The sequence below is a fragment of the Triticum dicoccoides genome, chromosome 5A (assembly GCF_002162155.2).
Source record: "Triticum dicoccoides isolate Atlit2015 ecotype Zavitan chromosome 5A, WEW_v2.0, whole genome shotgun sequence".
NCBI classification, from domain to species: Eukaryota; Viridiplantae; Streptophyta; class Magnoliopsida; order Poales; family Poaceae; genus Triticum; species Triticum dicoccoides.
The window spans coordinates 385,846,581-385,918,669 of record NC_041388.1 but is presented as its reverse complement, the minus strand read 5'-3'; the positions used below and the strand labels follow the sequence as shown (position 1 = coordinate 385,918,669).

The following is a 72,089-nucleotide window of genomic DNA, read 5'->3' as shown; positions in this document are numbered from 1 at the left end:
TCTTATCATATAGATAAAAGAGGGCAGTCCCCGAGCTCGTCTCGGGGGACCCGGAGTCTTCGTACTTAATACAAAAGGTAGCGTGATACATACTTCTTTAACTGTAAAATCTTCGGAGGAGGTTTGCATTCCACGGTCGTTCTGTCTCCTTGCCGGAGTCGTCCCTCTTGCGTGCTCAAGGCTTCTGAGCATCGATCAGGTAGTAGGAGTCGTTGCCTAGCACTTTGCTGATGACGAAGGGGCCTTCCCAAGGCGCCGAGAGCTTGTGCTGACCGATTGTTCGCTGGATCAGCCGGAGCACAAGGTCTCCCTCTTGGAAAGATCTCGGCTTGACCTTTCGGTTATAATATCGGCGCAGGCTCTGCTGGTAGATGTTGGACCGACTGAGCGCTAACAGTCGGCCCTCTTCCAGCAGATCGATGCCGTCTTGACGTGCTTCTTCTGCCTCCTCTTTGGTGTACATGGTGACTCGAGGGGAGTCGAACTCTATGTCCGTTGGGATGACGGCTTCAGCACCGTAGACAAGGAAAAAGGGCGTGAAGCCGGTTGACTTGTTTGGAGTTGTGCGCAGGCTCCAGAGGACGGCCGGCAGCTCGTCGAGCCAATAGCCGGCTGAACGCTCCATAGACTCGACCAGTCGAGGCTTGATGCCGCACAAGATGAGGCCGTTTGATCGCTCTACTTGTCCGTTTGACTGCGGATGGGCAACAGACGCTAAGTCCAGTCTGATGCCCTGCGTCGCACAGAAACGGGCCAAGGCGCCTTTGGCAAAGTTTGTGCCATTGTCGGTGATGACGTTGTGCGGTATGCCGGATCTGATGGTGATGTCGGAGATAATTAAAAGTCACAACAGTCGGACCGTTCAGCTTCTAGATTGGTTTGGCCTCTATCCACTTGGTGAACTTGTCCACCGCGACAAGCAGATGGGTCATGCCGCCTCGCGCTGTTTTGAACGGTCCCACCATGTCTAGGCCCCAGACAGCAAAGGGCCAAACAATGGGAATAGTCTTGAGCGCAGAAGCCAGCCGATGTCACTTGGAACGAAACTTCTGGCACCCTTTGCATTTTTGGACCAATTCCTTGGCGTCTTCAAGAGCAGTCGGCCAGAAGAAACCATGGCGGAAGGCTTTGGCGACGAGTGCTCTTGAAGTTGCGTGGTGGCCACACTCGCCTTGGTGGATCTCTTTGAGAATCGCTTGGCCTTGCTCCGGCTCCACGCAGCGCTGGTAGACACCAGTGACACTGCGCTTCACGAGCTCTCTGTTGACAATGGTGTAGGCTGCTGCCCGATGTTGCACTTTCCGGACCAAGTTCTCCTCAGTTGGTAGCTCTTTGTTCACCAAAAAACTGAGGATGGGCTGGGCCCATGAAGGTGCTGCGACTTCTGCAACTGTCAGGACTATAACTTGGACAAGGGCGGCTGGGCCGGGAGGCGGCGGGTTGGAGTCGGGAGCCGCTTGCTGTGTTGATGAAGTCTCCGGGCCGATTGGTGCAGTCCTCAGGCCGAGTTCTGAAGTCCCCGGGCTAGTCGCTGTAGTCCCCGGGCCGGGTTCTGAAGTCCCCGGGCCGGGTGCGACTACTGCGACCCCCGAGCCGTCCGTCAGAACTCCTGTGCCGGCTGATTGAGCTCTCAATTCAGATCCGACTACTTCAGGAGGAGCCGACACGAAGATAGAATCTGACTCTAGTGATGGCTTGACAGATGGTTTGAGAAGGCATTGAAGGGCGACGCCGGTTGGTATTGCTTGACGGGTGGAGCCGATTCATGCCAGGGCGTCTGCTTGGTCGTTGTCGTTTCTTGGCACATGGAGAAACTCGCGTCCCTCAAAATATCCACTGAGTTGTTGTACGAGGAAGCGGTAGCTCGCCATGTTTGCATCTTTGGCGTCCCAGTCGCCTGACGACTACTGGACCACCAAGTCGGAGTCCCCATAGCACAGGATCCGGCGAATGCCAAGCTCTTTGGCAAGCCGGAGCCCGTGAATGAGTGTCTCGTATTCGGCGCCATTGTTGGAGGCGGCAAAGTGGATTTGCAGCACATATTTGAGCTTGTCGCCTTTGGGAGAGGTGAGGACGATGCCGGCTCCCAAGCCGGTGCGCATTTTGGAGCCATCAAAATGCATCCGCCAATGGGTGGAGTCAGGCGCTGGCGGTAAGTACTGGGTCTCGACCCAGTCGATGAGGAAGTCGGCCAGCGCTTGTGACTTGATGGCGGTGCGAGGCTGGTAGTAGATGGTGTAGGGGGCCAGATCTATGGCCCATTTGGCCACTCGGCCCGAAGCATCCCGGCTTCCAATGATCTCGGCTAGTAGAGCTGTGCAGACCACAGTGATTGGATGCTCTTGAAAGTACAATTTCAATTTTTTGGCGGCAAAGTGCACACCGTAGCACATCTTCTGGTAGTGGGGGTAGTTTTTCTTAGAGGTCGACAGTACTTCGCTCAAATAATATACCGGTCTCTGGACTGGTAGGGCTTTGCCTTCCTCCTTGTGCTCTACCACGATGACTGCACTGACCACTCAGCTGGTGGCGGCGATGTATAGGAGCATGGGCTCCTTAGGAGTCAGAGCCGCCAGGACAGGTGGAGTGGTCAACATCTTCTTCAACTGGAGAAAAGCTTCATCAGCCTTGTGGTTCCACTCGAAAAAAGTGGTCTTCTTCATGACTTGGTATAGGGGGAGAGCCTTCTCGCCCAGCCGACTGATGAATCGGCTGATGGATGCCAAACAACCGGTGAACTTTTGTACGTCCAGCAGTCAGCTGGGTACTTCCATCCTCTCAATGGCCTTGATCTTCACAGGGTTGCATTCTATGCCGCGTTCGGAGACAAGGAAGCCAAGAAGCTGGTCGGCTAGTACTCCGAAGACGCATTTCTTTGGGTTGAGCTTGATTTGAAATCGGTGCAAATTCTCAAAGGCCTCCTTGAGGTCTTCTAGCAGTGTTCCACGCTTCTCTGTCTTCACCACCACATCGTCCACGTAAACGTGGGCATTTCTGCCGAGTTGCTTGAGGAGGCACTTCTGCATGCAATGCTGAAAGGTGGCGCCGACATTCCTCAAGCCGAACGTCATAGTCAAGTAGCAGAAGGCTCCAAATGGCGTGATAAAGGCGGTCTTCAGTCTGTCAGCCGGGTTCAACTTGATCTGGTGGTATCCTGAATATGCATCCAAAAAACTCAGCAGCTCGCATCCGGCTGTGGAGTCTATTACTTGGTCGATTCTTGGTAAAGCAAACGGGTCCTTGGGGCATGCTTTGTTGAGGCTGGTGTAATCAATACACATACGCCACTGCTTGTTCTTCTTCAGCACAAGGACTGGGTTGGCCAACCACTCTGGAAAGAACACCTCCATGATGAAGTCGGCTGCCAGCAGCCGGGCAATTTCTTCTCTAATGATTCTTCTCTTCTCTTCTGACAGGCGGCGCAAGGGCTGCCTGACTAGCTTGGCATCAGGCCGGACGTGTAATTTGTGCTCTGCGAAATCCTTCGGGACACCTGGCATGTCTTTGGGGGACCATGCGAAGATGTCCCGATTCTCATGGAGGAAATCGACGAGCTCGCCTTCCTATTTGCTGTCGAGGTTTGTACCTATGACAGCATACCTCTCCGGGTGCTCTGGGTCCAAGGGTATCTTCTTTATTTCTTTGGCCGGCTTGAACGAGCCCTCAGCTTCTGACTCCTTGGGATCGGGCGACATCTCTGGCTGCTTCCTTGCCATCGCCACAACCTGGTCAAGTAGCCGCTTCTCAGTTGCGATCACGAGGGACTCGACCAATCGACTGCTCTCTGCTGCGCAGGCGGACGACTTCTTGTGGTCGCCAGTTATGGTCAGAATCCCCTTGGAACTTGGCATCTTCATCTTGAGGTAGGCATAGTGGGGAACAGCCATGAACTTGGCCAGGGCAGGCCGGCCAAGTAACGCATGGTATGGGCTCTCAAGGTCCACCACTTCAAACCATACTGACTCTCGGCGGAAATGATCTTTGTCTCCAAAGAGGACGTCTATTAGAATCTTGCCGATTGGTGAGCGGGAAAGGCCAGGAACTATGCCATGGAATACTGTCCGGCTGGGCTGAAGCTGCCTCTGTCTGATTCCTAATTTCTCCATGGTATCCTTGTATAGGATGTTAATGTTGCTGCCGCCGTCTATCAGAACTCGGGAGAAGCGAGCTGCTCGCTTGTCCGTGGCAAAGGTGGCGTCCAAAATCAGGGCATAGGAGCCGGGCTTTGGCATCACCTCCGGGTGATCAGCTCTGCTCCAGCTGATGGGCTTTTCAGACCAATGCATGAACTCTGGGGTCTCTGATGCTACCGCATTTACTTCTTGTTACCGCGGCCGCTTGCTGCGTCGATCATCGGCCACACGGGTGAAGATGACATAGGCTCCATGCTCTTCTGGGTATTCGTCTTGTATGGCGCCGACTGGTCTGACCGTTGGCTGCTGGGGGGGAGGAGGAGGAGGCTGCCCAGCAGGCGGGGGTGGCATGACGCCGTCTCCCTTGACGATCCTGGTGAGCCAGTGGCACTTCCGAGTGGTGTGGTTGGACGGCTTCGCACCACTATGGAATTTGCAGGGAGCATCCAAAGTATGCTCATATGAGAAAGCCGACAACCAGTTGGGCTTGCCGCCCTTCTATCGTTTGGGCGGAGGCGGCCCTTCCGGCTGTTGGTCTTCGACTATTGCCACCTGCCGGCTGATGGAAGCCGGCTGCGTGGCCTTGCGCTTGTGGTTGTTCTGTTGCTGACGCCGACTGGCATCTCCAGCCGGGGTTCGAGGAGCCTGAGGAGCCACCTTGCCAGTCGCACTAACTAGGATTTTCGCCTTCATGGAGGAGTCGGCCATGGCATATTTGTCTGCTATGATCAGCAGCTCGTCGAGGGTCTCTCGTTCATCGCATAGGAGCTTCTGATTGAGGAGGGTGCCCTCTCGGCACCCGGCAGTGAAGTATTCGATGGCCTGCACCTTGTTCACGCCCTCGCAGGAGTTACGGAGCTCGGCCCAGCGCGTGAGGTAGTCGTGAGTTGACTCGTTGGGGCCTTGCACGCACAAGGAAAGCTGGCGAGGTTTGGGAGGCCGCTTCTACGTGCTGGTGAAGTTGCGGATGAAGGCATCGGTGAAGTCGACCCAACTGTTGATGCTGCGGGGCTTCAAGCTGTTCAGCCAAGTCCGGGCCGTGCCCTGGAGCATGAGCGGAACATACTTCACGGCAACACGCTTGTTGCCGTTTGCTATGCTGACTGCTGTGGAGTAGTCAACCAACCAATCTTCCGGCTTCACAGAGCTTGTGTATTTGGGTGTGTCTCTTGGGAGCGTGAACCCTCTGGGGAAAGGCTCGTCTCGAATGCGGGGGCCGAAGCACGGCGGGCCCATCTCATCTTCTTCTTCAATCGCCAGGGATCAGTGGAGAAGGTCGATCCGGTGGCGGGCATCATTCTCTCCAACTCCCTCTCGGCGGCCAAGACGGTCGCCGAGCGTCGGGTGGTCAACAGGCGGCAGGGAGACTTGCCTTTCCCCGCGAGGGAGAGGAGGCGGATAGTCGTCCCATCGTTCCACTGCTCTTGGGTGATCGTCTTGGTCGCGCTCTATGGTGATATGAGTCCGACTGCGACTAGCAGCCGGCTCCTTGTCTTTTCTTCCACAGACGCCGCCGGTCGGCGTCCGAGACGTCGCGCCGTGGTCTCGGCGGGGGTGCAGGTCGTCATTCTGCCGTCGCAGCGCGTCGGTGCGGCAGCCGGCCTCGTTCTGCTCGGTGACCATGTCGAGGAGTCGCTGAACGCGCTCCGCCATCAGGCGACGCTCCTCGCCCTTGAACTTGTCCAGCTCGTCTGCTGCCGCTTGGGCCGCTCGGATGTTATCTGCCGGCGTGGCGTAGATGGGGCGATCTGCCCCGAACAGGTTGGCGACGGCCACGCTGCGCTGCTGGACTACGCCAAGGCGGCTGGGCCCGGCGGGAGCCGGCGTGCCGCCCACAGCGCGGTCCATCTCGCGCTGCTAGGCCTCTGACAGGCGTCTCATACTGGCCAGCTTCTTGGCGCCTTCGACAAGCTGAAGGCGGCGCACCTCCAGCGTCTCGGCGTTGGCGTCTCCGTGACGGTGCTTCCGCTGCTCTCCGCGCGAGGGAGCGGCTCGTCGTAGACCACCACGTTGGTGGGAAACGCGTCGAGCGACGCAGTGTCGGAGTCGACCAGCATCGGGTCGGTGGAGCCTACGGACTCCAAGTCCACAGCAGGCTCACTAGCGATGTGGAGTTGGTCGAGGAGGCCCGCGAGGAGGCTCTCGGGGTCGCCTGTGCCCGCGTCGGATGCGGGCTCGTCGGAGAGGCGGACCTCGCCGACAAGATCAGCGAGGCAACTGGCCGCGCAGGCGATTTCCGCTCCAAGCAGCGCGTCGGCGCAGACTCCGTGTGGCGTGCCGGGCTGGCTGCGCTCGCCAGGGAGAAAAAGGGTTCCCGTCCAAAACAGGTCTCCGGACGACGGTGCACCTTGCCCCACGGTGGGCGCCAAATGTCGGGGGTTGGGTGCGACATATGCCAAAGGATGGCTTATCATGGTGGGAGCAAGCAGAACGTCGTTGGTGCCTGGAAGCGGGATTAGGCGTAGACACGAACGCCGGCGTACTTTACCTAGGTTCAGGGCTCTCCTAGGAGATAACACCCCTAGTCCTACTCTACGAGGTCTCCGCATGATCACTAAGGCGAAGTGAGTACAAGGGTGCTCCTCAAGCTGTATGCTGGAGGTAGGAGAAGGCAAGGCTAGCTTTCTCCTACCTATATCTCTAGTCTAGTTCTAATGGGTCCGAACCCTTTGCATGGATGCCCTGGGGGGGTTCATATAGGCCTACCCTCCAGGGGTACAAGGGTAATATGACTGGGCTTAGGCCCAGCCGACAGTCTCTTCGGCCGCCGACTTCTTCGCCGACTGCTTGGGCCCGCCAATCGAGGGGGCCCGCCGACTGGTATGGTATGGAGCCGACAGGCCGTACCCGCCGCTTGGGGGTCTTGCCGGCTACTGATCATTGTGTCGCGCTTCTAATGACGCAGGCTTGGTCGAAGGATCATGGCTACAGTACCACCGTCATGGCGGGCGTTTACTGTAGCCACTCCCCGTCTAGTCTGGTTAATGGCGCGTGGGGCCCGTGGGATAGCAGGCCGACTCCTACGGGCCGACTCCCATCGGGTCCGATTGGTAGGGCTCTTCGCCGTCTTCTGGACTCTTGCTGACTGGTGGGGCCCGTCGTCCTTGGGCCATACAGACATGCCGTCGTGGGAGCAGGACTCTGCCTGCCTGTGGTGACGTCAGGGCTGGCATGGCAACAGTGTCGCGCCGGGCGGGGCTCCTCGTTGGTACAGTGCACTGTGGCCCGCGCCAGCCCTTAGGAAAGGGAGGGGATGGGCTGCACTATAGCCATCCCCCGCCCCGTCCCCCTTGATGTGGGTACGGGCTTCGAAGGGGCCGCGGGTCGACTCCTCGGAGCCGGCTTCTCTGGAAGCCGCCTGGCAGGAGTCGGCTCGTCTCGACCTCGCCTTCTGGACTCGGCCGTCTACGGGCAGCCGGCTATTTCTCCAGCCGGCTTCCAGAAGGCGGCTCTTTTCCTTGGCATCCCGAGGGGCGCGGTCAGCCCCGATGTCTTGAAAGGTTATGGGCGTCGGGTTAGCCTACCTATGGCCCATTACTCCGACAGGATTCCTCCCTCCAGCAGGCTGCCGGAACGGGTCTAGATTAGTTTTCGGTGGCTACAGAGGCTTGCGGCGGCGGAACTCCCGATCTAGGTTATTTTCTGGAGGTTTGGGGATATATAAGAGGTGTTTGCGCTGGGAACAAGTCAGGAGGGTCCGCGAGGCGGCCACGAGACAGGGGGCGCGCCCCCACCCTTATGGTGGCCTCGGGACTCTTTTGGTCCATCTCCGATGCTCCGTGGGCTTCTTCTGGTCCAAAAATGATCTTCGTAAATTTTCAGGTCAATTGGACTCCGTTTGATATTCCTTTTCTACGATACTCAAAAACAAGGAGAAAACAGAAACTGACACTGGGCTCTAGGTTAATAGGTTAGTCGCAAAAATCATATAAAATAGCATATATAACATCTTAGATGGATAATATAATAGCATGGAACAATCAAAAGCTCTAACTCTCGGACGTCCGGCGACCTCCGGACGACCGATGATCTCCGGGCGTCCGATGCCTGGAGATTCCACCAGCCAGATCAACTACAGCATACGAAGATGCAACAACGGCCGGACGACCGATGACCACCAAACGTCCGACAAGTCCCACCGCCAGAACGACTGACGCCGACCGGACGACCGGTGCCACCAGTCCAGAGAGGAAACGTCGGAAGTGTGACGCCCTACGGACATCCGGACCCCCACGAGCGACCGGACGTCCGACACTGCTTGTGCGCAGCCGAGCCTTTGGCCTTGTATCCCTCTCCCACTTACCCCTTCGTGGCTTATACTATAAATAGACCACCTCCACCTCCTTTCCAGGGTTAGCAAAGGATTAGCTCATTTGAGAGATAGAGCTTTGCTCATCCACTTGGTTACTTCTTCATCTGAATCCACGACCTCTTCGGAGAAGATCCCCCAAGCGGATTCAAGACCCCTCACGGGAAGACCCCCCTCAAGACCTCCTCATGGAGATGAACTATACCTTGTATCTTTCCCTTTGTTGTTCATGTACCTTGTGGACCTTGTGTGTTTGATTGTCTAGTGTATGTGTGATTGGACTTGTTCTTGAGTGTTCCTCTCATTTTCCCTCGTGTTCTTCGTGTTCTTCACAGGATCCACTCCATTTCGTGAAATATCGGGCATCTAGGGTTCTACCCTACATCAGTTTGCCTCTTGAATACTGGAATCCGTACGTCCGGACTCCTAAACGGACATATGCAGGTCCGTTGGATGACAAAACTGGGCCGGACACTATGGTCCGAACATATAGTGGAGGTTTGAAGGTTCGCCTTGGAGATGCCCTTAGGGTTAGCTCAAACACACAAAGAGAATAGTTTTTCTTTCAGTGTAGCTAAATCTCAGTCGATTGAGAATTAACCAAGCCTCAGATGATGCTATATTTCTGAGATCTTGTGCGCATATTCGTGCATTTTTTATTTCTGTCATATATAATATGTCACTTGATTGAGACTTGGTTAGGTCTCAGTCGATTTGAAGCCTAGCCACACCTCATTTTTTTCTCAGGGAGCATAAATAAATTAGTTAAAAACAAATATGTAATGCTTGATTAGAAAGCCCTAAACTATCACCAGAGACAAGGTAATTCATGTTTGAGACCCGGTGTGAATTGAGTCTAGCTCGGATTGTTAGCTTCTTTGTGGTGGATAAGTCCTCATGTTCAAGTACTAGACTTGAAAACTAATGCTCATATCTTACTGGATTTATTTTAGGTTTTCCGATGATGTTTGTTCAGTGCGAGAAGACATTCATGCCGACTACAGAGGCGACAGTGGTGGCTTCGTCAATTTCAAGCTGATGTGCCGATGCGTGTATGTTCGTATGTATGAGTGAATGCATCTGTAGTGTTAAAAAAAATTAGACCTGATCACCTGCAAAAAAATTGAGACCCGATCCACTTTGTAGTAATGATTACGAACTCATGTTTGGTTGAAACATTTTTGTCGTTTCCCTATTTAGTTTTGCATGATATGCATATACAAATATGATTTATAGTTGTATCCTACTCAAAGGAACACAAGTGATACAATGTCTTTTCTTTCTTCCTGAAAAGCTCCCATTAAGGTTTCCCCGCCTCCCATCGAAGCCACCGCAAGCACGGTGGATTATGGCCCTTGTAGGCAGGACGGGTCATGCTTTGTTTTTAGGTGTTTTTTAGGTGCATCCTCACGAAGGCGAAGCGGTGATGGCCCCCTAAAGATAGAATAAGGTTCTCTCCACCTAGCCTCCTTCTCAACGGTACATCTCGTGTGTCCAGCGCGTGTGAAGGTGTGTGTCCAAGGGATCTTCCGGGATTCGTATGTCGGGGGGATGAACCCCGGGCAGGCAATGGAACCCAGATCATTTTCGAAAACAACAGGCTCGCAGCACCCCCCAATCCGGCTTGTCCTTGGTCGGGTTCCACAACCCGGCCAAGTTCCGCAACCCGGTCAAAACCCGCAACCCACCAAGTCAAGACTTCATCAACAAGTAAGCGCCATCATAGTGCGCCTCTCAACCCGGCCATGGGTCAGCTCCCGTCCCATCCAAGGTGTATGACGGAACAAGTTCCCATGAGGAGATGACCAAGGCAATAGTGGCCCACCTACCCCGCTGACCGGTGTGGGGGTGGCAACAGTGGCCCACCAACCCCGCTGACCAGGGCCAGCATGGCTACAGTGCATCCCCATCCCGCTGACGCAAGACGATGGCGACCAGGCGGCGCGCTACTATAGCCGAGCCGGCTCAACCACTCTGTAATGCACGACAAGATGGGGAACAGTGCCCCCTGGTGCACGGGGCCCGCGCCTGGAGAACCAGGCGTACCCTGGTACCCGGCGGGCCAAAGCGCCGGCTTCCCAGACGCTAACATCCCGACCCCATGGCCATGTAGCTTTACCATTGTAACCCTGGGGGTTGACTTATAAAACCACCATGAGGTCTCCATGCACGGGGAGAGCACATACAATCAGACCATAAGTAGAATACACATAGAAGGAGAAGGAGCAGCTTATGCCCTGTCTTCCTTCTCCCCCAAAACAGCTCTAGGAGCAAGCTTGTATCATCCACATATAAACCACACTCGGCAGGAATAGGGGTGTTATCTCTCCGGAGAGCCCCGAACCTGGGTATGTCTTGCGCCCCTCACTCACTCATGCTGACCTCGCCTCTGGAGCCCACCGGTGCCCTCGAGCCTGTCCCTCTCTTTAGCCATCCTTTGGCATCTGTCGTGCGCCCACCATGACAGTTGGCGCCCATCGTGGGGCAGCTCGAGGTCCCAGCCGGAGACACGTTCCAGACGGGGCCCTTCCTCGACTTCGGTGAGCACATCGCGCACTGTGCGTTCCCCACGCCTGGCTCACCGATGACCGTCCTCACCGACTCGCTCACCGCCTCCTTCAGCGTGCTACGCATCTTCGACGTGTCCGCAGCTGATGAGTACCCCAGCGGGGTGCTCGGTATCACCGACTCGCCTGTCCCCCTTGCGACGACATTTCTGTCGGGGCGGCGGATCTCTGTGTCCGGGTGGAGGTGCTCGCCATCGACTCTGGTTCCACTTCGTCTAGCGCTAAGGCCGCTGCCACCAGGGCCGCAGTGGAGCATGCCAGCGCGCCCGACCCGCTGCGCCCATGATGCAGAACCTCAGCATCCCCATCACCACCGACATCAACGCCACCAATGCCGCCCATGCCCTAGCCCAACTCGAGGAGGGGCGCAAGCGCTTGCTGGACGAGGCCGAGACGCTTGCTGTTGCATAGTGCCGGCTGGAGTCCATCCACAGGAGCGCATTAAAGGTTAGGGGAGAGATGATTTGTGAAGTCATGCTCGGGGACACACAAATTTATGGCCGTCATATCGCCCCGTGATTTAGAAACTAGTTTGCTCTTTGCATGTGCTTTCGCCTTTAATTACCTCCGATAGGGTCCATATATGCACTTCTCGTAGTGTTAGGATCAAGAGTATATTGACCATAGGGGGTGAATGGGAAATTCAAAATTTTATTTCAAAACTTATCTAAACCAATTAGCAGAGTGAACTAATACTTAGTGAAGTACACTGAGGGATAACAGAGGCAAGCGTACACACCAAATTGGTTGAGTGATAGATTAAGCCAGTGGTGCTCGATGGCGACACATGATTTGGTAGCCCAGTTCACTCTTTTGCAAAATAGTCATGTCTTGTTGGAGGGACTTATGATCGAACACATGAGCAAACATCTCTCCATCACATTCTCCTTCAACCCAAAGCTGATCAAACTTTGGTTGAATTCACTCGAGGTAGATTCTTATCGGCAATAGCCAAACCTTCGTCAGACTTCTTAGCGAACCAAAATTACTCTTGGTTACTGAAGACTTAGCTTGGTGAAGACAATTAATCTTTGACACTCAAGCCATGACATATCCGTCTAGAGAGTATGCAACTCTCAAGAGTAATAGGTACAAAAACTCTAACTCACATCCACTGTGATGCTCAACCACTATCTAAGTTTTGGCTCTTGATTCTCTCTCAGTGGATCTTAAACTCAAATCTCTCAAGAGGGGTGCTTAATCAATCTTCTCAAAATCTCAAGAAGAGCAGGCAACCAAAAACGTTGGAGTTGGGTGGCTATTTATAGCCACAACCTTCCCTGAAAGGAAATGACCATTTATGACACGCAGTCCAGCCAATGGCCAACCAACACATTTCCAATAACCGGAATTTGAGTACAATGGTAACATTTCTTGCGGAACAAGTAATGCTAACTCCTCGGTCTGAAGGATATATTTTGCAGCCCATAAGAACATCGTCTCTGGCTGGCAAGTAATCATCTGGAACACAAAGAGATTTCTCTCAGTCTTTCATAGGTTATGGCTAAGGATCACAACAGACCTAAGCTTCGAGAACCTATACCCCTCTTAATAGTACTGATGTCCTATGACTCAAATAAGAGAAGAAGAACCACAAAACAAATGCTACTTCTTTGCTTCGCCTTCAACCTTCTCGGTACTTCTTCAGACACACCGAATGAAAATTGCTTTGCGTCAACAATAATTTTAAGGGGTCAATTATTTCACACAATCTTCATGGTACTCTTTCTTTCTGAAATGTATCTCCTTCTTATCTGCAACACTGATGTTCCTTGGTGAAGTTCTTGAAACTTCAGGGAAGAATAGAGCATTCTTCTTGGTACTCCAGGGACTATTTCTCTATGTGTGCACTAGCAAACAAATTAGTTCATTACTGTTTCTGTCAACAATCTCCAAAACACAAAGGGGTAAGTAGTTGCACCAACATGTAGCTTTTAGCATCTTCACCCATCTCATCTCCCATGCTTTTCTTTTGAATTTCAAATTTGAATCTATTATATCTTTTGAATCAAAAGTCTGATTTATATTTCATTTGCATATTTGTGTTCCTTGTGATGATAGCTTTGAAATAAGGCCACTTTTGAATATGTTTTGACAACTTTTATAAACTTCACCAAGTATCAACTACTAAAACTTAATAGGAATGAGTGGTAAATTCAAGAAGTTTTAGAAACCAAAACTTAAACCTTAAACCCTAAAACCCTAAGCCCTAAACCTAAAAGCAGATGACACTTGGTAAAACTTAATATTATGACAATCAAGTTAATATTTGGAACTTGCCAAAAAAATATTGTCAAATTGTATTTAAGAGTGGTCTTGTTTGAAAGTCCTTGCCGCAAGAAACATGAATATGCAAATGAAACATAAACTAGACTTTCAGTTCAATAGATATAGTAGATTCAAATTTGAAGATAAAATCAAAAGGCGTGAGAGATGGGATGGATGACGCATGCAACTCTGGTGAAAGCATGCAAGGCTGGACCCGTCCTACAGTAATCAAAGGCCTCAATACCAAATAAGTTTAGGAATGTTAAAGCAATCCAACGGCTGCATGTAGGCGTGCCCCTGCAAGTTTCTGAAGGTTAGGGCCTCTTCGGTCATGGGATTTGAAAAACACAGGAATATAACATGATGGTATATATGGCATTTGGGACGTTATAGGGATCTGAAATACATGAATCGTTAATTCTACTCCCTCCATCAAGAAATAAGTGTCGTTGATTTACTATAATTATGTACTAAACCGGCCACATTTATTTTGAGATAGAGTGAGTATTTGTTTGACTAGTAAATATGCCCGTGCGTTGCAACGGAAAAAAAAGATACATCAAGATAGCCCGGTAGCAAATATGTCCGTGCGTTGCAACGGAAAAAAAGATACATCGTACCACAATAAGCATGGTCTAAGTCGCGTAGAGGGCGTCAAGGTAGCCCAGCCGGAGACACCGTGCCGGCATCTAGGGGAACACAACTCCTGAAAACCTGAGCGAATAGAGTTAGTCACAAGGCCGCATACAGCGAAGGCGAGAGGATTCTCCGTAAAATAAAATGACGGATTTACACCAGTGGAGAGCTTTGTGGAGGACAAACGGCGTTAGTCGGGAATGTCGGTCGACATCAGGGTTTACTCAGAGAGAGGCAAAGAGAAACAGCGGCGTAAGAAGAAATTTGAGATAGAAAGAGCATGCATGTTGTGTATGTGAAATGCTTGTGTTTGTGCCATGCTCAAATCATGCAAAATAGCCATTAGCAAAATAATACGTGTGTTGCAAAGGATAAAAAAAATACAGATTAGTCATAGTTATTGCTCCGCGAGTTTTCTACCGCTTCGCCTGGTTGACAACGTGATGCAACTGGATATGGGTATGATAGGACAGTAATGCACACCAAGATGGTCGTCCTTGGCATCGTCGTTCTTGGATGTTTCGACATCTGGGCTCCTCGGCCACTCCATCTACCAGCCCATATCAAGGTGAGCCGACGCCGGAACGCCATTGGAACACCTCTACTTTGCTGGATCGCGTCGCCTCCTTAATGGCTAAAGGACAACAACGTTTGCACCATATGTACTCACATTGAAAATTTTAGCTAGTTCCTTCCTACCTCCATGTCCACTTCATCAGAACAGCACCATATGTAAGAACCACCTCAAGCATCAACCATCTGAGCCAAGTGTGCATGTACGTCTTGGACGATGAATTGAATGGAGAAGATTGGACGTACGCCAACCCATCTGATTGTCGCGTGTATCTGCATAGGAAGAAAAATATTGCACTCGGCTTCGCCAAGTTGAGGAGACGAAAGCAATCAAGAGACGAAAGCTTTCTCTGCGTCGCCGCATCATCACCATGGCAGCTTGGCGTCTCTCCTCGACGTGGCGGCGACGGTGCTGGTTGCGCTCCTTTTTCTTAAGCCACTCTTACACAACGGCCCCAACGCGATCCTCTCCGGCATCAACTTCACCGCCATGGCCAGGCTAATCGACGTCTGTGGCGCTGCCAAGCTGTGGAAGGTAGACAAGCTGATTTGCTGGCGTTCATCGCCGCATTATTCGGTGTGCTCCTCGTTTTCATCAAGATCTGTCTGCCGTGGCCGTCGGGGTCTCGCTATTCAAGATCCTGTCCACGTGAGATGGGAGAGAACAAACAGGGAAAACAACATGGAAATTATAGTATGTAGGGAAAGAAGACTCCTATGGCGATCGGCTTGGCTCGACGGTTTGAATTCTAGATCGTTTCGTGGGAGTTCCTTTTCGTGCCCTAGTGGGTTTCCTGTTCGTGTGCCAGTTTTTTTTTGAGACAATGTTCCTGCGCCAGCTATTGGCAAAAGCTTAAAGAAGAAACAACATAGGCTAAGGCCCAGGTGCCAATAGGCCCAATCAGCGTGCGACATAAGGCACGATCGATCGAACACGAGGGTGGCACGATCGAGCGAACGTCAGGAGTGGAGTGCGGGTTGATCGTTATAAATTTCAGGGACTTTTTCATAAAAACTCCGTGATGGTGAACCCGGAGATTCAATCTGTGCTTTATTATTATTAGGGAGAGATTGCACCACTGAAAAACATGGACACATTTTTTGGGGGGGTGGGGGGTGGGGAGGGAGTAGATGCAGAGTTATAGTCAGCTGGCAAAAATTGAAGACATGGTACACTCCATTCTCTCATAGTTTGTCAGGGAATTTTGTTTTGATATTAAATGACCATATGACGAGCGATCAAGACTATCGGTGAACAAAGAAGAAAGCGTTGTCATTTTGTCATATGGGATGACCACCGGACGGCTTGATCGCTCCAAAGCCAACACACGGCCCTCTCTTATTGCATATAGTTCCGCTTTGAGAGCATCGTTGCAGAAGAAGAGGTGCCGGTAAGCAGCAAAAATCATGACATAGTTGGTATAGACACAACCGAATTCTATTAAATTCTCTTGCAATTCTTTGAACTGAAGACACTGTAAAATGGTTTCCCATACATGGCCTTAACTTTCGTCCAGCAGCGTGAGGGTGCAGAGGTAGGGTTTCTCCGGCGAAAGACGACGGCACGACATCTGCGGATGTCGCTCTCCTCCTGGGGGCCGTCGTGGAGCTCTCCAACCTCCTCCGTTCTCGGGTCACTTTCTTCGGGTGAAAGCGTAGAACCTACGGTGCAGGGCCAGACGATGGCGTGACACGTCGCTTCCCCTCCTGAGGGTATCATCTTGAAGATTGTGATTCCCTGCCTGCTTTCCCGGGGCTGGACATGCATGGCATCACAGCAGGTGGCCGGCCATGCGCCCAGAGGTGGAGCGGAGTTTCCTCCTCCGCATCGAAGACGACAGATCTCGGCAGCGTGGCGCAGTGAAGTCTCGGCGTTCGATGCGGGCAGATGGACTCACGCAGGAGGTTGGAGCTATCTTGCGTCGTGGTGACGTCGATGGTAGGCCTCGCAAGGTCGATGCGTCGGCAAATGCTCTGAAGATAGATCGGTGGAAGACGGCGGCGGCGGCGGCGTCTGAGAGTGCGCCGGATCGGTGTGTGCCTCAGACCCGGTAGTGGCTTGGTTGGGGTCTTCGGTTCTAGATGTTAGGCTTGCTGCGAGGTCTGTTTCGTATTAGGCTCGGACTATCAGCATCCCTTCATCAAGTGGATAGGAGTAGCGACACATGTTGCCAGAACGGTAGCTTCAGACCTACTGATGTATTACTTTGTAAGGTCTTTGGAAATAATTAATAAAATGGCTGCATGCATCGTCCAGATGCAGAGGCCGAAGGTCTTTCTTCTTTTCAAAAAGAACTTTTTCATAACTATTTTTCGCTAAACAAATTAGAAAATTAAGGCCCATTCAGTACATTTCGGCAATTATGAAGCGATCGCAACGGCTAACGGTGGTCCAGCAGTTTGGCACTCCACGCACGCGAAATGATTCATTGATCCAGGACCCTGAATGAATGAATATATAGGCCAAGGTTGCCTTTCAAGATGTTAATCAAAGATGCGCATCATTAACTGCTCATGATTAGCTGATTAGAATTAAGGTACCATCTCACTGTTCTCGCAGCCAAGGATATGATCGGTGCATCTCCCCCCGCGAGCCAGCAGAAAGGTGGCTCGTCGCAAAACGTAAATGCGTACGTAGCCATCTCATAGAAAACTGAAAGCCCAACTCTCTTGATTCCATTTGCACGGCCGTCATGCGCGGCACGCTGGCCATTTGAGTAGGCTACTAGGCTATGAGTTGCGGCTCAAATGATTGTGAGTGGATTGCACTGTGCGTGCACGTAGGAGTACATGTGCTTGTCACGAGCGAGATAGTAGAGCACAGCACACCAACTTTGAGGAAGAAAGGAGTCCACTTTGCATCATGTATTTTTTTGAGGAACCAACGACTAAAGGTGTGAATTAAATTTAGAAGAATACGAACACACGTATCATGTCCCAATGTATAGTCGGATGGTTTGAAGGATGGTTGTACCCTCAACCCACCTAGGATCATGACCCATGCTTGACATCTGTGTATCTTGTATAGGCGGAATGTTCTTTCGGTGGGAAATGATATTTCTGTCGATAATAGGCGTTTATAATGACTTTGTCAATCCAAAACCCACCGTCTCAATCTTTCAAAAATAATCTAGGGATAGAGTGTGCGTGTATTCGTAGTGATCAGTGTATGTGAATCATATGTACTGTGTTTAGAAAAAAAAGTAAACTAAGTTAATGCACGCTCTAAACAGGTGATCAAAGAGACATTGCATCGACCAAGCAAGTTAACTGCCAGACGCATTGCCGGAGAAGGTGGCCGTGCTTTTCTCCAGTGCGTTTGTGAGCATCCAGTCGCCGCGAATCGCGTTGTACCTCCGTCTCTATGGGTCACGGCAGAAAAAAATTCAGAGCGGTGTGTTCTCCCGTTAGAGTAAAAGTATCTTCAGCCGTTGGCCCGAGATGCTAAAAATGGCTGCCTGAAGGTGTACCGACGTTAAACCACGTGTCGGGGGTGTGATACTTCCTAGTCGCCGCGTTCATGTTTAAAAAAAAAATCCGGCATCACATTCGCACAAACAAGACGCAAATTTAACCAAACTTCAGCGAGTTCATAAAATATTTTACAAAAGAAGAAAAAAAACACTACTAGACAAGCCGTCGCCCTCGCCGTTCCTCGCTGCCCGCCACTCTGAAGCTCTACGTGCCGAGGAGCTTGTAGAACTGCGTGTAGTCGCCGCTCTCGTCGTCGTCTCCTCCGCGGCCGCCGTCCCTGCTGCTCCCCTGCCTAGGGTCGCCGAGGCGCGGCGGGTTGGACGGTCCAGGGGCGTCCTCATCCTCGTCGCTGTCGAGGATCACCACGTCGTACTCGTCCTCGCGCCCACGCTGGCGGGCGGCTATCTCCTGTAGGGCTCGGCGCTGCCGGACCATCTCGCCACGGAGGTAGTCGTCTCGCGCCCACTTTAGGGCGGCCTTGTCGGAGAAGTCGGACCGGGCTATGGCCTCGTACTCCGCGGGGAGGTCGGACTCCACCTTCGGCCTGACGAGACGTGCAGAGGTGGGGGAGGACTCGGCGATGCAGACGCCGCAGCTGCGGGTGCGTCGTCTGATCGGCGCGTCCTGGGGCTCCAGCTTGACGGGGAGGAGGGAGGGAGAGCCGGACGAGCGGCCATATGAGAACGAGGACGTCAGGTCCATGCGTCTCGACGTCCACGAGCTCCCACGCCGGCGGGAGAAGGTGGGAGGAGCGAAGTACTCCAGCCTCGACGTGTTGCCGCCCTCGATGTACTCGAGGACAGCCTCCAGCATGCGGCCGGGCACGCCCCATCATCGGCGGCGCCCGTCGGCCTCGAGCCTCCCGGAGGAGACGACGCCGTTGGTGGCCTCAAGCTGCTCGGCGTGGCGACGACGGAACTACGGCTCCCGCAGCGAGCTGCCGGGGATGTACCTCGGCCTTTCTCTCGCCGCCTGCGACAAAGAGGCACGGCGGGCGATCTCCGCACGCCGCGCCGCCCCGATGGGCGGCGGTGGCACCGGGACCCTGCCGGCGCTTATCCTCCATGCCCCGGGCACCCGCATGTCCGGCGGGACTGGGTACTCGGTCTCATAGAGAAGCCGGGCTTCGTCCTCATGAAGGTGGCGACGGTCGAAGCAGTTCGCCACCGCGCCATCGCCTGGATAGCGCTCGGCCATTGGGTGAACTGAAAACGGCGAGAAGAAAGGGGGAAACGGGAGCGTCGGCGGTGGAGAGCGAGGTCTGTGCGTGGCTCACCGGTGCGGGAGGGGCGACTTATATAGGCGGCGCCCGCGTGACCGCCATGTGTACGCGTGACGGGCGAGGGACGCACGTCGCCCCGCCTTCACTGTGTCGTCCGTGAGGCATCAATGGAGGCTGACCGGCACGACAGCACGCGGCAGCTTTGGCATTGATTCTCCCACGAAAACCGAGACGATGAGGACGGCGAAGCGACGAGAACAGCCGAACCGCTGTCAAGAAGGGCCCGCCGATTTTCGTGCCAAAAACGATTCGGCCGGCGTCCCAGCGCGTCGGGTTCGGGCTGGGTCCGTCGGCACCAATTTCGGTCTGAACCGGCGAAAAAAAAACCTTTGAAAAAGTGACTGGGTCGATTTTTCAACGTCGACAACCAAAAAATCGTGTAAAGAATTTTATTGGAGACGCGGCTAGAGATGCTCTAAGCACGTACCACTTGGGCGGACCACGATCGAGATTTTTCAAACCACCCACCCCCGTCACACGTTATTCCGATTCGCTGGAATCAGGGGTAAACAAATGAACTGACGACCTTTCATCCTCACCGTGTCACTTTAATTATTCCGGTTTGCTACTTTTCAGCCAAATGAAAAAAAAATGTGTTTTTTCTGACTCGGCCGTATTGAACGCCATGAAACATAAAGTGTTCATTTTCTCGCCGCAATTTTCAATTTGAAAGGACGCATACTTTCTTAAGAAATGTATTCTCTATAATGATGTAAACGATCTTATATTTTCTTTACAGAGGGAGTAACTGTTAGTTTTCATTAGATTTTTTGTATGAAAAAGCAACCGGATGTATCATAAAAGTTCACCACTAGCATAAAGCACCCAAACATAATAAAAATCACATCGAGGTCCTTAGACCATTGAACGTTCACTACCGCCAACAGAACGAGCCACTGACGCGCCATTCCCCTACAGGACTCGTTCTGACCTTGTCGATGACAGTAAAAAATCTTCATGCACGTGCTCCTAAGGTCCGGCGCCCTCGAGTCACGGGCGGCGGCATCATCTTCGTTAAGCCTTGAATCGGTTTGAAGTGTCTGACAACAAATCTCGCCATCACAAACGCACGGCGAGAAACTCTAATCTCACTGCTTCAAGGAGAAAGCCAAAATATATGCCAGAGCTCCCTCGATTTCACCAAGATGAATGAATAGGATCAGAGCTCATGCGATCTTATAATATTCCTATATTATTCATTTCCCTGTGTTTTTGAAATCACACGAATCAAAGAGACCCTAAGTTTTGTATGAGAGAAAAGAATGATACTCTTAGTCATGTTTTGCTCCGCCCCATGTGAGGCTTTAACTTATTGATGATTGTATGAATATTGTTGATTAATATATGCCTAGGTTTAAGAACAAAGAAACACATACACAAAACATGCCGCCAATGGTTTTGCGGCAGGTTTCTACATGAAATTATGGCCCATCACCAAACCATCATTTGAATACCTCTTCGCGAGCTCCTTCGACCATCAAATCGACACAACCTCCCTAAGTCGGATATTAATGGTCTTACTTCCATAAAAATACGACGCCAGAACACCAGATGCTTTCCGCCTTATATCCCTGCAAAACCGCCCCATTAAAACAATTGGGTAAGTTTTCCCAAACTAACTAAAGACACTCATCGCTCTACTTGTCTCTGACGATCAAACCAGTTTCCTATCTTGGAGATCCATCTCAAAAAACTTTCTATATGCTACTAATCGCTATAACTGTTGCCATAGGTCCAATTCTCTAACACTCATTATCAAACTAGACTTTCACAATGCTTTTTACTCAGTTTTTTCGGACTCGCTGCGTACCATCCTTGCCAAAAGATGCTTCCTTAAGAGGTGGTGCAGTTGGATAAATAACCTATACACTATAAGAAAAACCTATGTCCTGCTAAATGGTTGGCCTGGGCCATGGATCAACTGCAAGTAGGGGCTACGACAGGGTGATCCGCTCCCCTACCTCTACCTCATTGTGTATGACCTTCTCAGAAGAACGATCGTCTTGGCCCATGCAAACAATGAGCTACATCACCCCATTAAACAAGACCTACCATCAACAATTATACAATGTGCAAACGACACACTCATCCTTCTAAAGGCCACGTCAAATGCGGTAGAAAAAAACAATCTTTGATGATTTTGCTGCTACCACTTGGCTCCACATAACTTCCATAAAATCACTTTCGTGTCTCTAAATGTCGATCAAAACACCGCAAGCTCCATGGCTACAGATCTTCAGACAACCCTATCTGAATTTCCCCAAACATACCTCGATTTACCTCTCTCCCCAACCAATCTACCCAACACTGCATTCCAGCCGCCAATTGACACCTTTGATCGCTACCTATATGGATGGACAACACTTCTCCAAAGCAAAGGTGGCCGCCTAGTCTTGCTCTCTGCAGTCCTCGACTCACTACCCACATATTTCACGGTATCCTTCCTTTTGCCAAAACTACTTTTGAGCGAATAGACAAAAAATGATGTTTCTTCTGGTCTAACAAAGACACTTGTTCGGTAGTACAATGCTTTGTAGCATGGGACAAAGTTTGTACACCCAAAGATGCAAGTGGTTTAGGTTTTAAAACATCCAAGCACATTTTTTTTCTTATGATGAAGTTTGTATTTCAACTTCCTACATTCTAGAAGCCTACACTATCGAGGTTGAATCCAAAAGATCTCGGGTAGGGGGTCCCGAGATGTAGATCTTATCTCGATGGTAAGGGAACAGAATAGGGACACTGTGTTTACCCAGGTTCGGGCCCTCTGGAAGGGGTAAAACCTCGTGTTTTGCTTTGATTGTGTTGATGTGATGGGGTTACAAAGTACAAGATGGTCTACCTCGAGATTGTATGTGAATGTCTCTAACTTAAGCATACGGACTAAAACCCCTCAGTTTATATAGGGACCGGGGTAACTAGGGTTACATGTATGTTGATTACATCTAGGGATAAGCTTGCCGATGATTTAAACATGCCTTGAAGTGTGCGCCAAGTGTTTGGAGGATTCCATCTTGAGTACGCCGTGGGTCATGCTAAACATGGCCCATTCTTCGATTGCCTGGGGTCCTTGGCCCGACCATGACTAGGAAGCCGACGTGGTTAGCACCCCCCTAGTTCATGACACCGTCACCTACCATGGAAGCAGTGGATCATACATAACTTAGCTTTCCCCGTCTCACTTGGTACAAAGGTATCCTACCTAGCTAAAATAGACCGGAAACACCTTGAAGGTTTGATAGAGATCAGTCAATGTACTGTGCAGGATGGGAAATCTACTTTATATTGGTTAGATATAAATGGCTACTACCAGTACCTCTAGGCACTGCTTTCCTTGCAATTTATTTCCACCACCAGAACCAAAATACTCATGTTCACATAATCATGATGATGTGATCGGCTCTTCACTGTAATGGGCTAACCTGTGTTGCAATGCAAGAACTTGCCTCGTGTTGTGTTCTACTGCAGGATATTATGCTCACTGGACCGTCGGATAAACAAACTATAATTGGTGGCGAGCCGTTCTCACCCCACTATGTACCAAGTTGTTAATGATCCTACACTCTCAATGGTTTGGTCATCAGTGTGCCAAACAAGATCAAAAAAGTTGGTTGGCTGTTGCACAATAACAGACTTAACTTCCATTGAAACATGCACAAAAAGGCAATTATGCCTTCAAACAAGTGCTCCATGTGTGTGCGGGCCACTAAAATCGGCACACACACACCTCTTCGTCCAATGCCCCAAAGCAAAGGCCGCTTAGCGTGCAATTGGCATTATGCCAAACTGAAATGTCATCAAGAACATGTGGAAGATCATCGTACCTCCATAGCTCCCAACATTGCCGCAACCTTTCATGGCCGTGCTTGTCCTCTGAGAGATTTGGAATGCGAAATGCATTGCTTTTTAGGCAATGTCATTAACATCGGTTAGCGTAATCTATAATGCTTATTAATATAGTCTCTAATCTGGTTCTTTGGTTAGATAGACTCAAAACACATGTGTAGAAAAGTAACGCCGATCTATAGCATGACATCTTCTCCTCGAGATAAATGATGTTTCCTCTGTGCCATAATATAATAGCGTTTTTGACATTAAACTAGTGTAAAAAATTATTCTTATGTTATGGAACGGAGGGAGTAGCTCTGAAAGCGCACATTTCTCCTTTAATGAAAGTTCAGTTGGGGAACCACCCCCTCGGCAACATTTAGAAAAAATGCCGTCAAGACTGAAACCACACGGAAAGGAAATGCACCCGAGTAACACTCACTTGGAAATACTCTGTCCAAATAAACGCTGGAAAAACATGTTTAAACAACAAGATTGTACGTACACGCCCTTCCCCGAAGAAAAAAGTCGACGGTAACACGCGGGCGTGCCGGTGCCGGCGACCGGCGTTCCGACCAGGAGTCCAGGGCCATAGCTGGCAAGGCCGAAGCGACAAGGCGAGGACAGAAACACACCGGTTGGTCCCTTCCGCGCTGCCGGTGTCATGTGGTCTCTCCCGTTCCTGCCGCTCACCGGCGCAGCCGGCTGACTGGACGCCCTCGTGCCGATCCGCCAAGTCAAGCGGCGAACATGCATGTCAACCCTTGTCCCGCAAGTTGGAACCGCGAGCGGAGCGGTGCAACTTGGGCATCCTTTTCTATGCCCGCTGCCCGCTGCTCTCCCGCCCATGTTTTAATCAACCCAGCGAATCCACGTCGCATGCCGAGCGAATTCGGGTCGGTGCGCTGCGCTCGGCCTCGGCGCAGCGGGGGTCGGGAGGATGATGCGGCCGGTCATGGCATGGATGCCTCGGATTCGCTCGGCGCAGTGCATGCCGCTGCCGGTGCCGGTGCGCTCGGCTTTTTCAACTGCTGGCGCTGCGGAGCAGTGGCGCCTCGGAGAGATGAACGGGATGAATTGTTTTTCTGTCCCGTGCCTGTGCATGCATGTGCCTGGCAAGGGCAGGGGCGACGTCTATCTATCCCCGGCTCTGCCCTGCCATGCCCACACGGGGCCGCCTCGTTGGGGCTGCGCTGCGCTGCCTTCACGTAGAAGCCAGGCCATTAATGGCGGGTCGGTCGGGGGCGCGGCTGCGATCGCGCTGAGATCACATTCCACGGGCCCTGTCCCCTCTCCTGCGCCGGTCGTCTCCAGTGTCCAAACAGAGGCGAGGCGATCCACCCCGGCTGCTGGTTCAAAAGTTTTCTCGTGCATGCATGAGGTGATCCGTGCGTGTCAGGCCGACGTGGATCCGACGGTGGTGCCGGACCGGATGGTAGTACTACTCCGTTTGCTTGCGGTGTAGGCCGTAGCGTGGGGCAGTGGTACGTGCGTTTCCAGTTGCAAGGTCCATCTCACTGGCAGGTAAAGCTGAGAGGTGCCGCCTTGATAAACGATGATGATTTGCCGGTCCGGTTTCACTGTCGTTAAGCAACGAATCACTCTGACCAGCCGCCAGCGGCTTCCACTAGCTTCTTGGCCGATCGAGTCGAGCTTCCGGACTAGCTAGGGCTAGGGACCTAGGAACAGCAAGACGCTAAAAACGCACGCACGTTCGTCACGCAGGGAGGCTCCTTGGGCTCAAACAGCTAGCGATCCACGTGCTCGTCCGCGCCACCGTGTGTCCATGTGGTTGATGGGCCGGTCCCGGCAGGGCCCCGGCGGGCATTCCGTTCGGGCGGCGGCATGGGCGCGGTTCGTGGCTTCGCGCACGCCTTGCGCGTGCACAGTTCTCCCGTCCGTCCATCTCGGGCGTCAGTCACGGGTGCGTGGCCATGGGAGTTCGGCCATCCGTCGTGCGTCCGTGCGGTGGGCAGCGCGCGCCCGGCGGCGGCGGCGGGTGCGGGATGCGCGTCCGGGCGGGCCACTGTACGTCTCCCGTCTACGCGTGCCGCCCTGCCCTGCTAGCAATATCGATCGATCGACCGGTCCGTCCGTCTCCGTCGGGTCGCAGATCAGATCAGACATACGTACGCATGCACGCAACCCTACATGTGTGGGCGCTGCCAGGCCCGCCAGACCGGTGCACCACGACCACGGAGTATGTACGTGGCACGTACGTGAGATACTGAGACGTACTACTACGACTGTCCTGCTCCTTGGTCGCGACGCTCTTGGCTGGACGGGCGAGCCCTCCCCTACATGCCCGGACAGTCCTACGACCTAGGTCTAGCAACCTAGCTGATCTTGGCGTTTTGCATAGGGAAAGGAACAAGGCAACAAGGCCAAACAAACAAAAAGCCAGATCAAACCAAAAAGCAAGCCCCTGGCCGGGGCAATGATTGCGGGGTTAAAAGTGGGGGTCAAGGCCTCGGTCAAGGCCCGGTTGGAACTCGATGGGAGGTACCCAGTACACTCGATCGATCATCCATTCCTCCTCCCTCCTCCATCATCGTCTCCACTGGGCTTCGAGATAAGGATCCGGTCGAGGCCATTGCGGGGGCGCATCATGAGCAATCATGCACGCAGACGCAGACGCAGGGCAGTCGCACTCACGGCTGGGAATGCAGTCGTAGTAGCGGTGGTAGTACGTGGAATCTCGCAGATTTCATCATCGCTCGCCTCAAGGAGCACCACACCCCCTCCCCTGTCATTAGCCATCACTGCCGCCGCCTCGATCGCTTGTTTCCCTGCACTTTTTCGTGGTATCGCCATGCTATGACCGACGAGCAACGGGCAGCCTCGTGTAGTGCGAACGGGGACATGTGCAGGCCGCGTGTCCACCACACGGCTCCTACTACAAGTTTATAACTACTAGCGTGGCCGTGTGCCCATGATTGCGTATACGTGGTAGTGGAATTGTTTTGCGTCTGGGGCTGGATCCGCGGCCGAGGATCCTGCGGGCAAGCGTGCGTGATTGCACGGATCATGTCCGTCCGTCCCGTCATCCATCCACGCTCGACCATCACGGCCGGCAGCTTCCTCGTCCCGTCCACCATGTCTCGTCTCGGTGACAGGACCATTGAGGTAGATTAGATAGATGGACAGGCACGGCGATCAGGAAGGAATGGCACAAAGAAAAAGGCTTCCGGTGGCTGCTTCCACGCCACACCACGCTCTCACCTCACCTCACCTGTGTCGGTCGGCCCCAAGTTGCCAGTTCCAAGATTCTGATTCTGAACTGATGGACATGGACGGGTGTGCCCATGCCACATTCTTGCAAGCCAAACATGATTTATTCATTCCTCGGAGTGGGAGGCGAGCTCGTCTTCTCTTCTTTCTACGTACTCCCCAATGAAAAGTCTTCCGGCCGGGTCAGCCACTCAGTTCAGCTTGGGTGCCTGGGTAGATGAAGTAGTGTGTTTGGTCTCGAAACTGCAGAACGCCATTCGCGAGGAACATAATTCGCTCTCTTCGACGTCGTTCACAAAAAGAATGGAGACAATGATAGGAAAAGAAAGCATCCGGTGTCACAAACAGCGTGCTGTTGGCTATGCTAATTACCAGTTCACCTGGCAACACGTGCACCGCGCTAGTTACGTTTTGACTCCTAAGAAAAAGGTTGCTGCAGACTGAAAACATGTTTGAGTTTCAGCAGACTCTTCGCCTGTGGTTTGAAGTGCCTCAAACTAACACTAGCACGGTCTCTTAACACTGCACGGGTTAACCTCGCATTCCCTTTCCACGAACGGCCAGGATAGATGCATCAACTCGGTTATTCAGATGCTTAATCACCATTATAGATGATCACATTACATGTTCAGGATCAACCAATAAACCAGCCTAGTAAGAGCATACGTACTTGCGAACCTGTTCAGCATGCAACCATGCCTTTAATGCCCAGGGCGGCCAAGAACCATAAACGTACGATCTTTGAAATTTTGGATTCACGATCTGGATGGCTAATTAGAGGTCTACAGCACCGAGTGAAGCCCGGCCTGTACCAGTCGACCTCTACGGCTGATGCCCATGACCCGTCCATATCCAAGCCCAAATCATTAGACCACAAGCAAATACAGTGTATTACAAGTTCAGAGCGGAATGCTGGCAAAGCTATCAGCAGCACGAGGCACCAGCGGTCCAGGCCGGAATACGACGGTCTCTGTACAACCTGGCAATCTTAATGAAGCCGGCTCAGGCACCAGTCTGAAAGAGTCAGACCTGCATTGAGGCAATGTTCGCCGCTGCCAGCACGTGAAACGGTTCAACTAGGTTAGGAGCACGTAGCTGCGAAGAAGAAAGGTTACTGCGTCAGTTTGATGCGGCTTCTGGTCGTTTAAGCTCTTCTCTCAGCTTCAGGACCTCACGGCATGTCTCTCTCAGCTTTGCCTTCAGCATGGCGGTTGCTTCCTGATAATTCTCATCCATCAGCGCCCGTTCTTCCACTGCCTCTTTAAGCCTTGCGCGGTTCGCGTCGAGCTCTGGTTGCAGCCACCGGATTTGCATGCGAAGCTTTGTTTTTTCTTTGTTGTGGGTCGAAGCATCCTGTAAAAGGAAAGCATGTTATGGAACTGGTACTGCGGAGAGATTATGCTGGTTGGCGATCTTCTGGCATGCAGTGTGCTCTTCTATTTCACTGGCCAGTCACTGCTTTACTGAACGCGCGATCAGACAAAATTCGAACAGGAAATTTTTAGTAAAACGACAGTTTAAAGAGGACAACAAGAACCACCAATTTGAGTTTCTTCCGGAATTTGATGACGCAGCACTGCAAGAGAATTATCAGGAATTTCTTTGTTGCGTTAACTGTGTCAATTTTCAATGCTTTCTACATATAGTGTCAATAGTCAAGTTACGAAATCTCATCAATAGCATTATTGTGGCACAAAAATACCAGCATTATCAGTTCTCTGGAAACTTGAGGAACTATAGGAAACAAGGTTCTAGGGTTGGTGTCAGTATAAATCTTCATCTCGAGTGCATGTTCATCTATTGGAATACACTTCAGTGCGCAAACAAGCAACTTATGCAATGAAAACATGCCAGAATGATTAACTATATGCTGCTTCCATCAGCCCACTTATGATTCTGAAAATGGGAATGTGTTCTGTGGTAGAATTTAAACTCATCAGCTTGTATACTTTTTTTTGCTTTCAGGGTCCTAGTACTGTGTTTAGTGAAATATTTATGATATTCCATCTCCAAAAATGAATGAACACATAAAAATGCTATAAAATAAAATAAAACAGCAGATGTTCCTATCTCAGCACAGGCTACTACAAGAACCGTGCTTGCGTGCAAAGCTACAATGAATTTATTTCCAAAGCTCGATGCTGATACTCAGTACAGTAACAGGCACTTATTCTGGAAGATTTAACACTTCAAAACTCAAACTGCAGAAATACTCTGCCTGAACCAACCATAGAGAGTGATGGGTTCGGCAATGCTTACATGTTTCATCTTGACCTCCATGGCAGATATCTGACAGCTCAACTCATCCATATTAGCTTTGGCCTGTAGTAGCTGCATAAATGACACATAAAAACAACTTAAAATTTAATTTACTGAGATAACTTGTAACTTGTACTCCCTCCGTAAACGCTCTTATATTAGTTTACAGAGGGAGTAACAAATTATCTGACTTGCCTTATTATTAGAAACCTCCTTTAAGGCTTCTAATTCATTGATGACTAAGCTCATCTGTTTCATCTTAGAAAGTAAGCTATCACGTTCTTCTGAAATAAGCTGTAGTTGCTTGCAAAGTTCCTGCTCAAAATTGGAGTCAACACAAAAGATGGAAAATATATCTCCTGAAGTTGTACTCCCTAGAAAATCAACTGAAATTTTTAATAATTATAAAAAATATTAATGGTCAGCAATCATGTGTGATCCATGAACAACCAAGTCATAGCAAGAAACTCTAGCCAATTGTTTCTCAATAGGGAAAGATCATTAAAACTCAAAAGTGGAACAACATATCTGTCCTGGTGATGATACTTATTTGTGTGCAAGTAGTCCTGACAATATGAACACATATTTTAAATTTGGTTTCCTGATGTTCTAAGAAAATGAATTTCACACTAAGAGCAAAAATGGATGGGCTTAAGGCTTACATTTTCATTATCAATGTTTCTTCCTTTCTCCACGAGTTGTTCTGATTCTTCACGATTCTCCCTGCTGCATCAGATAACATAACTAGCAGTAAGTTGAGTACATGAGCGTATGCAAACACGCCATGCTTTTGTTATTGCTTGGAACCTATGATGATTTACTCTATAAATTTTTATGTTCACTAGCACTGGAGTAACTGCCCGCGTTCTAAAATTGCTTTCATCGCTAATGCTCTAAAGATTCAAAAGAACTTCTGATAATTTTGAGTGCATCAATCATATTTAGGTACAGTTCTGGTGTAAGGCATAATCATTCAGGTTTGTTCTTTTGTTTCTCATCAAACCACATTCAAAATATATGAAGCATTCTTAGCTCCGTGTGAAAAGTATTGAATGAAACTACATTAGTAATAGACTATGTGCATGCTGTTACCTACCAAGTCGATACAAAACTGAAGCACAATAGAGTGGTACTGTTGCATTGAAAAGAGGTTCTGAGAGAAGACTGACCAGCATTTTTCCTCATTTATGTTATGCTCCACAGAAAGGATCATTTTGTCTTCCAGAGTTTTTAACAATTCTCTACACTGCACCAGCTCTTGTCTCACCTAGTGACATATTGAAATAATATACAGTAATAAGAAATGAGAAAGAGAAAATTATATAAAAATATTGATGAAAATAAACATGGAACTAACATGAACTAAAAAAATAAACTAAAATTAGGCATCTTGCAGTACCCCATACTTGTTCCTGTATACCAAGACAGGCCAATGGATGTCTAATAAAAAATGAGTAAATATAGTGATGTCCTTCTATGAGTACTAAATACAGTACAATATGGATCAAATAAACGGAAGGAACTTGAGAAGCTAGTTTGAGCTGTCAAATTGAAATGGCAAAACATAAGGCCAACTCCACCGCGTGACCCATTTCTACCCCCAAATCGTCCGTTTGTGTCCGTTTGGGGTAAAATGGACAAATCAAACGACCCAGCGCATGGGAGCATACGGACGTTTTGTCCGGCCCGTGTCCGCTTTTGCCCCATTTCCAGACCAAAGTTGCTCTCGGTTTGGGGCCAAAGCGGACAGAAAACGGACGTCTTCGCATCCTCGTCATCCGTCTGTGTCCGCCTCGACCCCACATGTCACTCTCTCCTTTTCTATACCTGGCCCACCACGTGCACCCACGACCACGACGCATGGGGTGAAAATGGGGTAGTAGCGCTGCGTGCAGCGAGTTTGTGCGGCCTCTGTCCGGCATTTGTTCTCCCTATTTCTACCCCATACGGACAAAATCCGGACAAAATGGGCATAGATTTAGGGTCGTGCGGTGGAGTTGGCCTAATTCATGCCTTCTTCATGGTATAATTACTAACAACTTCTACTGCTTACTGATCAACGGATCACTAGTTGAATAATTCTAAACTGCAGATGGCATGCATGCACAGTGCTTCTGCCTAACTCAAATTATAGATATAGCGTCAGTTGACATTCACAATGTGTTGAGATTGTAGACCCGCGGTACCTCCGATAGCTGCCTCCCGGGTCGCTCTCGTGACTCCGGAGGCCCTCGCCGCTGCCAACAACAGGGAGCAACCGCGCCGCCCATTCCCTACTCGCCGTCGCCGGAGGTAGCCTAAGGGCAAAGCCCAGCGGCTGATGGCGGCAGCGAAGACGCACGCGGCCCGCGGCCGCGACCCTTCCCGGTCCATCTCCACTCGCCATATCCAGATCCCTCTCGTCCTCAGCTCTCCGGGCGTGCTCCGGGCCCTGCCGCGCGCCGACGCTCCACCACCTCCCTGCTACCGCCTCGCCCCATCTTGCGCTGCCGCGCAACGTCCACTTTCACCGTGGCCGTCGGCGTCCTCCACCGGTCAGATCCGGCCAGTGCTCGCCGCTCTCGACCTGCGCCGCCATCCTCCGCGTCGTCCCTCCTCTGCTCCGGGCCGGTGTGCCGCGGCTGCGGGATCCATGCTCCCCGCCTTGTGCGGGTCTTGGTCTGCCTGCTCGTCATGCCTGGGTGGTGCGGGGTGGCAGCCCGACCTCCTTTGCTCTGCTTCATCCCCAGTGCTTGCACTAGTTCTGGTGCTTGGGCGGGGCCGGAGTATCTTCGCCAGCTGGCTGTGCCTTTGAGGTCCCCTACATCGACGACCAAGCATGCGTGCATCGGATCTGCCATGTGCAGTGTCCAACCTGGCCGTCTTCGCCCTTGCGCTCCATTGCGTGCTTCCCCACCCCCCTGCCGGCTCCTCGACTCTCCATCACCCCACGCCTGCCTCTCCTTCAACCCCTATGGATGGTGGCCCGTCAGTCGTCATTTTGCATTGCTTCAGCTGTCGGAGCTGCTCTGACGACGTCGGCCTTGATCTGGTACTAGCTTTGGGAGAAATCCCTGCTGACCCATGTGTCAGCTGACCACGGCGGCGCCAACCCGGTGTCGCTTTCCTTCCTGGAGGCGTGGTCTTTGAGCTATACCTGCTTGGTTTGGGCTCTCCTCCATGTCGACGGCGCGGTTTGCAACTTCACGTCCGTATGGTGAACTTCTCTGCACTCTGTGTGACCTTTCCATTTTGCTTCAATCCACTCGTCTCCGCCCGTCCTCCCCATACCGTCGCCAGCATTGCCTCCTCGTCGAGCCCTTCGCCACCATCCATCCGCCCATGCCCATCATTTAGTGTGTCATCCATGATTGGTGTGTTCTTCATGTGATTTCTCTTCGGTTGTCCTTCGCGTGGTCTTCGTACTGTTGCTGTGCACGCTCAAGACCCTCCCATGGTTGCCGTTGTGCTGCGGCGAGCTTCGGGCTCTTGGTGTTGTCTTGGTTCACCTTTGCTCAATGACGACGCAATGATGCCTCCCCAACCTGCTAATCGTCTCGACCGCTCGTGGCGGAACTCCTAGTCAAGGTTCGTGTTATGGTTTGGCACTCGTTGGTTATGGATGATCCTCTGTTGTGCCGTGAGGCTTGGTACGCACGCAGATGCGGTGCGTTAGGTTGTTTGCATAGTCTTAGCATTGTGATCCCTCAACAACACCCCACATCTACTTGTGTCTCTTGTGGTGTTGTGAAAGTGCAACTATCCCTAGGTGGTTTTGGTAATTCATAACATATAGCTCATTGAGCTAATGCTATTCCAAGATGATTATTTCAGGAAAGCTCAATGATTGGCATGGCATGGATGTGAAAGTGGAACCCTCAAAATGCTAAGGACAAAGGATTGGCTCAAGCTCAAAAGCTCAAGACTCTTCATTTTATATTTTAGTGATCCAAGATCACATTGAGTCTTTAGGAAAAGCCAATACTATTAAGGAGGGATGAGGTGTTGCTTAATGAGCCTCTTGCTTCATGTGCTTAGTGATATGCTCCAAAACCCTCAACTACTTTTCCATATCCACATATGACCTAAACCCTAAGCCAAACTCAGTCCTACCGATTCTTCCTATCCGGCGCCACCGAGTTTCACTTGTCATTAGCCACTGCCAAACCCTAGCAATTCGGTTCTACCGATAAGGATCTCGGTCTCACCGAGATGGGGTTGCAAACTCTCTGTTTCCCTTTCGTAACTTTTCGGTCTTACCGAAAGAGCGAATCGGTCCCACCGAGATTGCAATGTAAACTCAGTGTTTCCCCTTTGTAACTTTTCGGTCTCACCGAGTTCCACTCAGTCTCACCGAAAGAGCAAATCGGTCCCACCGAGTTTGCCTGACCAACTCTCTGGTTAGCTAATTACCAAATTCGGTCTCACCGAGTTTGTGTAATCGGTCTCACCGAGATTACGTTATGCCCAAACCCTAACCGAATCGGTCCTACCGAGTTGCATGTCAGTCCCACCGAAATTCCTAACGGTCACTAGGTTTACTATTTCGGTCAGACCGAGTTTTCTGATTCGGTCCCACCGAGATTGGTAAATTGTATGTAACGGTTGGATTTTGTGTGAAGGCTATATATACCCCTCCACCTCCTCTTCATTTGGTGAGAGAGCCATCAGAACACACACACCATTCCAACTCATATGTTCTGAGAGAGAACCACCTACTCATGTGTTGAGACCAAGACATTCCATTCCTACCATATGAATCTTGATCTCTAGCCTTCCCAAGTTGCTTTCCACTCAAATCTTCTTTCCACCAAATCCAAATCCTATGAGAGAGAGTTGAGTGTTGGGGAGACTATCATTTGAAGCACAAGAGCAAGGAGTTCATTACCTACACACCATTTGTTACTTCTTGAAGAGTGGTGTCTCCTAGATTGGCTAGGTGTCACTTGGGAGCCTCCAACAAGATTGTGGAGTTGAACCAAGGAGTTTGTAAGGGCAAGGAGATCGCCTACTTCGTGAAGATCTACCGCTAGTGAGGCAAGTCCTGTGTGGGCGATGGCCATGGTGGGATAGACAAGGTTGCTTCTTCGTGGACCCTTTGTGGGTGGTTGCTTCTTCGTGGACCCTTCGTGGGTGGAGCCCTGTGTGGACTCGCGCAACCGTTGCCCTTGGGTGGAGCCCTGTGTGGACTCGCGCAACCGTTACCCTTCGTGGGTTGAAGTCTCCATCAACGTGGATGTAGGATAGCACCACCTATCCGAACCACGGGAAAAACATCCGTGTCTCCAATAGCGTTTGAATTCTCCAAACCCTTCCCTTTACATTCTCGCAAGTTGCATGCTTTACTTTCCGCTGCCCATAAACTCTTTGCATGCTTGCTTGAGTGATGTGATGATTGCTTGACTTGTCCTAAATTAGCTAAAATCTGCCAAGAACTAAAATTGGGAAAAGGTTAAGTTTTATTTGGTCAAGTAGTCTAATCACCCCCCCTCTAGACATACTTTCGATCCTACATGTTGGTCTTTCTGCTTGCTAGCTAGGTCGTGCCTTCTCCTGGGCATCAATATTTTTCTCTCTTCTTCTGTAACCTTGTTACCTGCACGGTTTTCGGCCCGGTTTCCCTCATAAACGGGGTCAACTTGTTTAGGTTTTTGATCCAATTTCCCTTATAAACTGGATCAGCCAAAGCTTAAGGGGCGACTCTTGGCTTTGGCAGCTTTTTGAGCAATATATTCAGGTGGGGATTCTCTCCCCCCCGGTGACCGTTCAAAAAACAAAAACATTCACAATGTGTTCCAAAACTAGACAGTACTGAATTATTCACACACAAAAACAGTTAGAAGATAACCACATTGCATCTGCATGCTAATTGTCGACGTTGAGGATTGATCATGAATTAGATCTGGCAGGTATGTAATCAAGAGAACTCTATTTAACGTACCTTAATCAAATCTTCGGATAATTTACTATTCTCATCAGTGCATATATCCAATTGCTGCTTAGTTTCTAAATATGCTTTCTCCTTGGCTATCCACATTGAACTTTCAGATTCCATTTCCAGAAGAACATCAGTAAGTTGCTGCATTTCAGAGCACACAAAAATGAAACAAATTACGGAGAGTGTCGACGTTTTGGATAAAACCATAAAGCTAATTACCATTCCCAAGTCTTCTTTTTCCTTTGATATAGAACTGAGAGAAGCCTCCAATTTTCTACCAAAAGACTCAGATTCCTCAAGTTTTTTGGTCTGTATCACAGAAAAAAGAAATTTCATGGTGAAAAAAAATTGGGTTAGACAAAAGGTGTGGGGGATCTGGCAAAATATACTGCAAAGCCATTTTAAGTATACCAATACAGCAATCTCGTCGTTCAAGGATTTTATCTTTGATTCTGCGGAAGTAAGCCTGTTTTCGAGATCTTCCTGTTCCAACACCATAAACTCTACTTTAGATAGCGCTTCTTCCTTCTCTGCAGTCAAGGTAGCTAAAGTTTCTTGCAAAGAAGCAATTTCATCTTCCATATCAGAAGCATGAATCTCAAGCCTTTGGTACTCCTCCTGAATATGAAGAAACAAGATACACAGTCATAGATAAACATAAGCTCCAGTAAATGAAGAACAGACTGCATGCCATTCATGCCGTAATACATACATATGTAACACATGTATTGTAAGGTGGCACTCATTTTCTGACTGCAAGTCAGTTAGAATGATGAACCTTCTGGATAAAGAAACGAGACATTGACACCGGGCTTATCAAAAAAACTTGCGGCATAACTACAAGGTATGAGAGCAATAAACTATTAGAATCCAAAAAAAAACTAGTTTTTCCTAGCCAGTAGCTTGAGACAAGTGATGTTATACCCACAATGGTATACCAGCTATCTAGAACCACTGTATGGTATGAGTTGTAGTTGGAGTTTGGGTTTATTCCTGGAGCTGTGGTGATTTACGTAAGTCTTGCTATAACAGTATCATACGAGCACCTCAACATGTATCAGGATGCTTAAGAATAGTGTGTTTGCACAAAGTAATACAAATTGGGAAGACTGCAACCTGCAACTGCACAGCTTGATCAAAAAACGCAGCAAGTTCTTCTGGCTTCACATTCAATTCATGTCTTTTATCAACAGTGACAGAATCATGTTTCCTTAAATCACGTTCAAGATGGGTCCTCTGGCTTTGTAACTTCTTTATTTCCCTGTGTGCCTCTGCTTTTTCACCCTGGACAAAGAGTATGGATTCATACTTGCTACGTTTTACCGTTTTGGAGAAGATACACCTGAATTTGTGCCAACGTAATGAACAATCAAATTACTGTGTACAAAATAATAACCTCAAGTTTAATTTTTTCTTGAACATAATTCTTCAGCTTGTTGTCAGTCTCTCGTAACTTTGTTTTCGCTCTTTCAAGTTCCTTTCTGATAGACTCCTTTTCTTTCATCAAGGAAGATGATGACAAGGTCGAGACTTCCTTTTGGAGAGTTAGAAGCTCTGAGAGAATGTTATCCTTCTCAAGTTCATGTTGAAGAATACAATCCTGAGTATAAGTAACATTGTTAGAGCAGACACAAGAAGTTAGAAACTTGATGACTGACGATAGCTTAAGTAATGACAGACATCCTTGGACTTCTCACAGCTTTCCAGACTGGACTTCATCCTCTGAAGTTCATCCTGTTGATTAAGGAACTGTTCGTGTAGCAGCTTCTGCACTCAAGTCAGAGTATGTTAGCGAATGGTAGCTCCTTAGAATTTAAGTATGTATGGCCTGGTCAAAATTTAAGTGTGGATTGGATAAGTTGATATAGCTACCTTCTCCAATTCAAGTCTGCTGACTTTCTCCATCAATGTTTTTGACATTTTCTCATGATCCATAATCACACAACTGGATTGTTTTATATGCCCATAAGCAGACTGCTTGACTTCCTACAGAAAGAACAGTTGAGATCATTTCAAAATATAGTACTTACAAGAAAAACAATATTCAGCCAGAAACGCTAACTACAGTACTAAGTCTACATAGATAGATCTATATGCAAATTGATAATAGACAGAACAAAGTATTCCATAGGCACCAGACATTTACCAGACCATCTGCATAGCCTTTTCAACTTGTTTACAAAGTCGATGGCACCCATTCATGCAAATACTTATTTGCGTAACCAAAATAGTAGCTTATACATAAACAATATATCCAGAGGATATGATCACATTCAACATTTGAATTGCCAAAGTATTTCATATTATTTAATTAATGAGGTGATACCAATAATTTAGTAAAATGCACACTGACCCAACATTGAATTTTGACTGAGACAACTTGTTTAATGAAACGACTCCAGCGTGAATATTGAGGAAAGGAGAGCAAGGGGAAGAGGGACATGATTAATCACTGAACTATGGAGATACTATCATCAGAGAAACATACAGTTACGTTCTCTGCAATCGCAGACAGACTCTGAAAGAGTTCCTCAATGAAAGAAATAGCATTGTCGACTGAGTGGGTTGTTTGATCCATCTGCACAGATATTCCTTGAGTCTCCATTGACACGTTGCTGAGGAATTCATCTGCTAATTCCTGTAGTTATACCAAATGTTTCATTCAAGTACGCAATCATGTCAATAAATCAGACTGCGGCATCAAAATGGTTTAAGAAGATTAGAGAACTGATTAAACATCCTAGTTATGCACTATATTAGAGAAGAGAAAGAACAATGCAAGTGGATGAGGATAGGAAAGTACTTGTTTGGATTTTCCAATAGTAGCCAGAGCTGATAGCTTCTCACCAGCAATTTTTGCTTCTTCTTGTGCCGCCAGAGCATTCTTCTGAAGCTGAAACCAGGCCAAGAATCAATAGACAATTACCAGGAAAAGATCCAAATCCATTCTAAATAGCTCTCATATGATGCAAGCAGCATGGAAACATAATGAAGCTAATGCAAGGCAGGTAGAGCATAATGAAGGAAGGACACCAATGTCTGTAATGAACTTTTTTCAGGCTATTGACTTACAGTTTAAAGAACAGATAACATTTAAGAAAAAAGTATCACACAGATGCTATGTGGTTTTCTTAGCTAAATGGATAGTATAACAGCTATATTCTTTTATATCTGTGCCCTAGAAGTAAATCTAAATATGGGAGTCTTAGATGATAGTGAAAACAGATGGCAGCTTCACCAGATGCCAGTCAAAATGAGGTTACTTGATGGTACTCCACAGAAAACATGTACAAAATGGTAAGCAAAGCTTGTTGCTCCCTCTTTTTGGACGATTGGTTCATGGGCAATTTTGATTATCACCACATGTATGACAATATCAAAAAAATTAAAATAACATGATATTGTTTAATAAAGCTAACATACAACTTGGTTCTTTAACTATCTTCTGTTGATTAATTGCAGGGTCTGGGCGGGTGCAATTGGCTACACCCAACCAGTGTCCTGTTCGCCAAGTTATTGCTTGAGCTCGTGAACCAAGCCCTTCCTGCTTGTGCTCGCCCTCCAGCGCAAGTGCGCAACCTTACCATCGCCGTCAACAGCAACAATCCTTTACCCAAGTTCCTCCTTGGCACCTTTGCCATCATGGTCAGCAAGATTTCCTTCTCCAAGTTCCTTTTCAGCACCCTTCCTGCCATGCTCGCCACGACAGGAAAGCAGATGGAAGCCATCAAGGAGGGTCACTCACTGTCCATGCCGTCACTCTCAACGTGCCCGTCAGGCCCTCATCACCCTGAGGACTTCCTCCGTTGGTGGTCGTTATTAAATCACTTAGTGCAGACGTGTTGATAAATATCTGTAACAGCTCTTTTAGGCCTTAGCAGCACATGCAAGACGCAAGGACCAAACCAAATGGTTTTGTTGTAAAAGATTTGTAACAACCGATTTTGATGAAATACAAATAGTCCACACAAGACAGCATAAACTCTAAGAAGTAGATGATGGTGTTCTCGCCACTTCTCTTGTGGTGAGTCAGAAAGTTGTCTTTAAACTGAGTCAACATGTCCACATTTGATGGCAGCTGTGCAGAAGGACTAACATGGCCAAATTTGTGTACACAGATCTATTTGGCCAATTTCGTAATTAAGGGAGCAAACTCAGCAACATGCGGTAGTTGACAGACCAAAGTAGTATCAAACTGCATGTTAAAGTTGTTAACTCATGATTTAATAGGCAAATATATCGATAATAAAACATGCCTGACAAGATAACAAAGCTACCTAGCACCCAAAAGGAAGTAACATATTGGATATGTTTGAATTTTAAATATAATACAATATAAGATAATTCACCTCTTCATACTTCTCACTGAAAGAAGCCTTCTGCTGCGTTGCCACCTCCAGAACATCGTCCAAGTTATTTTGAATCAAACTCTTCTCTAACTCCAGCGAGTTTACCTACTTGGGATTTCCAGAAATACTTATTGGAAACACATTTCAGAATAGGGAAATCATAGAAAAAGGACTAGCACCTGGTCTTGAAGTTGTTTAATGACAAGAATTGCCTCGGACTCTCGAGCAGATAAGCCACTAGGTTCTTGACTTAGCATGGCATCTTTCCGCTCATTAGGGTCTTGGGGTAGTTCAGGCACTGAACCCCTAAGTTGCTCTTGATCTGATTTCTTCTGTAAGACAATGTATTTCAAAATTCAGAAGGGATTTGCAATAAAAAATGTGGATTCACTTTTCCAATCAAGCTTCAATAGCGATATGTTGCATTAATTGAAAATGAGAGTCACACACCATTGTATTTGGCTTTCTTCTGCTGGTAACATGCAACAAAGCATGTGCATCGGGAAGAGAAACATCTTCATTCGATAGATCACTGAATGAACAGCCATGAGCAGAAGGCTCGCCATTGCTGGCGTAGCTTTCTTGCATTAGCTCTTCAAAACATGGGGGCATCCCCATGTTACGCTCGTCACGAACTGAGCTGCTTGCAGAGCATTGTTCAGAAGCAGGTTCTTGAACCTGAATATTTGTAGAGATGCCCAAGAGATATCTTAACAACATATGTAGTCTTCTATAAATTTGATGAATTTCTGTCATGGACTGAACATGAAAAGAAAACTATAACATGAACATTTACAGAAGTATGTCATGTATCCATATGAAGGACCACAAAAATGGAATATCACATGTAATTTATCCCAGGAACTAAAGAAGAGGAGACAACTAAAGTAAGTACCCACAAAGAAGGGCGTCCAAGTGAATATTTTGGGGTAGTTGTTTTAACATTTCATAAATGATATGAGAACAATCAGCCCATGATGCTATGGCGACCCCAAAAGAACAATGTACCTTTAGATTTTCAGAATGATGAATTTAACATGTTACAGTATATTATACCTCGACACTGAATTCATTCGACAGGGGTCGAGCACACCATGTTTGCCTTCTTTTGTTCTGTTCAAGGGACAAATATAAAGACATCAGAGATGGGTTTACATTGTTGTTCCGCTGTCTAAATGGGGCAACTTGTTATGACTACTAGTACATATGAGATAAAGGAAATGAGTACTGACCTTACTGGAAACAATAGCCCTATCATCTCTCTCTGAATTTAAAACCAACGAACTAAGATTTTCGATTTTCTTTGCTTGCTGAAGCAACCTCTTCTCACGTTGCTCTTTAGCTTTCCTTTCCTCCTCCAACTCTAAAGCAATTCTCTCTTTTTCCAGTTCACTCTGAAAACAGTACGCAGATTATTTAAGCACTATACTCTACAACCAAGAGATAAGATGTGCTTAAGGATTAGAAAGGGACCTGTAGCAGGGTGTTCCTCAAGTGCAAAACATCTTCATCCAAGTGTTCACTTTGAGAGTTCTGTGGCCGCAGGTATACGATTTTTTAGGTTCAAGATGCATTGACTTAACATAACTTTTTTAATACATACCTTGAGTTTTGCTCGAAGTTCCTCTATTTCTTTCCTTTGGCGCTTTAAAAGAGCGGCATCCGTCAAAATCTGTATTTGCATACATACATGTGGAGTAAACATTTATGCATTTTTAACACCTTAATTAATCAGGAAAACGCAATTTGATTGACAATAAAAATATATGTCATTACCTCATTGATTTCTGCACAATTTGTAACACGTAATGCCCTACTAGCAAATTGCAAGCTGCTTTTAGTCTCATCTGCATGGACCTACAGTACAAATAAAGTGGATAGTTTGCAAGGACATATGCCAAAAAATTGAAGCAAATAAATAATTGTAACTTTGTAAGAATAATTGTTCTCTCTTTTCTTTGAACTTCTTTTCAAATGTCCAATTTCTGTTACTCTAGTACTATCTCTACCTTAATATAAGACTTCTTTGACACTATGATAGTGCCAAAAACGTCTTATATTAAGGTACAGAGGGAGTATTTTCTAAGCATGGTTGTAGATTATTCACATGAAAGGAAGCGTTGGTGCAGCGGTAAAGCTGTTGTTGTCTTGGACCAACAGGTTTGAGTCCTGGAAACAGCTTCTTGCAGAAATGTAGGGAAAGGAGTCCTGGAAACAGCCTCTTGCAGAAATGTAGGGAAAGGCTGCGTACAAATGACCCAAAGTGGTCGGACCCGGACCCTGCGCAAACGGGAGCTACGTGTACCGGGCTGCCCTTTTTAGTTCTGAATATTCACATCACTTTAGGAGTAGATCATTTGAGGAACACGTAGTATGTAGATAATCATTAAGTCAGAGTTCCGTTAGTAAAAAGATCTAGTAACACATTTTATCTTCTAAAGCTGAGGGAGTTCTATCCACTGCACCACCACCAACACAATAACACATATGTAATGTTATGACCGGCCAGGTCTATGGCCGCAGGGGGGCCACTGGGCAGGCTTAGGCCTCAAGTTATCTTAGTTTTATTTTCAGATTATGGTTATATATACAAGTTGTAAGACTATTTCGAGAATTAAGCAATAAGACTATTCTATTGCCCGGCTCCCAGAGGAGCCGGAACCCTAACCCTAGCCGTCTCCTTCCTGCGCCGCCGCCGCCCAACCGCAAGGACGGCGCCTCGCCGGCGGCCGCCGCGCTCCAGCCCTCGCCCAACTCCCTCCTTCCCCTACACCCTACGCCCTAGGCAGGGCCGAACCCTAGCTCCTAACATGTAACATATTTGTCCATTCCTAACTTACAGAAGAAAAAAATACCAATGTCCTTAAAGACTATCCCGCAACGAACTGGCCTGTCACCTGTTTTTCTCCACTTAACAATGAGAATTATATGTGTGGATTTCTTTGATGGAAGCATTGTGAAAAACTAGTTTTCCTTATGTAAGGCCTTGATTAGATTGTCGTGTTCCCTCTAATACACCTGTAAAATAAATACAGGTCTCGGCTCGTCGTTTCGTTTCCAGCCGAAATTTGCTACGCGGCCGGTAAGATACAAATGTAAAGTAAACACCCATGTATTTACTTACAACCATTCCAAGCGCGCCCTAAAAGGGTTATCATATAATATTGCAAAGCTACCATTATGTTAATATTGCTTTTTTAAATTTACACTCGAGAATTCCCCACAGATCTTATTTTGATTAAGGGTATTATTGTAAATTTTCAGTTCGCCAATCAAGCCACATGAATACATGACAAGGTAATAGTTGCGGCTAGCCGACTAATGACTGACCTATGACGCAATACCTAAAATTAAAATTAAAATGGAATCCATTTTAATGACCAAGAGGATGTCATGATAATCATTTTATAATTTCCAACACCATATAATTAACCGGCAAATAAAATTAAACAGTTGACTTTTTTTGCGGGAATTAAACAATTGAAATTACAATAGCAATGCACAAGAAATGATAAATACTTGTGGTTCATACTTTACTGTCCAAATATGCAGTGAGTGAGAAAAGAGAAAACACCTAATATCTGTGTATTCTACCTCCAATACCAAGCAATATAGGAACCGGTCAATAAGAGATAGGGAGATGTTTAATATAGCATACCTGTGCAAGTGTTATATTACAAATGATAGCTGTGTTAGCATTTCCACCCAGAGCAGGTTGCAATATCCTTGTCAACTTACTATCTCGGTAAGGAACGTGCCCCCTGATTATGAAATCCATTACTAAATGAACCCAAAAGGGAGAATCAAATCAACTTGAGTCGTTGTAAGAAGTTTCTAACTTACCCCTGGCCCTTTATGCCTTCACTTAGTTTCTTGATTACTGTTCCGAGAGTCATTAGACTTTTGTTAATGTGGGAACCCTCCTTAAGTCTCACACCTTCTGCACCCGTCTTTGCAGCACGTTCTGAACCAGCTAAGTCCACCAGATTCTAAAATGTGAAAATACATGTCAATTGCAACATAACAAAACAAACCCAGGCAGACAATAATTGAATAAAGTGCAACCACTAGTGCAAGAGAGATAATGTTTTGCCTCCTCCATAATCACAAATAAGTAACGCTTGACATGCCTCAGATCAAAAAATTAAAACGTCTGACTGTGAGTATCATTTTAATTATTCCATAATTTGTCTTGAAAAATATTTTCAGAATATTATATTTTCTAAGTCTTTATATTGTATTATTGTATAATAAATTAGTGTTCAAAGTTACATCTTGAAGACCGTGTCAATGTCTACAACGTCACTTTTTGTGATATGGAGGGAGTAGCAATTTAGTTTTAGTCTGCGATTAGTTATTGTTTTGATTCAAGGCAATATTTTCATTTAAATGCACCTATTTTAGTCATCATAAAAAATCAAATGCACATGTTGTTTCCTTATTGATATGTGTGTTAAAGAGAAATGTGAAATACTCCCTCCATAACAAAATGTACGACGTTTTTATGCTCTATGCAAAACAAAAAACGTCTTATATTTTGGTAGAGAGAGAAATATTTTTTGTGCGTTTCACGCGTATAAAGCTAAAAGAAGAAGTAACTTGGACAAAAGTTTATGCTAGTTAAAACTGAGAATTGTGTGTACCAGAACAGAAACTCGAACAGCATCACAAGAATCTGTATCACTGTCATCAGCTTTATCTCGACTCTCAATAACCTGAGTAATTTGTGGCATAAGATAGGTTGATATTGCATATAGGACAGCACAATGGAATCTAAGCATACCATGCGAAATATGGTATGAGAACGACTGCTGTAGACATTCATATTTGTCTCCCCGATATGACGGTGGGCTGCAATTTTTCTAATAATTATTAAAATAAGTTAATCATAAATTAATTGAGATACCAAATAGTAAAAAAAACTTACATTCTCCAAATGACACAAACTTCAAGACTTGTTCAGGACAGGTTACAATTTCCTCGCTTAAGCCAGCAACATATATGCCTCTCTACAAACAAGAATATCAATACGGAGAGCAAGGAGGATACATAGTATTTCAAAATAGTGTTAATTATTTGATACCAATTATGAAATATTACCTCATAATTCTCATGAATCTGCAATTTTCGATGTTCTGGGACAAGAAGATCATTTATTTCTTCATTATAAATCTCCATATAAGACATGCGGACAAGAAATTCTCTATCCATATGCTAAAATTGTAAAAAATTAAGTCAGGCAGAATTATACACAATAGGCAATGAAAACTATAAGCAAAGTCTCATAGTGTACAAAGGTGATTTCCTATTAAACACAGAGGTAGTTAAGAGTACTTTAAACAGGCCTTAAAAATACCAAGCTGGTCACATTAGCCTTTATGACCATTTGCATCTCAACTTTTTTTACACCGTGAAAACATAGTACGAACATAAGAAGACATCAAGTACATAATACTTCCTCCGTTCCTAAATATTTGTCTTTCTAGAGATTTCAACAAATGACTACACACGGAGCAAAATGAGTGAATCTATACTCTAAAATATGTCTATATACATTCGTATGTGGTAGTCCATTTGAAATCTCTAGAAAGACAAATATTTAGGAACGGAGGGAGTATATCATAACTGACAGACAAACTTATCCAAACATATCTCCCTTCAATCTCATAACTGTATATTAAAAGCACAATGCGACAGAAAAAGAGAGAAATGTCAAAAAAAATCCACAAAAGAGTCTGACGGACTTATTTTTGATAAGTTAGTCAAAACCAATAGATCTTTATAATCATGCCTAGACAGGCCGAGCAATAGATTATCATAATTGTTTCTAAGATCACAACAGTATATCCTTATAACTAATAACTAATCTGCATGCAACCTTGAATCTAATAAAAAGGAATGGGATGCAAGTAGAGTCCCAATCCACAAAAGAGTCTGATGGACTTATTTTTGATAAGTTAGCCAAAACCAATAGATCTTCATAATCATGCCTAGACAGACCGAGCAATAGATTATCATAATTGTTTCTAAGAAGATCACAACAGTATATCCTTATAACTAATAACTAATCTGCACGCAACCTTGAATCTAACAAAAAGGAACGGGATGCAAGTAGAGTCCCAATCCAATGTGTTTCTCCCTGTGTATTCTCTTTTTTTCGCCCTCAAAAATAATCTCATGCATGCAGACTTGACACGAAACATAGATTTGCTAAATTCACGGTTCTCAAAATATTATAGATATTAGTTATGGTTCACCGAGTTGATCGCAGCTGATATTTTTTTTCTAACTACAGTTAGGCATCATCCGCTTTAATTTCTAGATGTAATGTCAAATGTGCTCATCAAATTCATGCACCGCCCTAACATCATATAAAAAACACCGACTGGCTAGCAACATGAGCTTTAGTTTTGCGTACTGATACCTCATAGGGCAACAACATTTACAATTTAACAATCTGCAAACTGACAATCTGAACTTTAATATTGTGCCATTCATAATATTGTATTTCTACAAGTAGCATAACAATATATCTTTATGTGGGCACAAACATTTACCACGCAATTGTGCAGGACACGTACTAGTTGCACAGAATAAAAAATGACAGTTAGACAGTACTCTAATAGCCAAATGCAATAACTGTGTATATGTTGTAAGCAATCCGCGATACACATTACACAGTAAGCAGAATAAAGATTGACTGATGAGAATGGACATACAAATCACCTGCTGTATAGTTCTAAATAAATCATGAACCGCAAGCGGTATTATTCCAGGTTCATTAGCAGATCCTCTCATTGTATAGGTCTTTCCACTGTTAGTTTGTCCATATGCAAAAACAGTGCCTGTCATACAAGGAAAAGGACCAAACATTTCATTAATACCCACATGCTGCCAGAATGATGGAGAAAACTCTATTTTGCAGATAGTTCACAAAAGATCTAATAAACAAATAATAGATTTAAGAAGGCGCAAGCAAGAATATTGTACAGTGGTGTTTTATGGAACTAGAGTTCGTGTGATTATAAATTGTAGTACATTGCTCGTCCTCTATCAGTTGCAATTGAGAGGTGAGAACATTATTATCAAGCACCACTAGGTAAGAAGCGAAAGAGCCCAATATTACGGCCCTCGGATTCTCCTCAGAGCTAGAGTCAATTTTCAACTTAGCAAGTTCTAGAAATCAGAATTCGAAATGGTGCCTACGAAATGTTTACCGTTGAACCCTTGCACGGCAGAGTCGACGATGTGCTTGGTGCGGGCCCCGTAGATGTCCGCCGTGTGACAGTCCTCGCCGAAAATCCTGTCTGCGGAGAACGAAATAGAGGGCAACCTATGAGCAAGCCCGCGGTCCGAGGCGAGGGTGTGTGCGGAGGGGGGCGGATTCCTCACCGAATTCGAAGCGAATGGAGGGCTGGGCGGTGAGCGCGACGGCGTTTCCGGAGATCCGCCACGGGCTGCTCTGCGCGTCCTCCGGCGGGAGCGGCCGCGCGCGCACGGTGACGTGGATCCGGTCCATCGCCGGCCGCCGCGGGTCGAGGGGACTCCGCCGGGCCGGAGCGGCGGTGGGGTTTGCTGATTGGGGGTTCTGGCGAGAGGAAGCGAGGGCAGTGGGGGCTTTCGATTTCGTGGGTGTCCGCAGCTAATTTCGTATTCCCGCTCGCAGATTTTTTTTTTAGAGCGGCTCGCAGAAAGTGAAGTGAGCCGAAGAACGGTGGACCGTTGTTGGTTGGGATATTGATGGGCTGTAGAGCCCAGAACTGAGGCCCAAAGCGTTGCAGAAAGCCCTAAAGAAATGTGCACCGGAATTATTGTTTTTAGGCTAGAATGTGAACGAAATGAATTTCATTTTTCATAGTTTGGAATTTAGAACTTCAAACATCACCAGCGTGCACCAAATTCAAGCATATTTTTCTCGATTTTGAACCTTATAAGAAATGTAAACATGTAATGCACAATAAATGAGTAAATTGTATAAAACCACCACTTTGAGGGCTAGGTTTGCGAAAAACATTAGGATACATATTCTCTGCAGAAAACATCACGTCTTGCGCAATTGTTTTGCAAAAACCACTGATCGGCGGATCGGGCTGAGTTAAGTGAGTTTATGACAGGTGGGGCCCGTTTTTCGCGTACGTGGCACTCCAGGCCGTCCCGACAGCCGTTAGACGGCGTTAGACGGCGCCGTTCGGTCCTAGCAATCAAAAGCGCGAATCGTTACTCCTTCTCCACTCTGCTCGCTCGCTCTCACTCTGTTCTTGGTCGTTGCACCTGTCGCCGCCGCGCCGCTCCGCTGCCGTCACAGCGCCATGGTGTCGTGGAGTGATGGGTCGGATAGCAGCGAGCACACCAGGCAGTACATGAGCTCAGATTCCGACGACGGCACCATTAAGGTCAGTTCTCAGAGTTAGGGTTAGGGTTTGATATTTGGGGATTTCTGGAATGAGCTTCTTTTCAATCATTGGACCAAATCTCTGTCATTCCTTTGCACTCCAGGTTCCTGCTAGCACCGAAGACTCGGATTTCGAGGGCCCTGAGACAGATATGTATGTTTTGTGCCATGGACACGGGAAGACAGCAGAAAGGCGTGTTGCTTTCGAAGGGATTCACACTGGCAGGAGGTTTCTTTGTTGTGCAGAGAAGGTATGGTTCCAACTTAACTAACTGGAAGTTGTTGATTAACTTAACAAATCTGTCATTTGTTTGCCATGGACATGTAATGTGGCACTCCAACAGGCATTGTATTATAATGTGAAGTTTGGACAGTGGATTCATTAATTGTTTACTCTGCCAGCATTGTTTAGTCTGGTTCTGGCAACATTGTTTAGTTAGGTCATTTTGTTAACCCTGTCAGGTTAGCATATTTTAAGAGAGTAGATGCATGGGTTGGCAGACCAACATTTTTTTGTTTGGATCTGGCAATATTGTTTAGTTAGGTCATTTTTTAACTCTGCCATGTTAGCTTATTTTAGGACAGAATATTCATGGGTTAGCACACCAGCATTGTTTACTTAGTAGTTGTTTACTTTAGAGCATGATCTGAATTTTAGTATAAAGTAATCTAGCCTATCATTGTAAGCAAGTCACTGTTATGTAATTCATTTTGTTAATACTCTTTTTCTAGGAAGGTAAAAACTGTGGACTTGTAGAATGGATTGATCCATCTTGGCCCACTACCCTTGAGAATGCACTATCCAAGTTGTGGTCTATGTATGAACAGAGTAAGATGGACAGGGATGAGGAATGTCTGATGCATTCATTTACTGTTCATGACCTGACATAAGAGAAGAAGAAACTCCAGGCCAGTTATGAGAAGTTGGTTGAAGATGTCAATGCACTTATGGATGCCCAGGAGCAGAGGGCAGTGATAGAAAGGAAAGATGCTGAAACAACCAAGTTGTAGGAGAAGTATGACACTTTGAAGAACATAGCAGCTGCTCAAGGTACTGTCATTAGGAACATGAAGTTGAAGCTAGCTAAAGAGAAGAAGAATTTGCAGATCCACATTGATGAGCTCAAGAAGACAGTTGGAGAGCAATGTGAAGCTGGAGAGGATCAAGGCCATCATAAATGGATAAGCAGTGCAAGAGAAGAAATGGGCAATATCATTTAGCATTTGCTGACCTTTTGCAGGGTGTGGTTTGGCATTTGTTGTAATGATAGTAGTTTAAATTCTATTAACTATGAGTACTCCTGAACTATGGATATGTAATCTTAAGTAAGATGTTTGCATCTGAACTAGTGCTGAATGTGGTGCTATTTGAACTAGTGCTGAATGTCAAACTATGATTATGTATGAATTTGAACTAGTGATGAATTTGGTGGTATTTAGAGCTGGTTAATGTCATCTTAAGTAATCTGTTTGCAAATGATGATTTTTGCTTTAGTATGTTCCTGTTCAACTGATGATTCTGAGTTAAGTAGGGTCAATTAGGGTTGTTTTTTGGCTTTTTATCGATGCTGAGGCATCAAGTAGGCCAAGTTAGGGTTTTTGGCTTTTTATCGACACCGAGGGTTCAAGTAGGGCCAATTAGGGTTGTTTTTGGCTTTTTGTCGATGTCGAGGCATCAAGTAGGCCAAGTTAGGGTTTTTGGCTTTTTATCGACGCCGAGGCATCAAGTAGGGTCAAGTGATGGGTTTTTGGCTTTTTTGTCGACGTCGAGGCATCAAGTAGGCCAAGTTAGGGTTTTTGGCTTTTTATCGACGCCGAGGCATCAAGTAGGCCAAGTTAGGGTTTTCGCTTTTTATCGACGCCGAGGCATCAAGTGGGCCAAGTTAGGGTTTTTGGTTTTTTATTGACGCCGAGGCATCAAGTAGGCCAAGTTAGGGTTTTTGGCTTTTTATCGACGTCGAGGCATCAAGTAGGGTCAAGTGATGGGTTTTTGGCTTTTTGTCGACGTCGAGGCTTCAAGTAGGATCAATTAGGGTTGTTTTTGGCTTTTTGTCGACGCCGAGGCATCAAATAGGCATCAAGAATATCACAACATCATGACTATCACAACATCATGACTATCACAGCATCAAGAGTATCACATCATCAAGAGTATCACGGCATCAACAGTACTACTAGAATGCCATAGTTTGACACAAATTGATCATAACAGTTGAGCATCACAGGACTACTAGAATTTCAAAGTTTGATACAACATCAACACAACCAAATCACCATCAACACTGGAGTAGCATGACTGGAGTAGCATAACTGGAGTAGCATAACTGGAGTAGCAGAACAACACAACATAGTTTCACGACACGACCAAAATGCCATAGTTTGATACAACATCAACACAACCAAATCACCATTATCACCATTCTGCACCAGAGGCAGTCAAGTAATCCTCCATTCTGTTGCTGGGCTTCTTGACTCTCTGGGAACCATCACTTGGTCTTGGAGGCATGAAAGCTAACCTTGATCCCTTTGTAGCAGCTGATGAAGATCAGGTTGCTGGTGCCTTACCCTTGGGAGCAGCTGGTGCCTTACTCTTGGGAGCAGATGATGAAGATTTACTGGTCGCTGCCTTACCCTTGGGAGCAGCTGGAGCAGCTGGCTGCCTCCTAGTTGGAGCAGCAGCAGATGTTGCCCTCCTTGCTGGAGCTGGACTGGCAGCAGATGTTGCCCTCCTTGATGATCCACCGGCAGTGGCAGCAGCAGAGGTTGCAGTCCTTGCTGGAGCTGGACTGGCAGCAGCAAAGGCTGTTGTCCTTGCTGGTCCTGGTGTGCTTCTACTATCAGGTGGGTAAGAGCTGGTGATTGGCTGCAACGAAACAAGTAGTTTAATATTAGTAAGCAATAAAGTAACAACAAATTTAGTCTTTCTCATAGCAAAGTGGTTACCTGATGTTTGTTCTTTCTCATAGCAAGTGCAGGCTTTAGAGCATCATGGCAATTGGTCTACCTATGGCCCACCTTTTTACAGTTGGAGCAGGTAATTGAGGCCATTCTTGAAGTGTCTTTGGGAGCTGGCTTCTTAAATTGGCCCTTTCTCCTCTTAGTCTGTGCCCTGCCCTTGTGTTCTTTGAAAACAGAAGCCTCAATGTCCAAACTATCTGTCCTTGGCCACATGTCAGGGCCAGGTACATGATATATTATAGGACTGTAAGCTGCCAGGTACATAGGTTTTTTGAAGAAATCATGAACAAAGTCCTCTGGCTGAAGCTTAGCCTTGTGTATAGCAGAAACATCATGATTGCAAGGAACTGCTGTCATATCTCACTTCTTACAACCACAAGTCCTATGTGCTAGGTTGACAACATATGTTCTCTCCTCACTAGTAACTTGAAAAAGGTTGGAGCCAGCCATCAATGATTGGCAGTTTCTAGACCACTTCTTTACTTCCTCCAATTTCTCCGCATATGTTGGACAAATCTCCCATCTGACAGTCTGAGTCTTAGTTCTATTTGTATTAAACTTGACCATTAATTTTGTTCTAATTCCATCAACCATGGTCCTTATTGGCTTAGCCCTGACATCTAGAACCCACTTGTTGAAAATCTCACTTAAGTTGTTAACTACTAAGTCTGTTTTGCAATTTGTGTCCATGGCATGTCTGACCCAAGTGTGCTTTGGGATTTTACTAAGCCAAGCCCATGCTGCCTCACACTCTCTCTTCAACTCATCCATTTGCAACATTATAACCATGTTCAGTGTATGAGTAACTTGCTTCATCCATGTATTTCTTCAATTCTGGCCCTCTAAACCCAGCATTTTGAAAGTTCTGGTAAATGTGTCTGAGGCAAAACCTTCATGGACATTTGGGAAATACTCTGTTTATGGCTTTAAGCAGGCCCACTACAAGAGGAACCCCCCTTTAGCAACGCACGATTCGTTGGTGAATGTCCATATAAACGTTGCTATGGTCTACACCAACGGATTTTTATGTGTTGTCGTTGGTGGCGTTGCAAGGGCCTACAACAACGTATACAATTGAGTTGGTAATCGACACAAATAAGCGTTGCAATGTAGCAACATATATAATTGTAGTCTAACAACACTTTGATGTGTTGGTGTTGACACCTACACAAGCTGATTTGAAATGGGCATAATTAACAGATCAGTGTAATGCTTCTATTTTACATTTGGGGATTACAGCTATACATGAAAAATTGGTAGTATTTTATATATCCAGCAATAAATACTAGATCAACAGAGATAGTACACAGGAGTAGCAATCCGGTAAACAGAAAGATCTCATATATTAAATCAACTCGTTTGCAATACATGGAACACGATCCAGGGAATATATACATGATTTTCTATACATTGACCATGAAAGTAACACTCTTAACATTAATGTAGAACTATCTGGTAGTTGCCCCATTCTCCGCCTTGCAATCAACAAATTAGCCATGCGCCATCTATTTATCTTGCAATCAACAGCTTAGCCATGGACCATCTATTTGTCTTGCAATCTACAACAACAAAAAACTGACATGAGTCACCAAGCCTGGCAAATAATGATATAAATCTGACCTCCATAGTAGTTTACACAATATTGTTTAAATTTTCTGTCATGTTACAACTTATAAGTACATGCAATGTATGTTTTCCTATTTAAGAATGCTAAAATGACATTTCTTTTTCTAGCAGGTTAGTGGGTGAACTCAATATAGGAACCATCTAGTTCTAGTAGTTGGAAGCATCCATCAGAGGAAGAGGTGTGTTTTCAACTCTCAAAATTTTCCTGATCTTTCCCTTTTGTCAATAGTAGTAGTCATCATCTTTCAGATTCACCAAAGCAAGGTAAAGTATGCAAATGTAGAGGGCGCGAGAGAGAAGCTTACCTATGCGGTGGCACGCCTTTGGTGCAGCTTAAGGTAGGTCGAGTGGTCGGCGATTGACAAATGACTGATCAAACAATACAAATAGGTACAGAAAGCTTGGGAAATCGGATGTAGCTGAAACTGAAACTAAAATAAATGCATAAAACGACTTCATATTTGATAATTCAAAATATTTTTCATGTCTCTGCATGTTCATAGTTGTGATTCATGTAAACAAAAGTTAGAATATTCTTGCATTCAAATTCTGTAATGATTTATCTTGTATAACACATGAATACAAGAACTGTATCCATCCTAAGATTTTGTATAATATTCTGGATTATGGTGTATAGAATTGTACAAAATATGGATCTGAATGCTTTATCTTACATCAGCCAAGAATATCAAGCTAGATAACACGTATGCTAGTCTTCCATTGAAAATTCAACTATAGAATACGAAAATAAACAGATAAAAACATTGCATTTTTAAAGAACTTAATTTATTTAAAAGAGTGGTGTGGCGCAATCATCAACTTGCGAAGATTCCATTTAATAAAGCCAAAGCTCTGAGTTCATTCCTAAGGCATATTCTGTGAACTTATTGATTTATATATTTCCTATTTGCAATATTCACAAGTCTCGAAGATTTACCTGTTAAGAGAAACAACAAACACAAGCATGTTACCTGAAGCAAAGTCACTTTAGAACCTGTGAGAGAAGATGAAATTAACAAGTATACAATAAATAGGAATATTAGGACGAATAGATGCATGTGCGGCTTATTCCTATAGAACTACATTATGTGGGACAACGAAATCAGTAAGGAATCATAAACACTGATACGAAGATACTTTTTCTTTCCCAGAAATTAACATGATGTCATAGATAATAGTGCTCACCTATTAACTAATACTTGAAGGAATCTTCTTTCATGACTTGGTCACAGGGTCACAGCTAGGATATCCAGAGATACCATCACAGCTTATTTACTTGATCTGCCATGAAAATCTTCACGAAAATATAACTAATTATCCACACACATAGCAGAAAGAGAATCAAACCTAATTCATCACAAGAAAGAATTATTTAGGAAAAGAGATGGAAATATTCTTCCTGGATTAACACATACCCAGCTAGAAACAACTCTTACATGGGCAGAACTAGATGACAAACTGAAATATGCAAGCCCAAAACTGAAATACCTAGAAAGGTGAAGTGGAATTTTGGGCCTTGAGGCTCCAACAAGGTTGCTCACCAATCACCATGATGGTTGTTGTCCACCTGTGATCTACAATGGCACAACGGCTATCCCTAGGTGGTCATATTTCACTCTGCAGATGAGGACAGTGGAGCTCATGACCATTGAGTGATGCAGTGGATCAAGCATGTGATCGTGGTTCTACAACGTATGCGAAGAAAATTTATATGTTCGGGCAGTAATACAAAAATAGTTGTGTATTTAAAAGGACTATAATACACTGTTTATTTCACACATCCTCATATAAATACGATATAACTGATACAAGTATGTTTTAATGTCAACTTGAACAAACATAAAAGTTCCATTAACAGATATGTAGGTCTGGAGTGAATATAACTTACTTTCTTCACTATAACACAACCCTACTATATGTTCACACAAAGAAAAATCAGAGAGTAAAGCAATCAAAATTTGATAAGAAGATGGTTAAAAAAAACTAACTTCTGGGCCAGCCGCACGGAGGGCTCCATCCTATCAGCGTCCGGAGCCCGCGACTTCGTCGACCTCTCCATCGGCACAGCCGCACGCCCGCACAGAGGTCAGAGCGCCGCTCCCCCGTGCTCATCTGGCTCTAGTGCTACCGTGCTGGTGGATTTGGTGAATTTGGACTGAGGTTTTTAGGAGCATTTGAACAGAGCTGAGCTGCTAAGTGTCTCTCGTTCGGTCGTGCGTGACGGTAGATGTGACTGGTTGCTGCTCTTGGGCTGCTGCTCTTGGGCTGCTGCTTAGTGGGTTGTGCCGCTGCAGCCGATGGGCTTTTATTGGTCTGTTTGTCACAGGAGAGCTACTGCGTAGTCTCTCAAAGAATGTACTCTTAGTATTTTTGCCATATACCTACATATAGGAATTTTTGTCACAGGAGAGCTACAGCCATGACCAATAGTGGATCCGCCCCTGCTTCTGGCCATCTGGGGTTCATAGCCGTCCATGCTATAAGCCTATAATTACCATTTGCACGTACTAGATATGAATAATTAAGGAGGTCAATGGCTAGTTAGCGATATTTGTTGCATTTGCAAGAAAAGGCTTTGCGACAGATTATGCACACAAGTAAAGGACAACTGGGACAGAGAGTACATGCCACATATATATATTTGAGCTATATGCTATATATAGATATAACCGTCAAAAAATTGATTGAGTTGGTTAATTAGATGGGATGCAAGCTATTTTTTGTTGCTGCCAAATGCACTTACAAGCCTTATATATACTAGTACATTTCTAGATGCAAATTAGTTACTTCCTTTATGCAACTTGGCCAGGATAATTATTGTTAGAACGCCACAGCTGACATAACTTTTACTAGAAAGATATACCACAATTATGTATGAGTGGAAGAACAAATTTAGGCAGCACTCCTCAACAAAAGTAACGCTTCTACAGAGTAATATTTGGTTTATTAGGATCATCATCGTGATGGATGGCAAGGAATCAGCCATGGCACGATGGCCTTGCCACACAAAGCAGCAGAGGGGAGGAGTGACTTACAGGACTGTCGACGTCAGAGTCGAGGTGACCGAGGCGGAGCAGCACCGTTGAGCCCGAGTTGGCAGCCATAGGTGCGGAGACGCAGGGGTAGTTGGCAGATAAACCAGAGGCAGGGGAGCCGCACCAGCGACCCGTGGCCACTAGGGTTGCTGCGGGGGCGCGTGCAGGGGCGGGGACGACGTTAAGGCGGCGGAAGATAGGAGAAGAACAGTGAGGGGGAGGGGGCCGGTGAGCAGCGGCACGGAACTGCGCCGGAACTGCCCGGATTCGGGGGCGGCGGCAACGTTGTGGGCCTTGTGGCCATGGAGCTCGCGTGAGAGAGGGGAATCGGGGGAGAGATGTGGTACAGAAAAATATTTGTTTATTTATCCATAGCTGTGTGATATAAGACCTCTCCCAATGCAATGGTGCTTAGATGAGGTGCTAAATGCATTAAATATCTTAACTTGTTGTTGCTAAAGCACATTTTATTTAATGAGTTAACATCTAAAGTCTTTCATGCATTGGTCAAATTGCTTCATTTAAGTGGTTCTAGGTTCTCGCACTTGGCATTGGTTCTTCTCGGGGTCATCAAAGTGCTCTCTCCCCTCTTAAATGTTGTGCCATGTCATTTTTTTGCTTATGTGGCATGCTTAGCACCTGTCCACGGTGGAGCACTGGGAAGGGCCTAAGGAGGAAGCAGGTGCAGAGGTGGGGGGGGGGGTACGGGGAGGTTCGTGGGGAGGTGGGAGGTTGAGCGCGACAACACATGTCATCATCGTTGCTACACATACGTTGCTATATGAGGGTTCTTGTTGTAGTGGCCCTGTGTGAATTTAAGTAAAGCTAACTTAGTGACTACACCTAAATGATTGTGTAACTACTAGAAAGAACTAATTGATTGTGTACAGAAAGTAGTGATAACCCACAAGTATAGGGGATCGCAACAGCTTTCGAGAGTAGAGTATTCAACCCAAATTTATTGATTCGACACAAGGGGAGCCAAAGAATATTCTCAAGTATTAGCAGCTGAGTTGTCAATTCAACCACACCTGGAAACTTAGTATCTGCAGCAAAGTGTTTAGTAGCAAAGTAATATGATAGTGGTGATAGCGGCAACAAAAGTAAAGACAACAAAAGTAATGTTTTTGATATTTTGTAGTGATTGTAACAGTAACAACGAGAAAGTAAATAAGCGAGAACCAGTATATGGAAAATTCGTAGGCACCGAATCAGTGATGGATAATTATGCCGGATGCGGTTCATCATGTAACAGTCATAACATAGGGTGACACAGAACTAACTCCAATTCATCAATGTAATGTAGGCATGTATTCCGTATATAGTCATACATGCTTATGGAAAAGAACTTGCATGACATCTTTTGTCCTACCCTCCCGTGGTAGCGGGGTCCTATTGAAACTAAGGGATATTAAGGCCTCCTTTTAATAGAGAACCGGAACAAAGCATTAGCACATAGTGAATACATGAACTCCTCAAACTATGGTCATCACCGGGAGTGGTCCTGATTATTGTCACTTGGGGTTGCCGGATCATAACACATAGTAGGTGACTATAGACTTGCAAGATAGGATCAAGAACTCACATATATTCATGAAAACATAATAGGTTCAGATATGAAATCATGGCACTCGGGCCCTAGTGACAAGCATTAAGCATAGCAAAGTCATATCAACATCAATTTCAGAACATAGTGGATACTAGGGATCAAACCCTAACAAAACTAACTCGATTACATGATAAATCTCATCCAACCCATCACCGTCCAGCAAGCCTATGATGGAATTACTCACGCACGGCGATGAGCATCATGAAATTGGTGATGGAGGATGGTTGATGATGACGACGACGACGAATCCCCCTCTCCGGAGCCCCGAACGGACTCCAGATCAGCCCTCCCGAGAGGTTTTAGGGCTTGGCGGCGGCTCCGTATCGTAAAACGCGATGATTTCTTCTCTCCAAAAGCGAATATATAGAGTTGGAGTTGGCGTCGGAGGGCATCAAGGGGGCCCACGAGGTAGGGGGGCGCGTCCCCCACCCTCGTGGATAGGGTGTGGGCCCCCTGGTCTTCATCTTTGGCAAGGATTTTTTATTGTTTTTTCTAAGATGTTCCGTGGAGTTTCAGGTCATTCCGAGAATATTTGTTTTCTGCACATAAAACAACACCATGGCAATTCTGCTAAAAACAGCGTCAGTCCGGGTTAGTTCCATTCAAATCATACAAGTTAGAGTCCAAAACAAGGGCAAAAGTGTTTGGAAAAGTAGATACGACGGAGACGTATCAACTCCCCCAAGCTTAAACCCTTGCTTATCCTCAAGCAATTCAGTTGACAAACTGAAAGAAAGAAAGAAAGAAAGAAAGAAAGAAAAACTTTTACAAACTCTGTTTGCTCTTGTTGTTGTAACTATGTCAAGCCAGCATTCAAGTTTTCAGCAGAGATCATAACTAACCACATTTGCAATAATTCTCAGGTCTCATAATTACTCATATCAATAGCATAATCAACTAGAAAGCCATAATAATAAATCTCGGATGACAACACTTTTTCAAAACAATTATAATATGATATAACAAGATGGTATCTCGCTAGCCCTTTCTGAGACCACAAAACATAAACGCAGAGCACCTTTAAAGATCAAGGACTGACTAGACATTGTAATTCATGGTAAAAGAGATACAATCATAGTCACACCCAATATAAATTAATAGTGAATAATGCAAATGACAGCTGTGCTCTCCAGCTAGTGCTTTTTAATAAGAGGGTGATGACTCAACATAAAAGTAAATGGATAGGCCCTTCGCAGAGGGAAGCAGGGATTTATAGAGGTGTCAGAGCTCGGTTTTGCAATAGAGATAAATTGTATTTTGAGCGGTATACTTTCATTGTCAACGTAGCAACTAAGAGATGGCAATATCTTCCATGCTAAACACATTATAGGCGGTTCCCAAACAGAATGGTAAAGTTTATACTCCCCCTCCACCAACAAGCATCAATCCATGACTTGCTCGAAACAACGAGTGTCTCCAACATACATCAGGTCTCAGGGGGAGTTTTGTTTGCAATTAATTTTGATTTAGTTTGCATAAAGCATGAGACTGGGCATCCCGGTGACCAGCCATTTTCTCGTGAGTGAGGAGCGGAGTCCACTCCTCTTGAGAATAACCCGCCTAACACGGAAGATAAGGACAACCTTGGTTGATACATGAGCTATTCGAGCATACAAAACAGAATGTTTATTTGAAAGTTTAGAAGTTGGCACATACAAATTTACTTGGAACGACAGATAGATACCGCATATAGGAAGGTATAGTGGACTCATCTGGAATAACTTTGGGTTTTAAGGGATTGGATGCACAAGCAGTATTCCCGCTTAGTACAAGTGAAGGCTAGCAAAAGACTGGAAAGCGACCAACTAGAGAGCGACAACACCATGTACATGCATTAAAATTAATAAACATTGGATGCAAGCATGAGTAGGATATAATCCACCATGAACATAAATATCGTGAAGGATATGTTGATTTTGTTTCAACTACATGCGTGAACATGTGCCAAGTCAAGTCACTTAAATCATTCAAAAGAGGATACCACCCCATCATACCACATCATAATCATCTCAATAGCATGTTGGCACACAAGGTAAATCATTATAACTCATAGCTAATCAAGCATGGCACAAGCAACTATGATCTCTAATTGTCATTGCAAACATGTTTATTCATAATAAGCTTAATCAAGAACGAGGGACTCATCATATTTACAAAAACAAAAGAGGTCGAGTTCATACCAGCTTTTCTCATCTCAGTCAGCCCATCATATATCATCATAATTGCCTTTCACTTGCACGACCGAACGATGTGAATAATAATAAGAGTGCACATGCATTGGACTAAGCTGGAATATGATGTCTACTACACAACCTTCTTCTTGTAGACGTTGTTCGGCCTCCAAGTGCAGAGGTTTGTAGGACAGTATCAAATTTCCCTCGAGTGGATGACCTAAGGCTTATCAATCCGTAGGAGGCGTAGGATGAAGATGGTCTCTCTCAAGCAACCCTGCAACCAAATAACAAAGAGTCTCTTGTGTCCCCAACAAACCCAATACAATGGTAAATTGTATAGGTGCACTAGTTCGGCGAAGAGATGGTGATACAAGTGGTATATGGATAGTAGATAATAGTTTTTGTAATCTGAAAATATAAAAACAGCAAGGTAACTAATGATAAAAGTGAGCGTAAACGGTATTGCAATGATAGTAAACAAGGCCTAGGGTTCATACTTTCGCTAGTGTAAGTTCCCTCAATAATACTAACATAATTGGATCATAAAACTATCCCTCAACATGCAACAAAGAGTCACTCCAAAGTCACTAATAGCGGAGAATGAACGAAGAAATTATGGTAGGGTACGAAACCACCTCAAAGTTATTCTTTCCAATAAATCCGTTGGGCTATTCCTACAGGTGTCACAAACAGCCCTAGAGTTCGTACTAGAATAACACCTTAAGACACAAATCAAGCAAAACCCTAATGTCACCTAGATACTCCAATGTCACCTCAAGTATCCGTGGGTATGATTATACGATATGCATCACACAATCTCAGATTCATCTATTCAACCAACACAAAGGACCTCAAAGAGTGCCCCAAAGTTCCTACCGGAGAATCACGACGAAAACGTGTGCCAACCCCTATGCATAGGTTCATGGGCGGAACCCGCAAGTTGATCACCAAAACATACATCAAGTGAATCACGTGATATCCCATTGTCACCACAGATATCCACAGCAAGACATACATCAAGTGTTCTCAAATCTTTAAAGACTCAATCCGATAAGATAACTCCAAAGGGGAAACTCAATTCATTACAAGAGAGTAGAGGGGGAGGAGAAACATAAGATCCAACTATAATAGCAAAGCTTGCGATACATCAAGATCGTGCCAAATCAAGAACACGGGAGAGAGAGATCAAACACATAGCTACTGGTACATACCCTCAGCCCCGAGGGAGAACTACTCCCTCCTCGTCATGGAGAGCACCGGGATGATGAAGATGGCCACCGGAGAGGGATTGCCCCCTCCGGCAGGGTGCCGGAACGGGTCTAGATTGGCTTTTGGTGGCTACGGAGGCTTTTGGCGGCGGAACTCCTGATCTATTGTTCGTTCTGGAAGTTTTAGGGTACGATGATATATATGGGTGCAGGAAGTACGTCGGAGGAGCCACGGGGGCCCCACGAGGCAGGGGGCGCCCCCACCCTCGTGAGCACCTCCTGTATCTCCTGACATGGAGTCCAAGTCTATCAGGTGGCTTTTGTTCCAAAAATAACTTGTCTAGTTGATTTTGTTCCGTTTCGACTCCGTCTGATATTCCTTTTGTTCAAAACACTGAAATAGGCATAAAACAGCAAATCTGGGCTGGGCCTCCGGTTAATAGGTTAGTCCCAAAAATAATATAAAAGTGGAAAATAAAGCCCAATATTGCCCAAAATAGTAGATAATATAGCATGGAGCAATAAAAAATTATAGATACGTTGGAGACGTATCAAGCATCCCCAAGCTTAATTCCTGCTCGTCCTCGAGTAGGTAAATGATAAAAAGATAATTTTTGATGCGGAGTGCTACTTGGCATAATTTCAATGCAAATCTTCTTAATTGTGATATGAATATTCAGATTCGAAAGATTCAAGACAAAAGTTCATATTGACATAAAAATAATAATGCTTCAAGCATACTAACAAAGCAATTATGTCTTCTCAAAATAACATGGCCAAAGAAAGTTATCCCTACAAAATCATATAGTCTAGCTATGCTCTATCTTCACCACACAAAGTATTTAAATCATGCACAACCCCGATGACAAGCCAAGCAATTGTTTCATACTCTAACTTTTTCAAAAAAAATTCAATCTTCACGCAATACATGAGCGTGAGCCATGGATATAGCACTATAGGTGGAATAGAATGGTGGTTGTGGAGAAGACAAAAAAGGAGGGGAAGATAGTCTCACATCAACTAGGCGTATCAACGGGCTATGGAGATGCCCATCAATAGATATCAATGTGAGTGAGTAGGGATTGCCATGCAACGGATGCACTAGAGCTATAAGTATATGAAAGATCAAAAAGAAACTAAGTGGATGTGCATCCAACTTGCTTGCTCATGAAGACCTAGGGCAATTTGAGGAAGCCCATCATTGGAATATACAAGCCAAGTTCTATAATGTAAAATTCCCACTAGTATATGAAAGTGACAACATAGGAGACTATCTATCAGGAAGATCATGGTGCTACTTTGAAGCACAAGTGTGGTAAAATGATAGTAGCATTGCCCCTTCTCTCTTTTTCTCTCATTTTTTTATTTTTTATTTGGGCCTTCTCTTTTTTTATGGCCTCTTTTTTTTATTTCGGCTTCTTTGGCCTTTTTTTTCATTCGGAGTCTCATCCCGACTTGTGGGGGAATCATAGTCTCCATCCTCCTTTCCTCACTGGGACAATGCTCTAATAATGATGATCATCACACTTTTATTTACTTACAACTCAAGAATTACAACTCGATACTTAGAACAAGATATGACTCTATATGAATGCCTCCGGCGGTGTACCGGGATGTGCAATGACTCATGAGTGACATGTATGAAACAATTATGAATGGTGGCTTTGCCATAAATACGATGTCAACTACATGATCATGCAAAGCAATATGACAATGATGAAGCGTGTCATAATAACGGAACTGTGGAAAGTTGCATGGCAATATATCTCGGAATGGCTATGGAAATGCCATAATAGGTAGGTATGGTGGCTGTTTTGAGGAAGGTATATGGTGGGTTTATGGTACCGACGAAAGTTGCGCGGTACTAGAGAGGCTAGCAATGGTGGAAGGGTGAGAGTGTATAATCCATGGACTCAACATTAGTCATAAAGAACTCACATGCTTATTGCAAAAATCTATTAGTTATCGAAACAAAGTACTACGCGCATGCTCCTAGGGGGATAGATTGGTAGGAAAAGACCATCGCTCGTCCCCGACCGCCACTCATAAGGAAGGCAATCAATAAATAAATCATGCTCTGACTTCATCACATAACGGTTCACCACACGTGCATGCTACGGGAATCACAAACTTCAACACAAGTATCTCTCAAATTCACAACTACTCAACTAGCATGACTCTAATATCACCATCTTCATATCTCAAAACAATTATCAAGTATCAAACTTCTCATAGTATTCAACACACTCATAAGAGAATTTTATTATTCTTGAATACCTAGCATATTAGGATTTTAAGCAAATTACCATGCTATTTAAGACTCTCAAAAATAATCTAAGTGAAGCATGAGAGTTCATCTATTTCTTCAAAATAAAACTACCACCATGCTCTAAAAGATATAAGTGAAGGACTAGAGCAACAACAAACTACTCCGAAAGATATAAGTGAAGATCAATGAGTAGCTTAATAATTATGCAACTATGTGAAGACTCTCTAACATTTAAGAATTTCAGATCTTGGTATTTTATTCAAACAACAAGCAAAGCAAAATAAAATGACATTCTAAGAATGGAAAACATCATGTGAAGAAGCAAAAACTTAGGATCAACCGATACTAACCGATAGTTGTTGAAGAAGAAAGGTGGGATGCCAACCGGGGCATCCCCAAGCTTTAGATGCTTGAGACTTCTTGAATATTACCTTGGGGTGCCTTGGGCATCCCCAAGCTTAGGCTCTTGGTTGTCCTTGAATATTACCTTGGGGTGCCTTGGGCATCCCCAAGCTTAGGCTCTTGCCACTCCTTATTCCATAGTCCATCGAATCTTTACCCAAAACTTGAAAACTTCACAACACAAAACTTAACAGAAAACTCGTAAGCTCCGTTAGTATAAGAAAATAAATCACCACTTCAAGGTACTGTAATTAACTCATTCTTTATTTATATTGGTGTTAAACCTACTGTATTCCAACTTCTCTATGGTTTATAAACTATTTTACTAGCCATAGATTCATCAAAATAAGTAAACAACACATGAAAAACAGAATCTGTCAAAAACAGAATAGTCTGTAGTAATCTGGATCAAACGTATACTTCTGGAACTCATAAAATTCTCAAATAAATTGCTGGACCTTAGGAATTTATCTATTAATCATCTGCAAAAAGAATTAACTAAATAGCACTCTCCAAATAAAAATGGCAGCAATTCTCGTGAGCGCTAAAATTTCTGTTTTTTACAACATGATCAACAAGACTTTCCCCAAGTCTTCCCAAAGGTTCTACTTGGAACAAACATTAACTAAAAGCATAAAACCACATCTAAACAGATGCTAGATGAATTATTTATTACTAAACAGGAACAAAAAAACAAGGGACTAAAATAAAATTGGGTTGCCTCCCAACAAGCGCTATCGTTTAATGCCCCTAGCTAGGCACGATGATTTCAATGATGCTCACATAAAGGATAAGAATTGTAACATAAAGAGAGCATCATGAAGAATATTACTAGAACATTTAAGTCTAACATACTTCCTATGCATAGGGATTTTGTGAGCAAACAACTTATGGGAACAAGAATCAACTTGCATAGGAAGGTAAAACAAGCATAACTTCAAAATTTAAGCACGTAGAGAGGAAACTTGATATTATTGCAATTCCTACAAGCATATATTCCTCCCTCATAATAATTTTCAGTAGCATCATGAATGAATTAAACAATATAACCAGCACCTAAAGCATTCTTTTCATGATCTACAAGCATAGAAAATTTACTACTCTCCACATAAGCAAAATTCTTCTCTTTCCGGATAGTGGGAGTATCATAAGAGACTTGAATATTATAAATTTTTTCCACATTAAAAGAGTAATGTTCAGAGAAGGGGTAATCATAATCATGACAAGTTTTATAAATATAATCCTCACTACTTTTTATAGCATATGTATCATCACAATAATTGTCATAAGTAGGAGGCATGTTATTATCATTATAAATTTGCATATCAAAACTTGGGATACTAAAAATATCATCTTCATTAAGCGTAGAATCCCCAAGCTTGGGACAAACATTAATTTCAGCAAATATATTCTCAAAAACATCATCTTCATCAAACATAGCATCCCCAAGCTTGGGCCTTTTCATATTATAATCATAATCACTCTCATCATTAATAGTATGGATAGCACCAATAGTATAGCAATTATCATATTCTTCCAAGCAAGTGCCAAAAAGATTTTCAAGATTATAAGAAGTATCATTATCTTCCATAATTATATTTTCATGAGGCACAATAGTAATAGGGGCAACTTTGTTGGAAATATGCCCTAGAGGCAATAATAAAAGTATTATTATATTTCAATGTTCATGATAAATGTCTTTTATTCATGCTATAACTGTATTATCCGGAAATCGTAATACACGTGTGAATACTTAGATCACAATATGTCCCTGGTGAGCCTCTAGTTGACCAGCTCGTTGTGATCAACAGATAGTCATGGTTTCCTGACTATGGACATTGGATGTCGTTGATAACGGGATCACATCATTAGGAGAATGATGTGATGGACAAGACCCAATCCTAAGCATAGCATAAAAGATCATGTAGTTCATTTTGCTAGAGCTTTGCCAATGTCAAGTATCTCTTCCTTAGACCATGAGATCGTGTAACTCCCGGATACCGTAAGAGTGCCTTGGGTGTATCAAACGTCACAACGTAACTGGGTGACTATAAAGGTGCATTACAGGTATCTCCGAAAGTAGTTGTTGGGTTGACACGGATCGAGACTGGGATTTGTCACTCCGTATGACGGAGAGGTATCTCTGGGCCCACTCGGTAATGCATCATCATTATGAGCTCAATGTGACCAAGGTGTTGGACACGGGATCATGCATTACGGTACGAGTAAAGTGACTTGCCGGTAACGAGACTGAACAAGGTATTGGGATACCGACGATTGAGTCTCGGGCAAGTAACGTACCGATTGACAAAGGGAATTGCATACAGGGTTTGATCGAATCCTCGACATAGTGGTTCATCCGATGACAACATCGAGGAGCATGTGGGAGCCATCATGGGTATCCAGATCCCGCTGTTGGTTATTGACTGAGAGCGTCTCGGTCATGTCTGCATGTCTCCCGAACCCGTAGGGTCTACACACTTAAGGTTCGGTGACGCTAGGGTTATTAGGAAGACTAGTATGTGACTACCGAATGTTGTTCGGAGTCCCGGATGGGATCCTGGACGTCACGAGGAGATCCGGAATGGTCCGGAGGTAAAGATTTATATATGGGAAGTTGTCAAACGGACACCGAGAAGTTTCGGGGTCATACCGGTATTGTACCGGGGCCACCGGAAGGGTTCCGGGGGTCCACCGGGAGGGGCCACCCCTCCCGGGGGGCCACATGGGCTGCGTGGGGCAGGGAGCCAGCCCCTGGTGGGCTGGCCGCACCCCCCTCCCTTGGGCCCATGCGCCTAGGGTTGAGGGGGAACCCTAGAGGGGGCGCCCCCCTTGACTTGGGGGGCAAGCCACCCTCTCCCCTCTCCCCTAGGCCGCCGCACCCCCCCTAGATGGGTTCTAGGGGGCCGGCCCCCTTCTCCCTTCCCCCTATAAATAGAGGGGTGAGGGGAGGGCAGCCGCACCACCCTCCAAGGCGCAGCCCTCCCCTCCCCAACACCTCTCCTCCTCCGTTGTGTGCTTGGCGAAGCCCTGTCGGAGTACTGCCTCTCCACCATCACCACGCCGTCGTGCTGCCGGTGGAGCTGTCTTCCTCAACCTCTCCTTTCCCCTTGCTGGATCAAGAAGGAGGAGACGTCTCCCGTCCCGTACGTGTGTTGAACGCGGAGGTGCTGTCCGTTCAGCACTTGGTCATCGGTGATTCGAATCACGTCGAGTACGACTACATCATCACCTTGCAAGCTTCCGCACGCGATCTACAAGTGGTATGTAGATGCTAACTCTCTCCCTTGACTCGTTGCTTAGATGAACTCATAGATGGATCTTGGTGAAACCGTAGGAAAAATTTTAATTTTCTGCAACGTTCCCCAACAGTGGCATCATGAGCTAGGTCTATGCGTAGTTCTCTTTGCACGAGTAGAACACAATTTTGTTGTGGGCGTGGATTTTGTCATCTTACTTGCCTCTACTAGTCTTTTCTTGCTCAACGGTATTGTGGGATGAAGCGGCCCGGACCAACCTTACACGTACGCTTACGTGAGACCGGTTCCACCGACTAACATGCACTAGTTGCATAAGGTGGCTGGCGGGTGTCTGTCTCTCCCACTTTAGTTGGAGCGGAATCGATGAACAGGGCCCTTATGAAGGGTAAATAGAAGTTGACAAAATCACGTTGTGGTGATTCGTAGGTAAGAAAACGTTCTTGCTAGAACCTAATTGCAGCCACGTAAAAGATGCAACAACAATTAGAGGACGTCTAACTTGTTTTGCAGCGATTGATCATGTGATGTGATATGGCCAGAAGTTGTGATGAATGATGAATTGTGATGTATGAGATCATGTTCTTTGTAATAGGAATCACGACTTGCATGTCGATGAGTATGACAACCGGCAGGAGCCATAGGAGTTGTCTTTATTTTTTGTATGACCTGCGTGTCATTGAATAACGTCATGTAAACTACTTTACTTTATTGCTAAACGTTAGTCATAGAAGTAGAAGTAGTCGTTGGCGTGACAACTTCATGAAGACACGATGATGGAGATCATGATGATGGAGATCATGGTGTCAAGCCGGTGACAAGATGATCATGGAGCCCCGAAGATGAAGATCAATGGAGCTATATGATATTGGCCATATCATGTCACAACTATATAATTGCATGTGATGTTTATTATGTTTTGCATCTTGTTTACTTAGGACGACGGTAGTAAATAAGATGATCCCTTACAAAAATTTCAAGAAGTGTTCTCCCCTAACTGTGCACCGTTGCTACAGTTCGTCGCTTCTAAGCACCACGTGATGATCGGGTGTGATGGATTCTTACGTTCACATACAACGGGTGTAAGACAGTTTTACACAGCGAAAACACTTAGAGTTAACTTGACGAGCCTAGCATGTGCAGACATGGCCTCGGAACACGGAGACCGAAAGGTCGAACACGAATCGTATGGAAGATACGATCAACATGAGAATGTTCACCGACGATGACTAGTCCGTCTCACGTGATGATCGGACACGGGCTAGTCGACTCGGATCGTGTAACACTTAGATGACTAGAGGGATGTCTAATCTAAGTGGGAGTTCATAATTTGATTAGAACTTTATTATCATGAACTTAGTCTAAAACCTTTGCAAATATGTCTTGTAGATCAATGGCCAACGCTAATGTCAACATGAACTTCAACGCGTTCCTAGAGAAAACCAAGCTGAAAGATGATGGCAGCAACTATACGGACTGGGTCCGGAACCTGAGGATCATCCTCATAGCTGCCAGGAAACAATATGTCCTAGAAGGACCGCTAGGTGACGCTCCCGTCCCAGAGAACCAAGACATTATGAATGCTTGGCAGTCTCGTGCTGATGATTACTCCCTCGTTCAGTGCGGCATGCTTTACAGCTTAGAACCGGGGCTCCAAAAGCGTTTTGAGCACCACGGAGCATATGAGATGTTCGAAGAGCTGAAACTAGTTTTTCAAGCTCATGCCCGGGTCGAGAGATATGATGTATCCGACAAGTTCTACGGTTGTAAGATGGAGGAAAACAGTTCTGTCAGTGAGCACATCCTGAAGATGTCTGGGTTGCACAACCGTATGACCCAGCTGAACATTAACCTCCCAGATGAGGCGGTCATTGACAGAATCCTCCAGTCGCTCCCACCAAGCTACAAGAGCTTTGTGATGAACTACAACATGCAGGGGATGGAAAAGACCATTCATGAAGTGTTCTCGATGCTGAAGTCAGCAGAGGCTGAAATCAAGAAAGAACATCAAGTGTTGATGGTCAATAAGACCACTAAGTTCAAGAAGGGCAAGGGTAAGAAGAACTTCAAGAAGGACGGCAAAGATGTTGCCGCGCCTGGTAAGCCAGTTACCGGGAAGAAGTCAAAGAATGGACCTAAGCCTGAGACTGAGTGCTTTTATTGCAAGGGGAAGGGTCACTGGAAGCGGAACTGCCCCAAATACTTAGCGGATAAGAAGGCCGGCAACACCAAAGGTATATTTGATATACATGTGATTGATGTGTACCTTACCAGTACTCGTAGTAACTCCTGGGTATTTGATACCGGTGCCGTTGCTCATATTTGTAACTCACAGCAGGAGCTGCGGAATAAACAGAGACTGGCGAAGGACGAGGTGACGATGCGCGTCGAGAATGGTTCCAGAGTCGATGTGATCGCCGTCGGCACGCTACCTCTACATTTACCTACGGGATTAGTTTTGAACCTTAATAATTGTTATTTAGTGCCAAGTTTGAGCATGAACATTGTATCTGGATCTCGTTTAATACGAGATGGCTACTCATTTAAGTCTGAGAATAATGGTTGTTCGATTTATATGAGAGATATGTTTTATGGTCATGCTCCGATGGTCAATGGTTTATTCTTAATGAATCTCGAGCGTAATATTACACATGTTCATAGTGTAGATGCCAAAAGATTTAAAGTTGATAACGATAGTCCCACATACTTGTGGCACTGCCGCCTTGGTCACATTGGTGTCAAGCGCATGAAGAAGCTCCATGCCGATGGACTTTTAGAGTCTCTTGATTATGAATCGTTTGACACGTGCGAACCATGCCTCTTGGGCAAAATGACCAAGACTCCGTTCTCTGGAACAATGGAGCGAGCAACCAACTTGTTGGAAATCATACATACCGATGTGTGCGGTCCAATGAGCGTTGAGGCTCGCGGAGGATATCGTTATGTTCTCACTCTCACAGATGACTTGAGTAGATATGGGTATGTCTACTTAATGAAACACAAGTCTGAGACCTTTGAAAAGTTCAAGGAATTTCAGAATGAGGTGGAGAATCAACGTGACCGAAAGATAAAATTCTTACGATCAGATCGTGGAGGAGAATACTTAAGTCACAAATTTGGTACACACTTAAAGAAATGTGGAATCGTTTCACAGCTCACGCCGCCTGGAACACCTCAGCGAAACGGTGTGTCCGAACGTCGTAATCGCACTCTATTGGATATGGTGCGGTCTATGATGTCTCTTACCGATTTACCGCTATCATTTTGGGGATACGCTCTAGAGATAGCTACATTCACTTTAAATAGGGCACCGTCTAAATCCGTTGAGACGACACCGTATGAATTATGGTTTGGAAAGAAACCTAAGCTGTCGTTTCTAAAAGTTTGGGGATGCGATGCTTATGTCAAGAAACTTCAACCTGAAAAGCTCGAACCCAAGTCGGAAAAATGCGTATTCATAGGATACCCTAAGGAAACTGTAGGGTATACCTTCTACTTAAGATCCGAAGGCAAGAGCTTTGTTGCCAAGAACGGATGCTTTCTGGAAAAAGAGTTTCTCTCGAAAGAAGTAAGTGGGAGGAAAGTAGAACTCGATGAAGTACTACCTCTTGAGCGGGATAGTGACGCAGCACAGGAAACCGTTCCTGTGATGCCCACACCAACTGAAGAGGAAAACCATGATAATGATCAAGGTACTTCGGATCAAGTTACTGCTGAACTTCGTAGGTCCACAAGGACACGTTCCGCACCAGAGTGGTACGGCAACCCTGTCCTGGAAATCATGTTGTTAGACAACAATGAACCTTTGAACTATGAAGAAGCAATGACGGGCCCGGATTCCAACAAATGGCTTGAAGCCATGAAATCCGAGATAGAATCCATGTATGAAAACAAAGTATGGACTTTGACAGACTTGCCCGATGATCGGCGAGCGATAGAAAACAAATGGATCTTTAAGAAGAAGACGGACGCGGATGGTAATGTTACCATCTATAAAGCTCGACTTGTCGCTAAGGGTTATCGACAGGTTCAAGGGATTGACTACGACGAGACATTCTCTCCCGTAGCGAAGCTAAAGTCCGTCCGAATCATGTTAGCAATTGCCGCATACTATGATTATGAGATATGGCAGATGGACGTCAAAACAGCATTCCTTAACGGGCATCTTAAGGAAGAACTGTATATGATGCAGCCGGAAGGTTTTGTCGATCCTCAGAACGCTAACAAAGTATGCAAGCTCCAGCGATCCATTTATGGACTGGTGCAAGCATCTCGGAGTTGGAACATTCGCTTTGATGAGATGATCAAAGCGTTTGGGTTTATGCAGACTTATGGAGAAGCCTGCGTTTACAAGAAAGTGAGTGGGAGCTCTGTAGCATTTCTCATATTATATGTAGATGACATACTCCTGATGGGAAATAATATAGAATTTCTGGACAGCATTAATGCCTACTTGAATAAGTGTTTTTCAATGAAGGACCTTGGAGAAGCTGCTTATATATTAGGCATCAAGATCTATAGAGATAGATCGAGACGCCTCATAGGTCTTTCACAAAGTACATACCTTGATAAGATTTTGAAGAGATTCAGAATGGATCAGTCCAAGAAGGGGTTCTTGCCTATGTTACAAGGTATGAGACTGAGCTCAGCTCAGTCACCGACCACGGCAAAAGATAAAGAAGAGATGAGTGTCATCCCCTATGCTTCAGCCATAGGATCTATTATGTATGCCATGCTGTGTACCAGACCCGATGTAAACCTTGCCGTAAGTTTGGTAGCAAGATACCAAAGTAATCCCGGCAAGGAACACTGGACAGCGGTCAAGAATATCCTGAAGTACCTGAAAAGGACGAAGGACATGTTTCTTGTTTATGGAAGAGACGAAGAGCTCGTCGTAAAGGGTTACGTCGACGCTAGCTTCGACTCAGATCTGGATGACTCTAAGTCACAAACCGGATACGTGTATATGTTGAATGGTGGAGCAGTAAGCTGGTGCAGCTGCAAGCAGAGCGTCGTGGCGGGATCTACGTGTGAAGCGGAGTACATGGCAGCCTCGGAGGCAGCGCATGAAGCGATTTGGGTGAAGGAGTTCATCACCGACCTAGGAGTCATACCCAATGCGTCGGGGCCGATCAAACTCTTCTGTGACAACACTGGAGCTATTGCCCTCGCCAAGGAGCCCAGGTTTCACAAGAAGACCAGGCACATCAAGCGTCGTTTCAACTCCATCCGTGAAAATGTTCAAGATGGAGACATAGAGATTTGCAAAGTGCACACGGATCTGAATGTCGCAGATCCACTGACTAAACCTCTCTCGCGTGCAAAACATGATCAACACCAGAACTCTATGGGTGTTCGATTCATCACAATGTAACTAGATTGGTGACTCTAGAGCAAGTGGGAGACTGTTGGAAATATGCCCTAGAGGCAATAATAAAAGTATTATTATATTTCAATGTTCATGATAAATGTCTTTTATTCATGCTATAACTGTATTATCCGGAAAATCGTAATACACGTGTGAATACTTAGACCACAATATGTCCCTGGTGAGCCTCTAGTTGACCAGCTCGTTGTGATCAACAGATAGTCATGGTTTCCTGACTATGGACATTGGATGTCGTTGATAACGGGATCACATCATTAGGAGAATGATGTGATGGACAAGACCCAATCCTAAGCATAGCATAAAAGATCGTGTAGTTCGTTTTGCTAGAGCTTTGCCAATGTCAAGTATCTCTTCCTTAGACCATGAGATCGTGTAACTCCCGGATACCGTAAGAGTGCCTTGGGTGTATCAAACGTCACAACGTAACTGGGTGACTATAAAGGTGCATTACAGGTATCTCCGAAAGTAGCTGTTGGGTTGACACGGATCGAGACTGGGATTTGTCACTCCGTATGACGGAGAGGTATCTCTGGGCCCACTCGGTAATGCATCATCATTATGAGCTCAATGTGACCAAGGTGTTGGACACGGGATCATGCATTACGGTATGAGTAAAGTGACTTGCCGGTAACGAGACTGAACAAGGTATTGGGATACCGACGATCGAGTCTCGGGCAAGTAACGTACCGATTGACAAAGGGAATTGCATACAGGGTATGATCGAATCCTCGACATAGTGGTTCATCCGATGACAACATCGAGGAGCATGTGGGAGCCATCATGGGTATCCAGATCCCGCTGTTGGTTATTGACTGAGAGCGTCTCGGTCATGTCTGCATGTCTCCCGAACCCGTAGGGTCTACACACTTAAGGTTCGGTGACGCTAGGGTTATTAGGAAGACTAGTATGTGACTACCGAATGTTGCTCGGAGTCCCGGATGGGA

General features: G+C 45.8%; 1 protein-coding gene and 1 long non-coding RNA gene across 7 annotated transcripts; both read right to left on the bottom strand.

Annotated features, from left to right (window-relative positions):
• Positions 1-26,982: 26,982 nt before the first annotated feature.
• On the bottom strand, positions 26,983-46,453 carry LOC119301695 (kinesin-like protein KIN-7I). 2 transcript variants are annotated; one of them, XM_037578684.1, is made up of 31 exons: positions 46,219-46,453; positions 46,044-46,133; positions 45,553-45,671; positions 43,927-44,040; positions 43,754-43,835; positions 43,610-43,677; positions 43,470-43,541; positions 42,670-42,815; positions 42,485-42,587; positions 40,603-40,683; positions 40,430-40,498; positions 40,300-40,359; positions 40,059-40,220; positions 39,883-39,939; positions 39,277-39,504; positions 39,006-39,158; positions 38,827-38,931; positions 37,281-37,370; positions 36,966-37,115; positions 36,350-36,463; positions 36,158-36,244; positions 35,874-36,077; positions 35,594-35,761; positions 34,889-35,095; positions 34,697-34,786; positions 34,481-34,618; positions 29,730-29,827; positions 29,223-29,286; positions 28,756-28,875; positions 28,561-28,632; positions 26,983-27,654 (listed from the first exon to the last, which is right to left on the bottom strand). In XM_037578684.1, the coding sequence occupies exons 1-31, from the start codon at positions 46,343-46,345 to the stop codon at positions 27,421-27,423; spliced, it is 3,672 nt and encodes a 1,223-aa protein (XP_037434581.1). In that variant the 5' UTR covers positions 46,346-46,453; the 3' UTR covers positions 26,983-27,420. The 2 variants fall into 2 exon arrangements, with proteins under 2 accessions (XP_037434581.1, XP_037434582.1); XM_037578685.1 differs by having other exon boundaries at positions 39,006-39,155.
• A 5,036-nt stretch (positions 46,454-51,489) lies between these two features.
• On the bottom strand, positions 51,490-55,170 carry LOC119301694. Of its 5 annotated transcripts, none has more exons than XR_005147151.1 (4): positions 54,838-55,170; positions 52,988-53,419; positions 52,108-52,796; positions 51,490-51,735 (listed from the first exon to the last, which is right to left on the bottom strand). It is a non-coding gene; the product is annotated as an uncharacterized LOC119301694 (long non-coding RNA). The 5 variants fall into 5 exon arrangements; XR_005147149.1 differs by having other exon boundaries at positions 51,490-52,796; positions 52,988-53,149; positions 53,291-53,419; XR_005147150.1 differs by having other exon boundaries at positions 51,490-52,796; positions 52,988-53,096; positions 53,291-53,419.
• Positions 55,171-72,089: the final 16,919 nt, after the last annotated feature.

Bases quoted from the DNA above. Each gene is read 5' to 3' on its own strand.
- LOC119301695 (XM_037578684.1), bottom strand. From the start codon at position 46,345: ATGGACCGGATCCACGTCACCGTGCGCGCGCGGCCGCTCCCGCCGGAG. The intron at 40,221-40,299 runs GTCCCTTTCTAA...TACTGTTTTCAG, and splicing joins TGAGGAACACCCTGCTACAG to AGTGAACTGGAAAAAGAGAG. The intron at 39,940-40,058 runs GTCAGTACTCAT...TCCCTTGAACAG, and splicing joins GGGCTATTGTTTCCAGTAAG to AACAAAAGAAGGCAAACATG.